Source organism: Myxine glutinosa, chromosome 13 (assembly GCF_964187855.1).
Source record: "Myxine glutinosa chromosome 13, kmMyxGlut1.1, whole genome shotgun sequence".
NCBI classification, from domain to species: domain Eukaryota; kingdom Metazoa; phylum Chordata; class Myxini; order Myxiniformes; family Myxinidae; genus Myxine; species Myxine glutinosa.
The window spans coordinates 32,365,700-32,437,788 of NC_136273.1; the positions used below are offsets into that span (position 1 = coordinate 32,365,700).

The 72,089-nt window shown below is 44.9% G+C and overlaps 2 protein-coding genes across 3 annotated transcripts in view; both read right to left on the minus strand.

Moving 5' to 3' along the window:
• Positions 1 to 392: 392 nt before the first annotated feature.
• Positions 393 to 35,693, minus strand: LOC137415582 (uncharacterized). 2 transcript variants are annotated; one of them, XM_078767282.1, is made up of 8 exons: positions 35,557 to 35,693; positions 17,685 to 17,812; positions 14,010 to 14,190; positions 9,495 to 9,554; positions 7,701 to 7,760; positions 5,303 to 5,465; positions 1,891 to 1,948; positions 393 to 1,406 (listed from the first exon to the last, which is right to left on the minus strand). In XM_078767282.1, exons 1-8 carry the CDS (start codon positions 35,603 to 35,605, stop codon positions 1,383 to 1,385), a joined length of 723 nt encoding a protein of 240 aa, XP_078623408.1. In that variant the 5' UTR covers positions 35,606 to 35,693; the 3' UTR covers positions 393 to 1,382. The 2 variants fall into 2 exon arrangements, with proteins under 2 accessions (XP_078623408.1, XP_078623410.1); XM_078767284.1 differs by lacking the exon at positions 7,701 to 7,760 and having other exon boundaries at positions 35,557 to 35,685.
• A 19,005-nt stretch (positions 35,694 to 54,698) lies between these two features.
• Positions 54,699 to 72,089, minus strand: part of LOC137438800 (uncharacterized) — a 183,362-nt gene continuing 165,971 nt past the window's right edge. The window contains exons 11-13 of the mRNA XM_078767286.1: positions 70,171 to 70,390; positions 57,472 to 57,613; positions 54,699 to 55,124 (exon numbers count right to left, since the gene is read on the minus strand). Coding sequence (XP_078623412.1) covers positions 55,022 to 55,124; positions 57,472 to 57,613; positions 70,171 to 70,390 — 465 coding nt within the window. The 3' untranslated portion in view covers positions 54,699 to 55,021. The remainder of the gene's footprint in view (positions 55,125 to 57,471; positions 57,614 to 70,170; positions 70,391 to 72,089) is intronic.

Sequence of the window (72,089 nt, forward strand, 5' to 3'; positions counted from 1 at the left end):
GTATACAAAAAAAATAAAAATAAAAATGCTAGATCTGGATCTGAACCTCAACCAAAATCTAATTGGCTTGTTCTCGTCGCCTAACCAATGCATCCACCAAGTTTTGTCATAATCCATCAACAATGTTTTGAGCTATTGTCCGATACTGTACTGTACATCGTTTTTGGCCCTATATCTCAATGGTGAAGAATGACTTAAAAAATAAAAATCCGGATCTGGATCTCCCCCAAAATTGAATCATTTCGTCCTCGTCGCACATCCAACCTGTCCACCAGGTTTCGTCCGAATCCGTCCGCAACCTTTTGAGATATCCTGCTCGCAGACAGACAGACAGACAGACAGACAGACATTGGTGAAAACATCTGGGAAAAGAAAAGTCTGACTTCTTCATAAGTAGTACAAATATTTACTGTGTCGTTGTATCATGCCAATGCAGATTATGGAGTTACATGGAGCACATCCTCGATTTAAAAAACAATGTAAATATATTCCACTGGTCCACAAAGAAAAGGTTGGATTAAAAAAATAAATATCAACAACATATTGTATTGAGCATTACACATGTGTTATATTGAGCGCATGTCAGATTAAAATAATAAACATGTGCCACTGGTCCAGAAATCAATGGCCATGTGATGTTTGAAACAGGTGGTTGAAAAGATTAAAAAATACATATCAAGATCTGATGATTTTCCCATGATTATTATCAAAGCATAACGTTACTGTTTTTCAAACTACTTTCACTTTATGAGTTATGGAGTTATGGAGTTATGGAGCCTGGATTTGATACCCATCTCGACTGTAATCCATCATCTTGTGAGCTTTGCAATCAGGGATGTCCTTTGGATGGCACGTTATACCAGCTGTCCCATCTAACATTCTTTTTAAAGATCACATGGTGTATTTGATGACGAATAGGTGAGTTATCTCCGGCACCCTGAACAAAATACAAATTCCTATCGAAATTGTTTTAAATCGATCCTCAGACCTAGTGAGGCGGGGCATGAAAGACTGGAGCAAAAACTTTCCCAAGCCAACCCCCCAAAAGGTGAAACGATAAAGTAGTAGTCGTAGTAGTAGTAGTAGTCGTAGTAGCAGTAGTAGTAGCAGTAGTAACGTTGTGTGATGGTTCCCTGGAGAAATTGCAAAATCCAAGGGTATTGCACAGAGCTGGAAGCAGCAGATCCAATGTGAATGAATCCCAATGAAATATATGTATTCGGAAGAGAGAGAGACAGACAGAGAGAGAGAGACAGAGAGAGACAGAGACAGAGACAGAGACAGAGACAGAGAGAGAGAGAGAGAGAGAGAGAGAGACAGATATAGCACAAATCAATACAAGAATACGAAGAATGCTTGAGGTTGGGGTTCATCTTCCTTTTTCAATTGAAATAAATACATTGGTCCTGCAAATGAAACATGGGATGAGTTAGGAATTATACTATTATAAAAATGACATCAGGGGTTATGAGGGGTTAATTATGAATTGGTTTGGTGTGTGGCAAGGACGAATTGATTCGATGTTGGTGAAGATCCGGAGGACCGGATATGAGTGTGATAAAAAATGTAAACTGTTCAGCCTAGTGGAGGTGTGGTCTCTAACAAATGCTGTGATAGTTATTCCTTGCTCTATCTTCGTGGCAGGCTCATCCCAAGCCCGGTGCCCCCTTTCCCTGAACACGTTGTGTGTGTCACCTGGGTCACCTGCTCCTAAATCCGGACCTGGTTACAACAATGTATTTTAATAGTAGTGGTTTTACTACTTAATACATTCTCACAATGTATTAACTTCCTTGTGGTTGAAAAATAGATCCGAATATTAGAATGATGATGTAAGGATTTGCATGTGACGACATAAGTGACTTATGGAGGGTTCAGGCACTAACGCACCTTATATTTACTTGATGCAGTATTCATATACATCACTTTGTCTTTGTCTTCCTTCATCCTGTGGAACATTTATTGGGGTTATTTCCTGCTCTTAACTTCTGCAAGAAAACGTATTCACAGGAAAATGTCCATTACTTAAAAAAACCAGATGGTATTCATAGAATACTTACCCTGCGCAGTCAACTTGGTGTGACCCAACTCTTCTATTTTTGAACGTTTCTGGTTTTTTTGATCCAATATGGCGGCCAGACCACGTGAGCGATGACATCATAAATTTATATTCTCTAAATAATTGTTGCATAGGTCATGCTCTATAAATTTCAAACTGATCAGACTAAGCATTGTCCCTGTCGAATTATGACGTCATAATTATGGCACCAATGACGTCATCGTTCCCTCTTTTGGTTAAACTGCCAAAATCAAGACTCTCTGCTCACCTTCACTCCTTCATTCCTCTTTTCTCCCGCCTCTGGAACAAACTCCCTCACTCTCTTCAATCCCACTCCACCCTCCAAGTCTTTAAAACAGCTGTTCACCACCATCTCTTATCTTCCCCCATCCAAAACCTTGATCTTTTCTACCCCCACTAATTTCACCCCAATTCCACTTTTTGAAATACCAACTTCTGTCCTGGAAGTCCTTGGTGTCCTTGTGCTTTATACTTCTCCCTCCCCCCCCCCCCCCCCCCCCTTCCCATGCCTCCTCCCCCCGGGCCCTCTCCCTTCCACACATCTCCCTGCTCTCGGATGTTGTGTTTGTGTGCTTCCCCTTTTCTCCCCATCTTGTCTTCCGCTCCCTCTTTTTGTGTATTTTGTTTGTCTGGTCGATTTGTTTGTGAAGTAAATGTTAGCTCTTTCACGAGCCTCGATTCAGTATACAAAAAAAATAAATAAATCGTTAACAACACCTATTCCCCATATGGAGTTATTTACAATGAGCCACGTTTCAATTTTTAAAATGCTGACACGGCACACACTTTACTTTACTGAAATGCAGACACAAATGTTGTATTTTCATCAAAAATCGTCGGAATTTCGCCAAATCTGTTTTGGGCGTGTGTTAATATACCTCAGCGATCGACAAATCTGAAATCAGAATTTTATTTGCGGCCAAAATGACCCCGTGAGGTCGCTCCTTACTTTGCCTGCTCGTCATGTGCAGAGTGATAATTAATTCCATACCCACTCTAGAACTCTTCTTCTTCACAAAATAACAACTTCTAGCTTCCAGACCGTACATCTAATCATTTTGAAATTTTGCACATGTGTTACACTTCATGACCTCTACTAGAATATAAAGTTTCACGTCGATCAATGAAGCGATTCAAGAGTTATAAATTTTTAAATATTTTCGTTTAAGTATTTATATCTGCCAAACCATGTCACCAATCGCAAATTCCAAAAGGTCGTTTTAGTGGACTGATATGCTGAACACATATCTGTGAGGTTTCCCCTCGATAGGATAAAAAATGAGGGAGGAGCTAGGTTTTAAAAGTTTATGCTTAAAAACGTCATAACTCCGAAACAATGTGATGCATGACGTCCTGCTCGCTGACTTTTTTGTTCGTCATGGGTATGCGATTTTGCCTGCAAAGTTTGGCCTCGATATGTTCACTCGTTTTGAAGAAAATTTGGTTTTAGTGGTTTTTCAGGCTTTACACTCAAAACAATATGGCGTCCGAACCACGTGACATACAACGTCATTATAATTGCATTTCTGCATCAATTTATACCAAGAAGATGCTAAAGAAATTTCATCCTGATCGGATAAAGTTTTTTTACTTGTCGAATTATGACGTCATAATGGCCGCACCTATGACGTCAGCATTCACTTATGTTATTCCACATGGAGAGTTATTTGCAATGAGGCCTGTCTCAATTATTTATGTGCAGCGGTTTTTGAGATATAGAAGTGCAATATTTTTGGTTTTTCCAAGATGGCGCCCGTACCACGTGACTTGTGACGTCATAATATTCACTAAAATATTCTACAGGAGGAGGCCCTCCTATGGTGAAAATTTAATGTCAATTGGACCAACAGTTGCCGAGAAAATGAATTTTTAAAATGCAGACAAGCACGTATGTACGCACATACGTACGTACCCGAATGCTTAACCCTGCCTTTCGCTTTGCGAGCGCAAGGTAATTATTCACTGATTTGTCCATTACTACTACTACTACAACTACTACAACTGCCCCTACTACTACTACCACTACTACTACTACAACTACTACTACCACCACTACTACTACCACTACCACGACCACTACTACCACCACAACTACTACTACCACTATTACTACCAGCACTACTACTACCACTACCACCACTACTTCTGTGACTACTACTACTACTACCAAGACCACTACTACCACTACCGCCACTACTATTACTACTACCACTACGACTACCACTACTACTACTACCATTACCAAGACTACCACCACCACCACTACTATTACCACCACTACTATTACCACCACCACTACTACTGCTACCACTACTACTACTACTACCACCACAACTACTACTGATACCACTACTACTACCAGTACTACTACTACTACCAGCACTACTAATACCACTACTACTACTCTGACTACTACTACCACTACGAAGAACACTACCACCATTACTCCTACTATGACTACTACTACCACTACGAAGACCACTACTACCACTATCGCCACTACTATTACTACTACCACTACTATTACTACCATTACCAAGATTACCACCACCACCACTACTATTACCACGCCTACTACTACTACCACCATTACCACCACTACTACTGTTGCCACTACTACTACTACAACCACTACTAATACCGCTAGTACTACAATCACCTCGACTACTACTCCCACTACTAATACCACCACTCCTGCTACTACAACATGCCAGCTACTTTAAAGGCCCTATTTATTCTCACCTTGTGGGGTTGGCTGGCAACGTTTATGCCCAAGTCCTTCACGAACCAGCCAGCCAGGCCTGAGTCTAACTGGACGTGATTCGTGCAGGACTTTGTAACTTATTCAGGGTGCCGGCGATAACTCGCCTCCTCATCGACGAAGACAATGTAACCTCTTTATCGTCAATGACTAACCACTGTGTTGATAGACGGATCCCCCGGATTAACGTCCATGTGATGGTCGGCGGACCCAATCATGTCCGGCTCTGCATGTAAAACGTCAGGGTGAGTGTTTATAGGTTGTGATTTGAACTCGTGTGAGACAACTCCAATAGAGTGTGCATATTGCTAGGCAACCTTGCCAGCACACTCAGAGTAGTTAATTACAATCGAGGCAGCCCCAATTACATCACTTGCCTTGTGCAGACATTTCCCTAATGTCCGATTTGGTGTTATCACATTTTGTCTACAAAGAAATTTACAATTTTTTTAAACACTCACCTCTTCGTGGATTCTTTTTTCCTGTGATAAACCACCAGCAACACGGTCAGCAGAAGTAGAACAAGCAACAATAGGCACAGTCCACCCAAAAATATATTCCAAGGTTCTAGAAAGTCAGGACCATCCGACCCGTGTGCGTTTGTTCCGTTCCCAGTATTTCCACCTGCAAAAGAAAAAGCTCAGCGTCGCTTTGTTTTGGAAGTTTTCCTAACAAATTGAACTTCCTTCCGGTTCCTTTGCTTGTGAGTTGTCTCATCCCACCAGTAGGTCCACGAAAAGTGGGTTACAGCACATTTTAGGACGTCTAGAAAATTGTGTTGTGAAAATGTTACTTCATAGTTTGTCCGTCTTGCTAAAACCTTTTATTCATACTGAAATACGCAATTTGGTGTCTGTCTGTCTAACTGTGCAATCGGTCGTTACTTATCCAATCTCAACCGAATTTGCCAGGGCGACTAATGGTCACATGGCGGAGGTTGTAGCGATTTAATTTGCCCCCCAAACTCCAAGGACATTTCCACCTTGGACGAATTCCTAGTTAAGGTGTATAATTCCTAGGGTCGTTTACTCTGCTTGATGGGGCTATATGACTCCTTTATTATTATTATTATTATTATTATTATTATTATTATTATAAATAGCTTGTAATGCCATTTCGTGGGGCACACCTACTGGAAGTAAAAATTTTTTGTAGCTCCAAACAATTCAGTTAATTCTGTCCTACTGTTGTCATGACTGTTGTTTAACACTAAACTGAAAATAATTTGTAGGGAACGCGACTTCCTTGAAGCATTCTATGCTTATTGCACCCCACAGATTAACAGACCTGGGCAGTGTCAACTTTCTCGGCCTCTAAGTAGGCCGCTAGTTGGGCCGCAACGACATTTAGCGACTAATTCCCCCCCCCCCCCTTCCCACGCCTCCTGCCCCCAAGCCCTCTCCCTCCCACACTTCTCCCTGCTCTCAAATGTTGTGGTTGTGTGCTTCCCCTTCTCTCCCCATCTTGTCTTCCGCTCCCTCTTTTTGTATATTTTGTTTGTCTGGTTGATTTGTTTGTGAAATAAATGTTAGCTCTTTCACGAGCCTCGATTCAGTATACAAAAAAAAGAAGAAAAAAGAAAAGAAAAAAAAGGTGCTTCAATGAGTCTTTACACATGAATGATGTATACCATTGCCTGTCCCATTATTATACCATCAGATTATATGTGGACTGTATATGGATTGTTTATAACTTATATCTTGGGGCCTCATATGTTAGGGTTACCATATTTGAACTTTCAATAAGAGGACACTCCAGGAAAAAGGGGACACTCCAGGAAAAGGAGGACACTCCAGGGAAAAGAGGACACTCCAGGAAAAAGAGGACACTCCAGGAAAAAGAGGACACTCCAGGAAAAAGAGGACACTCCAGGAAAAAGAGGACACTCCAGGAAAAAGAGGACACTCCAGGAAAAAGAGGACACTCCAGGAAAAAGAGGACACTCCAGGAAAAAGAGGACACTCCAGGAAAAAGAGGACACTCCAGGAAAAAGAGGACACTCCAGGAAAATAGGACACTCCAGGAAAAAGAGGACACTCCAGGAAAAAGAGGACACTCCAGGAAAAAGAGGATACTCCAGGAAAAAGAGGACACTCCAGGAAAAAGAGGACACTCCAGGAAAAAGAGGACACTCCAGGAAAAAGAGGACACTCCAGGAAAAAGAGGACACTGCAGGAAAAAGAGGACACTCCAGGAAAAAGAGGACACTGCAGGAAAAAGAGGACATTCTTGAAAAGAGTTTCCATTATCTATTGAGCAATCATATCAGCAGTCTCCTTAGCTGTGTTCCAGACCTCGATTAGTTTTGACTGCAAACCACCGTTCTTACAGTCGAAATACTGATTTACTATTGGAAATATTGTGCTTGTCTGAGTCCATATTAGCTTGTAAATCAACAAGAAGAAAAATACATAAAACATCAGAGCCCCCGCCTTGGTTTTTAGTATTTTTTTTCTGTAAAATCCGTCAGTCGGCCATCTTTGGCCAGTTAAAGGCCGCCAGTCGGCCATCTTTGGCCAGTTAAAGGCCGTCAGTCGGCCATCTTTGATCGGATGACAAAACAAAATCTTTTCCATATATATATACTCATGTATTGTCTTTGTGCCAAGTTTGACGAAAATCAGTCCATGCATGTCCGAGAAGTTGTTGGGGACACGTTTAAGTAACAAAATGGCCGCCAGTCGGCCATCTTGGACCTGATCTCGAAAAAAAATGACATCCATATGTAAGCCATCATTCGTTATCTGTGTGCTAAATTTGAACAAGATCAGTAAATGCATGTCCGAGAAATGGTTGACGACGTGGCCAATATTGGCTTTTTTACAACTAAAATGGTCAAAATGGATTTTTATGACTTACTGGGAATTGAGCTTGAGGGTAACGACGTTGAATCACTTTGGTGCATCCAATCAGCTTTGTCTACAGCAGTGAAGTGCACAAGATAATTAAATTACAGTAAGTTGCAACGACGATGCATTTGAAAAAGGCCACATGTTAATGATAAGCATAAGTCAGCGGAGAAGGCTCATGAGAAAGATAGAGAAGAGCTGGAGGAGGAATGGGAAGAGAAGGTACAGATATAAAGGCAATGCAGAGAGCAGAGGGACAGGGATATAGAGAGTTTGAGAGTCAAGTATGACCAATGGAGAAGTGATTGGAAAGGACCCAAGTGACCCAAAAGTCCCCTTGGACCCAAAAGACCCAAAAGTCCCCTAGGAGCCAAAAGACCCAAAATATGCCCCAGAGTCCAGCAGGCAGGTATGCTACAAGGCGGGGAAGACCAATGTAAATTTGGTACAATGGACCAACGGGCCGACTAGTGGTACAAATGGAGAGAACAGGGGTTGCTTGGAAGATCTCCACTGGAGTGTGTACCTGCACATTTGGTTGTGTGCGTGTGATTTGGAATATAGCTCACAGGTGAATCACTTGTGCCCGAATCCAGTGCCGTGACATGGGTGTGCGCGACCAATGCCGAACAGATTAGTTTAGAAGGGATTATTAGGGCAGTCTTTAGGCAAGGGGGAATTAAAGGGACAAGGGTAGAGTTAGAGCAGAAGGATTAATGGGGGCAGGACTAGAGTTATTATTATTTTAAATTATTTATTACTAGCAACGGTACACGCCATACGGGCGGGGCTTCAGTTGGGAGGCCCAAATGACAAGGTAAAATATCAGAAATTGAAGGCTTTTTTATTTTAAACGATTCATATAAACATCCGTTAAATCATATAATTAAATCAAATCCGTTAAATCAAACAGTATCTTACTATAATTCACCAAATGTCCCACAGTGATCGATACACTATGATCGTGATGATCGTGATCGTGAATCGTGATCGATAATCGTGTTCACAATCGCTATGTCGTATGTACTCCCGATACGTGTTTCCTTCAGTTGAAATGGGTTAGAATTCTCTCAAGCAGGGATTCAACCCGTGTCCTTATAAAAGGTCTTTGTCCGAGGTCACCGAGTCCGATCGGTGCAGCTGTGCAGCGATCGGTGCAGCCATTTGTGCGGCACCCGGGAAAACAACATCGTCACAATGAAAACATCGTCACAATGAACGTTATGCGAACGCGAATGTTATGCATGAGTCCAAACCTGAGAATTCTGGAGACAAAAGCTGAAATTGGGAAAACTAAATAGCCAATTTTACTCCTGGAGATCCCAGGATTACCCACCCAAAATATCGTTGCGATCGGTTCAGCAGTTTTTATGGTACCTGCGAACAGACAGACAGACAGACGGACGGACATTTGGTGAATTATAGTGAGATTATAATTATTTAATATAAATAAGTTCATAAATTAATTTATTGAATATAACTATTAAAAAAATATTTTATCTTTTTAATTAGCCAATTTTCATCCGATTGACTTGAAATTTGAGCTGGGTTTCCATATTGTCTCTGAAGCATATTGCTTTTGAGGTCAAATGGTCAAGGTCGCCAAAAAAAATTGTCAATATTATTATTACAGTCAAAAAATTGTCAAAATATTATTCTTATAGCTCCGCTGATTTTTGCGCAATGAATTTTGAATTAGCTGTCCAAGACTGTTGATGTAAGATTATGTAATTCATCAATGCCACGTCCATCATACAAACCTTGTGTAATGTTAAAAAGAAGAAGAAGCCTCTTTTTGACTTACTGGGAATTGACTCTGAGGGTGAATATGTTGAATTACTTTGGTGCATCCCATCAGCTTTGTCTGCAGCAGAGTACACAAGATAATTAATTTACAGTGAGTTACAACGACGATGCACTTGAAAAAGCCCACATGTTAATGATAGGAAACTCTAACTAGCACTACAGCCGGCAGTCAAGAAAACTAGGACAGTAAGTGCAGGATAGAGAAAAATGAAGTTGCCTTAAAGCATTGGAAGTTTTATGATGGGAGGGTTCGTGGGATGGTGATGGGGGGCATCATTCTGGAGGGAATGATGTTTCACTGATTGTTGATTATTATTTTTTGTATACAACATCGAGGCTCGTGTAAGAGCTAACATTAATCACAAAAAGACAAACAGACACATAAAAACTAAGACAAAGGGAGCGGGAGACAAGATGGAGAGAGAGGGGGAAGCACACAAGTACAACATTTGAGAGTAGGAACATCGGGAGATCTGTGCGAGGGAGAGGGCTTGGGGGGAGGAGGCATGGGAAGGGGGGGGGGGGGGGGGGAGGGAGGGTGGGGGAGGTAAAAATCACATGTTGACATTTCTCGACATGAAAGGAAAAACACCAATTTCTCTCTGGTTAATGTGACGTAGCAACCACAGCACAGTGGAATATGGATGTCCTCACAGGCCAACTGGCAGGGATTGCAATCTGCCCTTTCAAAAAGATTGGGCAGCCATTTCTACAACATCCAATATACTTCGGCAGTGAAGACCGAAAAATAGGGCGTATCGTTCATATTTTCAGGAAAGCACCAAATTTGGCACAGATGTAGTATGGACCTATACAATTGTTTTCCTGAGGGGCGCCCAAAAATTCAGAACCCCTGGTGGCCGCCATATTGAATTTCAACATGACCGCCCTCTGTGACCTATTTCCCTCAATAACTTCTATACGATGAGCGATAACACCACAGTTCCAGTGTCTTACCCCATGTTTTCATGGTCTCTGAATCCAATGGGATCAATTGCATAAAGATTGGCATCCATCATCTTTAATTTCAAGATGACCGCCATGGTGTTTCCATTTTCCTTGAATCTCTCATAGTATTTTAGGTAAAATTTCAATTCCAAGTGATACACATTGTTTTATTGGTCTCTGATAACAATGGAATGGTATTAATTAATCAAAGTTACACACAGTGGCAGTTTTAACTTAAAATATTGTGGGCACTTGAAAGGTGGAGGCTCTCGCACAGACGCGTAGTACGACAAGCACTGTCCATCGCAGTCACACAGTGATGTGCAGGGCAGATTTTCCCTGGAGCATTTACAGTTGCCTTTACAGGCCGACTTACAATGGCAGCTTGTAAGCTCTGAACATGCCTCCTGTATCAGTGGTATTGTGGTCCAAATTGGTGTCCAAGAAGTCCCTGTTTTCATCCAGACCCAATCAGCTGGTGATGGAAGTTCTGGGTAGGGCACAAGTGCCTGACTCCATACGTGTCCAGCCTGAAAACATGCACGTTTTAGGTGTTGTTCGAAGGCGTCTGCTGTTGGGGGAATGTGATCAATTGTTCTTGCCTTCTTCGTGAACAAGTGTCGGCGCATGTCATTCACTGTCTTTATCTCGGTAGTCCGGTCATAGAGGATGGCAACATATCTTTCTATGCTCTGTAGTTCCATAGTAATAGCGTCCACAGATGGCCTATAAGCGAGAGCATGAAAGGTCTGCGTGATGCTGGGGTCTGCCTCCCAAGCCTTCCAGGCTGTCTTTTTCCCAATTTGGGCAAAAAATGACATTGTGTCGCAGCCAGTGAAGGCTTGAAATAATAACAAAGACTCGGACTTCCTGCGGCCAAGGCCGGTGGCAATTTTATGGATGGCAAGGTAGCGGTAGCTTTTACCAGTGCCAATGGCAATCCAGAGTTCCTCCACACCGTGTGACTGGTAGGTAAAGTAGTGTGCTATTGCCAAGACCACAATATCAGAATCTACAGTTCGAATCAATACCCGTTTTCTCCCCTTTTTCACGGCATCCAGGACATTTTTTTGGGATTTTTTGAATTTTCTGAATTTTTGGGCGCCCCTCAGGAAAACAATTGTATAGATCCATACTACATCTGTGCCAAATTTGGTGCTTTCCTGAAAAAATGAACGATGCTTCCTCTTAACTGCCTAACTAATATTCAAATTCCACATGGGAATACATTCACAAATTTTCTACTCTCTCCCACACACCAGTTTATTTAATTACGTCTGTGGCTATCCCATCCATCCTTTCGTTTCTCGGTACCGGTGGTGAGGTTTCTTGCTTTCAACACATGGAAGGCCAACCTGGCTGAAGGAAACTTTAGGTCACTTTCTGAGGCACAGAAGTGTGTGTCCATCCTTAGACAAGCCACAAAAAACACCTTGCAAATCTCAACGTATAATTTTTCAACCCACACCAACCAGTCTACTTCCTCTTAGTCATGGTGGCGCCTTGTCAAGTCTGTCTCTGGTGTATTGGGGAAGGTTCATTTGGGGAGAAAAGATGAGCATCGATGGGGATGGCCGGGGGTGGGAGGAGGTGAACAGCCATTTTGAAGCCCTGGAGTTTAGAGTGAGATTGAACAGACTGAGGAGATTGGTTCCAGAAGTGGGATAAAAGAGGAATAAATCAGTGGAGGTGAGCAGCGAGAAGGGGCTAGCCGACTCGTACTGGTAGAACACATGCACCCTGGAGAAAGTGGAAGGAGCATGGAAGAGCACACTAAGAGCAGAGGATGAAAGACCAGAAAGACCCACCCCCCCCCCCTTCCCATGTCTCCTCCCCCAAAGCCCTCTCCCTCCCACAGATCTCTCGATGTCCCTGCTCTCAGATGTTGTGTTTGTGTTCCTCACCCTCTCGCCCCATCTTGTCTACCGCTCCCCATGTTATATGTTTTATGTGTCGGTTTGTCTTTCTGTGTGATTAATGTTAGCTCGTTCACGAGCCTCGATCTTGTATACAAAAAAAAAAGAAAAAAAAAAAGGAAAGGGTGGAAGATAGAAGCCAACGATCTGTCTTTGATGCAGGAGCGACAGCCCCAGAGATTCAGGTTCAATGTCAGAGATTCCTATGATTTTGAGGGCATTGGACTCTGTGGCATCAATATGTGAAAGGCATGAGGTGGGGATGCCAGTCCAAAGGGGAGTGCAGTACTCGTGGAAAAGAGATCTTGTGGAGAGTAAGAGAGATCATGGCCAATGGCGAAGCTCAAATGTTTGACAGAATGCAAATCTTTGACAGGTATATCAAGGAAGTAGATGAGAGGGCTTGCCAGGCAGTCCTTTTAGAGAAACAGAGACAGTGTTAGATTTGCCAGGGTTGAAAGACAAAATCCATATGTTGGACCAGATCTTGACTCCAATAGGATCTGCAGAGAGGGAAGAGGCTGCCACCTGCCTATGTGAGTATTGAGGGATGTTACGGCATTGGGTGGAGTAATCAGCAAAGAGATGAAGGGAATTTTCCAGAGAGTCTGAAAGATTTATTGATGAAGATTAGGAATGGGACTGGGCCTAAGACACTGTCGTAGGGCACTCATCAGCCTTGACAGAGAGAGGAGATGAGACGATCGTGTTGAGAGCCACACGTTGGCTATGAGAGCAGAGGAGGTCAGTACCAGGGGAGACGATACCCAGGGATAGCCACGAAGTGGAATCTCCCGCGATGAAGCTAACTCCGAGGGCCTTTCACTCACCCACCGCAGGCAGGTTGGTGGTCTTTCCGTCTTCTACCGACTCCTCTCCGGCCTTGCCCCCCCATCTCTCTCTGTGCTGTGTCCCCCAAATATTCCTACAGGTCGCACAAGATCTGCCAGCAACCCTCTTATTGTGAAACTGCCAAAATCAAGACTCTCTGCTCACCTTCACTCCTTCATTCCTCTTTTCTCCCGCCCCTGGAACAAACTCCCTCACTCTCTTCAATCCCACTCCTCCCTCCAGGTCTTTAAAACAGCTGTTTACCACCATCTCTTATCTTCCCCCATCCAAAACCTTGATCTTTTTTACCCCCGTTAATTCACCCCTGATCCCCTTTTTTGAAATATCAATTTCTTTCCTGGAAGTCTTAGCAGTGTCCGTGTTTTTTTTTCTTCTCCCATCCCCCCCCCCCCCCTTCCCATGCCTCCTCCCCCCAAGCCCTCTCCCTCCCACAGATCTCCCGATGTTCCTGCTCTCCATCTTGTTCTCCCGCTCCCTTTATCATATGTTTTATTTGTCAGTTTGTCTTGTTGTGATCAATGTTAGCTCTTACACGAGCCTCGATCTTGTATACAAAAAACGAAAAGAAATAAAGGTTCTATACGGCCGAACAGCCGGATGGACAACCCGAAAATATATTTTTGAGGCTGATCCATTCAAAATAATATATATATATTTTTACATTTTAGGAAGGTTAGCAATGATGCAATGGGGCATGCAGCAGGGACTTTTATTCGGCAGGAAAGCCACATGTATTACGCACAGGACATGTTGTTGATTTTCGTTGTAAACTTCTTTTTGTCCTCTCACATACTTACTGACATGTAGGAATAACTTGCAAGTGTCACTAAATTCTCCAGCATGAAGAGTGGCCACATAGTTTCCCTCCTCTGATGGCTGGACTGCTTGCAGCAACATGGTCCCGATTCCTTTGTTAAGGTTCCCAGCGAACTTCCCTCGTTGGTTCGTATCCCTTGTTTTCGCTGTGTGGTAAAGAACCTAAATAAAGACAGAAAGCTGGCAGGTAAAGATAACCTCGAAGGGCAATCCGGGTTTGCAAGTAGTCACACAATCAAGATCGGTCTTTGTGGCAGCGAAACCAAAAAAATCTGTGACATTCAAAAGTCGGAAAAACTGCAAATACATATTCCATTGATGTCCACGTCACATAACGTCACATCATGTAAACTTTATTACAGTTACTCCTTTTGATGTACAATTTTGTAAGAAACAAAGCTGCTGTGTGATGAGAACACGAGTTGCCTTACAAGGAACGACGTCGCAGTCAGCGGCCATTGCACGACCACTCGGCCCATCAAAGCCTGCGCTATTATTCCCAACTTATAGTTGCCTTTCCGTGATTGATCATATCTGACTGATTTTTTCAAATGCCGACACACAAACGGACAGGCAAACATACTTAGGGAATGAATATACTGGTAAATCTTAAATTTCGCAAGTAACAATCAGTCAAATAGACTGGTACTTGTTACTCCCGCCAGGGAGTAATGCATTCGATCGTGTCCGTCCGTATGTGTGTCTGTGTGTGTGTGTGTGTGTGTGTGTGTGTGTGTGTGTGTGTGTGTGTGTGTGTGTGTGTGTGTCCGTGTGTGTGCGTGTGTGTGTTCGTGTGTTTGTGAACAAGATATCTGGAAAAGTTCTGAACGGATTTGGATGAAAGTTGGTGGGATGATTGCCCTTGGGATAAGGAAGAATTGATTAGTTTTTGGTGAAGCTCAGGATATTATTCCGGATCCAGGAATTTTTTGAAGGATTTTTTACCATTGGAAGAAAGGGCTCAGCAGCGGCCACCCACGGCAGGAGTATGCGCTCTACTGAGTGGTGTTCTAGTTGTTACCTGCGCCACCAAAGGTGGATGGAGGTTATGTTTTCACCCCTGTCTGTTTGTCTGTCTGTTTGTTTTTGAACAAAATATCTCAAAAAGTTGTTGACGGATTCGGACGAAATTTGGCAGTGATGTAGCGTATGTGACAAGGACGAAATGATTAGATTTTGGTGAAGATCCGGATTCCGCAACAATAATTTTTTAAGTGATTCTTCACCATTGGGAGATAGGGCAAAAAACGATACATAGCAGGATATCTCAAAAAGTTGTTAACGGATTTGGACAAAATTTTGTTGGACAGGTTGTGTGTCTGACAAGGACAAATAGATTCGATTTTGGTGACGATCTGAATATGGATTCGGATATGAGAATTATTTAATTTTTTAAGTGATTCTTCACCATTGAGTGATATGGCCAACCAGGCGGAGGTATGCTCTCTACATGAGTGCCGTTCTAGTGGATGTTGTTGTTGTTGTATAGCCCCGGACGGTTCCGTCAAACAATCCCGCGGCACAGAGACAGCCAATCGATCTCGCAGGAGCGACCCTGAGATCCCCCACATCCAAGATGGTGTACCCCCGCCTTCACGAAGTCAGGGCCATGACAGGGTTAAAGAGTAAGAGAGAGAAGAGAGAAGAGGGAAAAGGCCGGTCCATGGGGACCAATTGGCACTCTGACTGTGACAGCGCTGTCCTGATGAATCCGGGCAGGAGGGAAGAATGGGGAAGATTTGACCCCCGACTTTACTGGTAATTGTGAAATCAGTTGCTGTGACCTTGCCCTTCGGACCTCAAAAACAACGGGCCTCTAGATTTTGAATAGTGACCCTATTCAGTAACCCAATATGCAGACCCCGCTCAAATTACAAGTCAATCAAATGAAAATTGATGATTTTATGTGACCTAGAGCTTTTATGTGTGGATCTTCAATCTTCTAAATTCTCGGTTGTAAAAAGTTGTTGAAAGTGGCAGTGCTCAGAATGGGTCATGCGCCTTATGAGTGCGGCCTTCAAAGTCATGTACGGATTGTTCTTTGGAGGTTGTAGTAAAATATCTCTCACCTCCATCACATTCTCCGGTGACAAGGAGCCAACACCATATGTGAACCGCTTCAACTCGGTAGTAATGTTTCGGGTGTCGAATTGGGCTTCAAATCGAGTAAACCACTGCTGCGGGTCATTAGGCCAGCATGGCGACAGCTTTACTGAAACCTCTGCCACAGATGAAGCTGGTTCGGCGACCGGGAAGGCATGGCTGGTTGGTCATTCCCGGCGAACTTGGCGATAAGAGATGGCATCCCAGGGAGATGTAGGAAAGGTGAGCCTGCTGCGAAAGGTCATTAGCGTCCCTGACAACCGACAATATTAGCCTGCGTCACCCACCCCCGATGCTTCACACCAAGGAAGACCACTCCCTCACACCCCCACGGCTACACCCCAGTTGACAACTCTTCTGTGCGTCCTGTGTTCCTGCCTGAGTCTGCCTGCGTAAGAATAGACTAAGCAGAGCCGTTAGAACCGTTGCAGTTGAGGTGACGGGCACCGATCAGGTTTCTGTATCATTTTTATTCTCGGTTCTATTACTGTGCCCTCATCCTAATTATTATCCCGTCCTATGCACAGCAGGAGACGGGGTTTTGTAATCATTTCTGTGTGTCTGTCTGTCTGGGCTGTAACTTTTATACCATTTGAGTTTTTTCATCAAAATTTCACCAAAGCCTTATTATGATAATACGGAGAAGGCAAATTAATATTCTTGTCAAAAGGTCAAAAGGTCAAAGGTCAAGGTTGCGTACCATCACCAATTTTCACCCGATTGACCTGAAATTTAAAGAATTTGCATATTGCATCACTGAATTGGTTCACCAATCAAATGCTAGAAGCTGATTTTTAGGTCAAAAGGTCAAACGTCAAGGTAACAATTTTAAGGTCAAGGTCAAATCAACGGTCAAGGTCAACTTAATTATAAATTTTTGTCCAATTGACCTGAAATTTTAAGAATTTGCATATTTGGTCACAGAATTAGTTCACCAATCAAAAGCTAGAAACTAATTTTTTTTAGATCAAAAGGTCAAAGGTCAAGGCTGCATAAAATTATCAATTTTCATTTTATATATATTTTAAACTGTTTACGTTATTTTTAGCATATGGAAGAAGAAGAAGATGTCTGAATCGAAACAGACGGGGTATTTTGCGAGCTGCGTTCTCATCCTCCTACGTAATTGAATTCCCCGTAAACCGGTATGGGTATGCTGAAACTGCCGCATGGCGTGGCTGAATTAGTTTATACCAACCATACCACACCCGAGTTTATACCAACCATAGAGACCGAGTCCGTTCCAATATAATCAATAAACACTCAATATAAGCTGATCATCCTGTAAAAATTAATCATATGTCCACATTTTAACAGCTTGCATCTTGCTTTACTTTCTTATAAAGCTTTAAATTTATTTCGAAGTCAAAACTCAATTTTTATTGCTTTCAACATTTTATTCCATAAAAAGTCAATTCACAAAACTAATTTTTTCCTCAAACAGTTTTCTCTCACAATTTAACAGTTTTTAACTGAAATTTGGACATGACAATCCTCATGGCTTTCCTTGTGCGGAATTTTCCAATTTCCACTCTGTGCGTATTACAACTTACAATGCTGTCGTTGAACCTCCACTTGACTTTGAACAACTCTACAGGATTTTCAGACAGATTGCAGGGCAGGCGAACATCTTCTCCTTCTTTCACGTAAAACACATTGCTCTGCTTGCTGGTGCCTGCAACTGGCATACATCACACCCTGCTTAGTTCATTACCACATTGCACAGAGCATCATGAATATAGGACGACCATTGCACTCTGTGGTCAGCGTAAAGCAAATGTGCTTGTCCACCTGTACAAGTCATTCGCATTGAAATTAAATTGTTTACACTATTCAATTTGAAATATGCCTCTACAACATGCATTAGGAAGTCATAAATAATTAAATAATTTTTCCGACCGAAGCAGTTTCCTGGCAAGGAAGGTGCCTTCCCAGTGATGTATATTGTCAGTGCTTTATCCTTTTAAATCTTGAACATCAAGCAAGGAAGCAGCATATTTTTTTAAATGTCATTGGTATGACTCAGCCGTGATTCATCCATCTTACCTAACCACAGTTGTTAAAACTTATCATATCTAATCAAGAATTGTAAAAAAACCACAAAACAAGTGCAGATACAATCAAAGTACACCGCCTCAATGCCAAATAAATAAATATCCTCCAGTATGGCATTGCCATAATGGATTGATTTATTGCATAATTAAAATCAACAAATAATTATCATTAAATATTTTCTTATTCAATTGGCTAATAGCATACCTAAACCACCAGTGCTTCATCCAAAGCTGTAACTTTTTGTAAATTCATTAAATAAGTCATTAATCAAAAAATTAAATAATTAATTGATTAATCAATAAATAATTAATCGATTAATTGATTAATCAATAAATCAAAAAAATCCTTTATAGCCACATCACTTGGTCACTGTCATGTCCAAATATCAGCTTCCTAGCTCAAAAGGTGCCTGAGATATTGTCCAGATGAGAAAGAAAATAAATAAATGATTAATAATGAAAATAAATAAATAATAATCATAAAATAATTAAATAATTGATCAATTGGCTAATAGAATACCGAAACTACCACCGTTTCATCCGAATCTGTAACTTAAAAAAAGTAATTAAGTAATTAATCGACTAATTAAATAATTAATCGATTACTTGATTAATCAATAAATCAAAAATAGCCTTTACAGTCAAATCACTTGGTCATTGTCATGTCCAAATATCAGATTCCTAGCTCAAAAGGTGCCTGAGATATTGCCCAGATGAGAAAGGAAATAAATAAGTGCTTAATTAATTGCTAATAATTAAATAACTAATCAATTAATTGATTAATCAAAAAACAAAAAATACAATTTTTGCCAAAGCATGTGCTCACAATTGTTCCAAAATTTCAGCTTCCTTGCTCAAAATATGGCTGAGATATCACCTGGATAAACAAACAAACAAACAACTGGAGTGAAAACTGAGTACTCCCTTTCAGTGTGCGTCATTGCCGAGCCCGGCAAAATTAAATAGTTAATCAATTGGCTAATAGCATACCTAAACCACCAGTGCTTCATCCAAAGCTGTAACTTTTTGTAAATTCATTAAATAAGTCATTAATCAAAAATTTAAACAATTAATTGATTCATCAATAAATAAATTAATCGATTAATTGACGAGCCCGGCAATGACGTTATGCAGCGCCTGGAGATGGCATAGGAAAGGAGCAGTAGTGGTGTACAAAGACTGGAGTGTTTATGCATAACACGCAGTCTGGAGAAAAAGGACAAGCGTCTTTTAAATTCTAGCTTTGCGACGCTGAGAGCTCGGGCGGCAAACTTGATTGGTCGAGATGGCGTAAAATAGCAGAATATTTTGTCCAAGTACTGCTTAACTGGAGGTTTTTGTAAATGTCAACAAGGTGATGTGTGTCATGCAGTGTTCAAGTTTATAATTCAAATGAAATAAAATAAAAGTTTTAAAAGCTGTAGAGAAAAAAAAAATTCCGAAGTTGACTGCCATAAAAGATGCACCATCTTTTACATCACCTTATTTGACATGTTAAATTAGTCATATGTGCCAGTTGTTTGTGTCCTCAATGATGGCTCAAAAAACAGTTTTCTTTTTGGAATAATTTTGCCAGACAGGCTCAAAAAAAATCTCACCCGTGTCTGAAGGAGGCAGTTCTGCAGGTAGGCATTTTTATCTATACTTTTAAAAGGTAAAATTTGTTTCAATCTATCCTCTTCCCCTCCCCCTCCTCCCTCCTTTCTACCCCTTCCCCCCCCTCTTCCTCTCCACCAACCTCCCCCTCCCCAGGCAACGCCGGGAACTTCAGCTAGTATGAAATACGCAAAACCCAAAAACAAATGAATCTCATTATAATTGAGTGAACCAATTCAGTGACCCAATATGCAAATTCCTAAAATTTCAGGTCAATCGGATGGAAATTGATTATTTTATGCAACCTTGACCTTTGACCTTTTGATCTAAAAAAAAAAATCACCTTCTAGCTTTTGATTGGTGAATCAATTCAATCACCCAATATGCAAATTCTTAAAATTTCACGTAAATTGGATGAAAATTGACAATTTTATGCAACATTGACCTTTGACCTTTTGACGAAACTATTGTCTTCTCCGTATTCTCATAATAAAGCGTTTTTGAAACTTTGATGACAAAAGCTCAAATGGTAAAAAAAAAGATATCGTCCAGACACACACAGACAGACAGGCAGACACAGAAGTGATTGTAAAACCCCGTCTCCCGCTACGTGGGGGACATAGACCACAATACGTCCGTATCTAACTCTCTGTTTCGTACAACATTACTGGGGGCAACTTTATTCTTGATCAATAATTCCCAAAATATTATAAGCATTCATAAAATGTGTGTCCCCAATCCTCAAAATTGCTCATAAAAGCGTAAAAATCGAATAATTTCGGTAAATAATGTCACATTAAATTTTGCTGACCAGTCGATGCACGTGATGAAATAGGCCAATCAGCGTTACCGTATTTGACGCTCAGTGAAATCGATGACGTAGTTTCCCAGAATAATCCAATCACGGTCGCCGTGCCATTGCACTGCGAACCAAAGATGGCGGCGCCCACGGAATGCAGTTCTCCGGCGGATCGTACATTTTCTTCATAATTTTGCGTTATGCACGTAGATTCTACAACAAAAAGTAACTTCATCGTGTTCAATAATGAATCGTGGAAACGATTTGTTGATTTCGCTCGCAAATGGGTGAATTACGACGCAAAGAGAGTGATATAGTTACCGAGATTGCAACAGAGCTTGGTATTGATTTTCACGATACTGCTACATGCATTGCGGCTCAGCCCTCGCCGTCGAGTAACATCGGCTACCACTACAATTGCTACAAGCGCTTCTGTAACATCAGTAAAATCAGAAGAAAAGAGAAGTCATTTGCAAAGAAATCTACTTCTCAAGGACAAGGTATGTGAAAACTCATGCACCTTGCATCGAGAATGACTTTAAAATTACCTTATGTAACGTTAGATTGGACATGTGAATGATGATGATGATTTGGTGGAAGACTAAGTTAGTGACTTTGTATCATGTTCAACTTGCTGTAGTAGTACAATTTGACTGTAATTTTGGAATCATGGTTATTCAGCGAATTATAAATGTCAATGATTTGATAGTAAACTTAAAGCCATTATTGGAGGGGGCGGACGTAGACTACAGGAACTTTTGCAAATCTGTTAACTGGGTATCAGCGAAGCAGGTGCATACAACAGCCTTCCATGTGTGTTTCCTTCAAATTCACCTCATATCTCTTTGTAGCCTCTATAGTGAGGCTATATATACTTTTATGATATTGTAAGTATAAATTTCACGGAAAAAAAAGTGAGGAAATATTCGCTTGGTTACAAAGAAATCCGAAGTAAACAAACATGGAAATACTGTTGTTTTAACCGGCATCGCTGGTCCCTCTCTCACAAATGCGCAAAAATACCTATGTCCGCTCCTCCTATAGCATGCTGGCTTGTATTGTAAACAAAGGAGAGAATGAAAAGATTTGTTGGGAGATATTACACAACACAAAGTCTAGTTCATCTAATTTCATACAGTTTTCCAGAAAGTTATGGAAAATGTTGACTTTCTAAATGCCTGTCTAATAAAAGGCATTTATACTATATTCTGGCTTTTTGTCCCCCGTTGCACAGCGGAGCGAAAGGGGGACTATGGTTTTCCCCTCCATCCGTGTGTCCGTGCGTCCGTGCGTGCGTGCGTGCGTAAGCGAAGGACCGAATTCTAATTTGGTGTGTGGGTGCAACCCACGTCAAAATCCAAGATGGCCGCCGCCATGTATGTCTGACACCATGTATGTTTAAACCTTGTGAGCGGAATATCTTGAAAAATAAACGAACTACTAACTTCTAATCTGGTGTGTGGGTGTATCTAGGCATAAGGAAGAACGCTCTTGAAAATTGGGTCGCCACGTCAAAATCCAAGATGGCTGCCGCCATGTATGTCTGAACCTTGTGAGCGGAATATCTTGAAAAATAAGCGAAGTACCAACTTCTAATCTGGTGTGTGGGTGTATCTAGGCATAAGGAAGAACGCTATTGAAAATTGGGTCGCTACGTCAAAATCCAAGATGGCCGCCACCATATATATGTCTGAACCTTGTGAGCGAAATATCTTGAAAAATAAACGAACTACTAACTTCTAATCTGGCGTGTGGGTGTATCTACGCATAAGGGAGAACGCTATTGAAAATTGGGTCGCCACGTCAAAATCCAAGATGGCCGCCTTGCGTCTTCCACTTTGTCAACTCACATCACTTCACCGACGGGGGACCTCGGCGTAACGCTTGTTCTCTCGGTGTTGGTGTTGTGTGTGGTTTAGTTTGTGGTGTATGTTTCAGTTTGTGTGGGTGCTTGTGGCTCAAACGAGATTAAGCGCATAAATGTTAGTAATAATAATAATAATAATAACAATAATATATTCTTATCATTAATACCGTGAAATGGGGTGAATAGGGACAGCAAGGTGAATAGGGACACAAACTGAAAAAAAGTTTGGAAACTTTTTTCGCTGAAAATTGATAACCATACTGATTTGTTGATATTTGGGTTGAAAGTGTTCTCTTGTTTTTTTAAAAAGCAACTTATAGTCCCTATTAACCCCATATATGGGTTAAATAGGAATAAATAGGATTTTTAAGGCTGTCCCTATTCACCCCGTTTTACGGGTGATTAGGGACAGTCACTAATACAAAAAAATAATAATCAAGCAACAATCCTGAGTTTCCAACTTATTGCTAAATTGATAGCTCAGATGGATGCACATAATATGCACCCATAATATAAACCACGGTGCCAATGAAAAAAAAAATGGGATAAAAAGTTTCTCCAAACTGTCCCTATTTCTTGATTATTATTTTTTTGTATTAGTGACTGTCCCTATTCACCTTACTGTCCCTATTCACCCCATTTCACGGTACTCTTAGTATTATTATTATTATTATTATAAATGCACGTTATTAATTTATGAAGCCAAACAGATAACATGTTCACTGAACAATCTGATTAAAAAGCCAGGAAGCCATCATACACTTCATGTACCATTTGTTAATATGCATTTTCATCAACTGCTCGTTATAAATTTCTGAGCACCCCTTGTGCGTGGGGACATGGATATTCTTAATCAGTGACACATTTCCTACAAACCCATTAAAGTTTTAAGTTGCCCCCATCGTTGTTGCACGAAAATTGAAAATTAAGCGCATATATACTGCATGCCCTATGGCCTAACAGGATAACGAAGAAGTTCCTCGATCGTAGACTGAGGTCTGTAGACAGACAGACAAAGTCACCCAATCGCTTTCCCTCACTTTCCGCTTCACACGCACAGGTTAAAAATTTGTATTTCCTTATTTCCCTAGAAATTTTTTTTCCTTAGAGACAGAGTAATTCAATTAGATTAGTTAGCTCTTTGCTAGTGTGTGTGTGTGTGTGTGTATTTGAATTAGCTGCCTTATTAATTACCCCGATTGGCCTCACCAGAGACTGAGTGTTTGGATCCCTTTACTCTCTCTTTCTCTCTCTCTCTCTCTGTTGTTTCCCTAATTATCCAATTGAAGCTTTCACTCTGGTGGAAAATTCTTGTTCTAAGACCCTTGTCCCGCATGAGTTTGTCCCCAAATGTCACTCAGCCGTTCACGTGTTGATTGGTTGGTTCAAGCATCTGGACCAATGAGATTAGAACTCTTGCGGGTGTTGAAGAACCGTTGGATGAAACGGGAGAGCATGGGGGTAGAGCAGGGTCAGTTGATGCGTGGCACAAAAATATAACATCCTGCTCCTCATACGGTCAAACACAAGCAGAGGGCTTTTCTAAAATGAACTACTTACTGTACATCTTGTGTTGAAGATCCTTTCTATGTTCAAGAAGTGTGAGCTTTACATATAGCTCAAAAGGCTTTCCTGTGCCTTGGTTGTTCCAGATTCCAGAAAAAGGCCAGCTGAATCAAGATTAGCCAAAGCACAAGCTGCAGCTGGTCACCTTTCCACCACTACTCCAGATTGTAAGATACATTTGAAGGTTTTGTAGTTCCTTCAGCAAGTGGAAGAAACAGGAATGAGCGAGAAGGAGATATGTAGCACTGGTGGCAGAAACATGATCATAAACCCTATTTTGCCAAAGAAAACTCCAATCCTGCCAACATTCAACTGGTGAGCACTTTCTATTCACCCTTCCAAATCTCACAAATTTCCAAATGAGAGATATGATGAGATTATGATCAGTTTTCTATCAGATGTTGAGAAATAGTTGGTAGGTGTCGTAAAGCCTGTTATCTATTGTTGGTTTTCTTGTCTACAAAATTGAGACTCAGGTAAGAGCAAGGTGACTGATGGCAAAAGGTGAACTAACAGTGTTGACATTTTAAAACACAAGCAAGAGAATGAACAAACGGGAAAAGAGGAAAGAGAGGTGGATACACAAGGAAATTAGATGCAGGAGGAGGCCATTTGGCTCATCATGGCTGCGCAACATCAACACCAGAACAATCTAATCCGTTAAAATGACACAATTTCATTGGGGGAATTCGATCATTGGGGGAATATGCTTCGATCTTTGAGGAAGTTCCATATTCCGATAGAAGATCTTATCACTGTGTACATTTCTTACATCAGACCTATGTTAGAATATTGCTGTCCCGTATGGCATTCCTCATTGACACAACAACAGCATGCATTGATTGAATCGATACAAAGAAGAGCATTGAGAATTATTTTTGCTGGCGATTATGATTCCTACCACAATGCTTTGAGTACCTGCCAGCTGAATTCACTGCACGAACGTCATGAACAACTTTGTAGCAATTTTGCATCTTCTTTGTATAGTAGATTCCCAGACTGGTTACCAAACAAACAATCGTCACTTAGACAATTACGTCACAGCAATAAGCTTATTGGAATTAGGTGCAGGACTGAACGTTACAGAAAGAGTGCAATGCCTAATATAGTTAGACTTTTAAATACCATGAGTGTGTTCTAAGTAAGATTAATCTCTTAACACATATTCTCCATGTGAGATTCATAACACATTCACCTTTTCTTTCCCTAGTTTTATATTTCAAGAAATTTTTTATCTTGGAACGTGGTACTTATTATTGCAGCTGTTTTAACAGTGTGTATTTTATACGTGTATTTTATACGTGTGTATTTTATGACAATGGGTGTATTTCACAATAATGTCTGGACCTCAAACGATGCTTATTAGCCGCGTCGCAGACGCTGCTCATAGAGTGCACTCTGCTGTTGTTGTTGTTACCACCTCTTCTTCTTCTTCTTCTTCTTCTTCTTCTTGTTGTTGTTCTTGCAGAGAAGACAAAACCTCAAAGCTCCACCCATTCTGGGAACCATAGCTCCACCCATTGTGGGAGAGGCTTCATATAAACAAATATCCACCATTTTATTAACTCGCATAGCTTTGAGGCCTGTTTTGTAGGCCCGTGGTGTCTTCCTCTCACACAGTTTTCTTTCAAATCAAATTCGATATATCATTTCATTTTTCACAGTCGCCAACATAGTTTTAGACTCGGTTGAAAAAAAACGGGAAGAAAATGCGATGAAAGTTGCCCTTTATAGAACGAAATGAATTCTCAAAGGCCTGTAACTTCAAGTCCATTGACATATATTTTTTTTAAATCGCGGCATGCTCAGTCATACACCGCCCGAAATAAGAGACGGGAAAATGCCGAGATATATATATTTTGTTTAAATCGCGGCATGCTCAGTCATACACCGCCCGAAATAACAGACGGGAAAATGCCGAGATATATTAAAAATTCGTCCATTTGATGACAATCGTCACGATGAAATATTTAATTTATACGTCGTCACAATAATGTGGAGAGAGGAGCATAGCTTCGGTCACGTGTCGCCACATACGGGAAATTGCCGAGATTTTTTTTTTTTTACATCGCGGCATGGTCAGTCATACACCGCCTGAAATAACAGACGGGAAAATGCCGAGATATATTAAAAATTCGTCCATTTGATGACAATCGTCACGATGAAATATTTAATTTATACGTCGTCACAATAATGTGGAGAGAGGAGCATAGCTTCATTCACGTGTCGCCACACACGGGAAATTGCCGAGATATATATTTTTTTCAATCGCGGCATGGTCAGTCATACACCGCCTGAAATAACAGACGGGAAAATGCCGAGATATATTAAAAATTCGTCGCCACACACGGGAAATTGCCGAGATATATTTTCACTTTGCACAAAAATAACATCAAGTAATCGAATCAATAGGAATGTCCTGTGCTTATAACATCGACGTTATAGGCACAGCTGCATCTAGGCATTGTGTAACATCGACGCGGCTTTTGTTTTAATTAAAACTTTTTGTACTTGTTCATGTTATTAATGCCTGAATATGGAGTTGTCGTGTATTAATTTTTTTTAATTCATTTTAATTATTTGTATGTTAAAAAAGTAATTGCAAATTATTGACTTGTTTATTTCATGATCTCGTATTTTATGTTATGTTGTAAATCATTCACAATTCAGCTTTGGCTGTGACGAATTGATAATAAAACCATGATTGATTGATTGATTGATTGGAATTAGGGGACGAATATGGATGAGCCAATGTGGCATTCCCAGGGATATCCAAAAGCTGACAAAATAAAAATGTGCAAATATACTTGTTTTCATTATTTAAAGAAAAAAAGCAAATATACATACTTTTTGTGTATATTTTTATTTTTTGTGGTTATGTTTTTTTATCCCAGGGTGGGGGGGGGGGGGGAGGGGGGGTGGGCGAAGTTGGTTCTTGGGTGAGCAACACACAACATCAACCACACGCCACCCCTTGAGGAGACCCCCACAGACATGACACTCCGCACAGTTGCACCCAATCACCCATCCATACTCGAGCTATCCTGAAGTCCTGACAATATCCCATTATCCCAATACCCTTCTATCTCCAATGCTTTTAGGTACCTATCCAATTCCAATTGAAACTTGAGAGATAAGCTGCCACAACATTTCCAGGGAGACCATTATATGCATTAACTATTCTGAGTGAAAGACTGCTTTCGACCTTACTACCATCTTAACGCTCCTATTATTTACTCTCAGACTATGGTCCTGAGTCATATCACTGTCTATTGTGCTGAGTAATTTTTCTGCACAGTATTTGTATATTTTACGAATCCTCAAATTACGGCCCGTGGGCCACATCAGGCTCACAGACTCATTTTGATCGGCCCTCTGAATCCAGTGGACACAATCATTGAAAGCGATGCTGAAAAACCCATAGCCGCCAAACAGGAACAAGCAAAACACACCGTTGAACTGTGACGTGTGCTTAATTTATTTGCCAATAAACATCGACCTGACAAGCAAGTCACAATGTAATAGACATTCTAAATCTAAACCAATCATTGCAGGCGATGCTGAACTTCCACAATCTGTCAAATGGGAACAAAAAACACTAAATGTTGAACAGTGACGTCAGACCATGATCATGGTCAATGGCACGTTTCTGTGAGGCCACACTCAAAGAACGGGAAAATTTACTTCCAACATGTCGAAGAAAGGGAAAATAAAAATTGCCTGAGTGCAGGGTGTTTATCCAAAAGTGGACGAATTATTATTTTTTTGTTCAGTTAAAGGAAAGTGCCGTTTGTCGAATTTGCCAGGAAGCTGTGTCAGTTTTCAAGGAATACAATGTTCGACGACATTTTGAGTTTCGACACAAAGACAGGTACTGGTTATTTCTGCAAGGAAATAATGCAAGAAATGTCTGAAAGAAATATTATAATAAGCTACAGACACACTACAATATGATATTGTTATGAAAATGACTCCTCGAGGGCTAAAGGTGTTTAATATGGTGTAGATATTTCCTAAGTAAATGCTTAGCATAAGCGTTAAGTAATTAAATGTGATATTAGATATGCATCGCTATTATGTCTAGATTGACATCGTTAACCTTTCTCATGTGTATGTCTAAAATGATCATCCCGTTTGACCTTTTATTTCACGTTTTCTCCCCTGTAATATGTCCTTTATGTGCTGCTTTAAAACACTCGATAGGCCTTGTGGTGTGATTATTGATGATTGACAGGAGAATGCTATAAGCGCCATCATCCAGTGGCTCATTACCTCAGTGATTCAGAATGAAGAGTTGGGAGGGGCTGCTCCACCCCCAGACTGGGCTCAAGCCCAATAGTAAGTAGGGTGGGGGTGGGGCAGGGGGAAAAGCATGTTAGGACTAGAGGTGGGGGGGGGGGGGCAGAGACTTTAAAAGCTTGGACAGCAGGGGAGATGGGAAAAGTTTCCTGAACCATCGGGCTGTACTGCTTATCGGGCTGTCCTGTTGCGCCACACCCCCACTAGCCAGCCACACCTCTCCTCCTCTTCCTATCCCTGTATTCTCAAGCACTGGCTGGTGCGCTGACAGGGTCTGAGAGGGGGCGTGACAGGTCTACCGCCATGCATCCTTAGCAGTTATGCCACCTCGGCACATCTGAGGTATTTCCTGCTTTGTCTGCCTTTATCTGTTGTCTCTCTACGTAGTGAGCTTGATCGGGTCTAAGGCATATAATATTTAGGGATCTCCCATTTGTTCCTTGGTGACATTGGCGCGTATGATCGGTTGTGGGTAAGGGGGTTGTTTATTCATTCCATACTGGTTATGTGTTCTTATTGCTTCTTGTATATTCCCCTCCGCATGTGCCATTTGTTTATGAAATACTAGCTGAGGTACCCGGCTTCGCCCGGGTTGAATAAGAATAATACAAATATATGATGAAAAGAACATGTATATTTCTAGAGCAATATCACAGTACATTTCCTACATGACGTTTTGTCAATTTTCAATTTCTCAAAACCTCTTGGTATACAACATTTCTGGTTTTCTTACTTGGTGCCAAGACATAAAGATTGCTTGGTTTTCCAACCCTCGAGCAGCCCACGTACAGCTGGCCATGGGAAGTACCCGGCATTGCCGGGCAGGGGAAGGGAGGGGAGGAGGATGGGGAGGGGAGGAGGATGGGGAGGGGAGGGGAACGGGGGAGGAGGGGAGGAGAGGATGGGGAGGAGAGAAGAGGGGGGCAGGGGAGGAGAGAAGAGGGGGGCAGGGGAGAAGAGGGGGGAGGGGAGAAGAGGGGGGAGGGGAGAAGAGGAGGGAGGGGGAGGAGAGGGGAGAAGAGGAGGGAGGGGGAGGAGGAGGGGGGAGGGGGAGGGAGGGGGTGAGGGAGGGGGAGGGGATGGGGGTGAGGGGGGAGGGGAGGGGGAGGGGGGAGGGAGAGGGAGGGGGAGGGGAGGGGGGAAGGAGGGGGTGAGGGAGGGAGGGTGGAGGAGAGGGGGGAGGGGTGAGGGGGAGGGAGGGTGGGGAGGGGGGAGGGTGAGGGGGAGGGAGGGTGGTGAGGGGGGAGGGGTGAGGGGGAGGGAGGGTGGTGAGGGGGGAGGGAGGGTGGTGAGGGGGGAGGGAGGGTGGTGAGGGGGAGTGGGAGGGGGGAGGGAGGGTGGTGAGGGGGGAGTGGGAGGGGGGAGGGGAGGGAGAGGGGGAGCTTTGCCCGGGTTGAATAAGAATAATACAAATATATGATGAAAAGAACATGTATATTTTAGAGCAATATCACAGTACATTTCCTACATGGCGTTTTGTCAATTTTCAATTTCTCAAAACCTCTTGGTATACAACATTTCTGGTTTTCTTACTTGGTGCCAAGACATAAAGATTGCTTGGTTTTCCAACCCTCGAGCAGCCCACGTACAGCTGGCCATGGGAAGTACCCGGCATTGCCGGGCGGGGGAAGGGGGGGCGGAGGAAGGGGAGGGGAGGGGGAGGGGAACGGGGGGGGAGGGGGAGGGGAGGGGAACGGGGGGGGAAGGGAGGGGAACGGGGGGGGGGGGGAAGGGAGGGGAACGGGAGGGGAACGGGGGGGAGGGGAAGGGAGGGGAACGGGGGGGAGGGGAACGGGGGGGAGGGGAGGGGAACGGGGGGGGAGGGGAGGGGACGGGGGGGAGGGGAGTGGAACGGGGGGGAGGGGAGGGGAGGGGAACGGGGGGGGAGGGGAACGGGGGGAGGGAGGGGAACGGGGGGCAGGGGAGGGAAACGGAGGGGAGGGGAACGGGGGGGGGGGGAGGGGAGGGGAGGGGAACGGGGGGGAGGGGAGTGGAACGGGGGGAGGGGAGGGGAACGGGGGGGAGGGGAGGGGAACGGGGGGGAGGGGAGGGGAACGGGGGGCAGGGGAGGGGAGGGGAGGGGAACGGGGGGGAGGGGAGGGGAATGGGGGGGAGGGGAGGGGAACGGGGGGAGGGGAGGATAGGGTGGGGAGGGGAGAAGAGGGGGAGGGGAGAAGAGGGGGGAGGGGAGAAGAGGGGGGAGGGGAGAAGAGGAGGGAGGGGGAGGAGGCGAGGGGAGGAGGCGAGGGAGGAGGCGAGGGGGAGGAGGCGAGGGGGGAAGAGGGAGGGGAGAAGAGGGAGGGGAGAGGAACGGGGGGGGGAGGGGAGAGGAACAGGGGGGGAGGGGAGGGGAACAGGGGGGGAGGGGAGGGGAACAGGGGGGAGGGGAGGGGAACAGGGGGGGAGGGGAGGGGAACAGGGGGGGAGGGGAGGGGAACAGGGGGGGAGGGGAGGAGAGGATGGGGAGGAGGGGAGGAGAGGATGGGGAGGAGAGAAGAGGGGGGAGGGGGAGAAGAGGGGGGAGGGGAGAAGAGGGGGGGAGGGGAGAAGAGGGGGGGAGGGGAGAAGAGGGGGGGAGGGGAGAAGAGGAGGGGAGAAGAGGAGAGGGGAGAAGAGGAGGGGAGGGGGAGGAGGAGGGGGGAACGGCTAGCTTGGCAAGCGATAGCAGGATTTTTACTTTTATTTTTACCTGAATGAGGGCTATATATATTGTCAATGCTTGGAGCCACAAGTTCAACATCAAGTTTTTTTATGAAAAATAATGCAGATGTATAACAATCCACCAATGCAAGTTCAGAAATGAATGCAGATCCTTTACTTTATGATACAAACGCAATTCCCGCCATTTCCACTCACGATCGAGGCCCTCCACAATGGCCGCGCCTCTTCTTCCTCCTACAACTTCGTCTCATTTCTTTCACTCAAAATGCACGAAATTCTGCCGCATGAAATTATGTAGAGGCCTTGTCGGGGGGATATAAGGTACATAAGGAAGGCGTTGTAACAGAAGAATCAAAATAAAAGTGGAAGAACATGAGGAAATGGGAGCTATTCTGGACCCACAGCCAAACCCGACAAACCATTGCAATACACCCCGAACGTCTAGCGCCGCCACAAACTACCATGGAATTGCAGGTGGCCCGGTTTTTTTAAACTATTGATATTAAAATAAAACGTAGCCTATAACCACCAGGATTTTATGCTGATTCCGAATCTGTGTCTAAAACTTTTCTCCGATGTGTAGTTCTTGAGTTATAAGCGGACATCCAGACAGACACACCGTTATACACACACACATATATATACACACACACACACACACACACACACACACACACACACACACACACACACACACACATACACAGACACTCCTCCTTTATATATAGAGATACCTGGTCTTGGGGTGAATTCTGGTTGTCGTGGTTCTCCCATGGTGATTAAGAAAGACCGTTAAGGGATAATTGGCGATGGTGAGTCGACACTGTACACCTGGATTGCATTGCATGTCAGGCTCACTCAGCCTCATTTGCATATGACATGCACGCTTGGTGGATTAGGACTTCCAATTCACACAGTATTGTGGCTTTTGGACATGTAATCCGGCGAGAAAGACCCTGAAGTGATCGACCGCTGCGGTCGTGTTAATACGATGCGTAGGACTTGTGCTGGGCAACGAAAGTGACCAACGACCATAACAATACACACACCAGGGTCCCCAGGGCTGTCCCCATGGCACCAGAAATAAAAACTCCAGACCAGAGCCTCAAACGGGGAAGCTGGAGGTTGGAAGAAAGCAGGAGATCATTCTTCATTTGAAAGTGCATTCCAGGCATGAAGCATGGGGGATAAAAGGGAAGGGAAAATGATTCGTACACGAACTGAGATTAACTAAATTGGCTGGCAGAATGGAAATGACCCTACGATATAAATTTGAAAGAGTGACGTCAATCATCCACAAATATATAACTATAGACAAAATATCGGAAATACAAACTGGTGTCAGAAAGCAATTGGCATGAGAGAGAAGCATGGTCGAAGTATAGTGGTTGCCACATGATGAAGAGGGGAATGGGGATGGACTTGGCTGTTGTGGCACAGAATATAACAGGAATAAATGATGCAGGCTTCCCCCTGGAGAGAGAACACGTCCAATCCGCTAACCCAAACCAGATGACACCTACACAGACAGAATGGATAAGAGCAGCAACGGTAGAATGATATGACAAGGAAGACGAGGGAGAACAACTAAGCAGAGAAGATGAAGAAGATGACGACGATGAGTAGTGTAGACCGGAAGAAGAGTTGGCCAATATAATTTAGATTGAGACAATAAGAGATCAGATCGACACCACTCAGGGAAAGACCACAACTATATAGAATAGAAAACAACAAATGGAGAAAAATATTAGTAAAGAGGACCAACTGAGCACTCAGAAGAATGATACCAAAGTCATACCCCTTGAAGCAAATCAATACCTTGTGAATTTTGCAGCAGCACTGCTCATTCAAGAAAAGGTAATAGGCAAACAATGCCAGAAGAACAAACCAGGCCCGACAGACAGAGACGAAACACCACCATGGAAACGGAGATTAATGACACAGAGCGAACAACTGAGAAAGGAAATGGGAAAATGCAGAAATTCAGAGGAGGAAACTGAAGCCCAAAGTTAATGAAAAGAATCTAAAAAATAAAAAACAAATATAAAACTGCAGATAAAGACCTGGACATAATCGTTGCTGAAAACAAACTCAAAATAGATATGAGAGCTAGGAGGATTTTAAAAACTCACACAAAGTCAACTAGAGAGTTGATACCCCACACGATAGAACACTATAACCCACACAGTGTGCAAGTACATACTGGTGGGTCTTGCTGTTCGCGGGGGCAAACTTGTCTTCCTATCCATGTTCCGATTCGTGCTCAAAATACAACATTCAATTTAAATAAGCTGTTCCTCGATCATAAACCGACGATCATGATCATAAACTGATTAGATAGACAGATGGACATGAAGGAATTGCTTAACCCCAGATTTCACTTTGTGTGTGCGAGGTAACAGAGGGAGGAAACAAAACTGAGATGTTTGCAAATAACCCAAAAATATTCTACCGAGAACTAAGCGAACTAAAAGCAAAGTGTATCAAATACCCCTGAAAAAGATAAATTTGAAGATTTCTGGAAAATAACTTATGAAGACCCAAAATAACACAATAAAGAGGTGGAGCGGATCCAACACTTGGAAAAGGGGGGAGTTGGAGGGGGATAAACAACATCAACGTAAAATACATCCAGTGATTAATACACAAACGTTTGATGAAGCCTGTTCTTTGATATTTTAAAAATACAATTCCATACCCTTGTCCCTGGGGACAGATAAGATGTAACTCCGAGGGCCTTTCAATCACACAGCGCAGGCAGGTAGGGTAGGTGGTCTTTCTGTCTTCTACCGACTCCTCTCCGGCCTTGTTCCCCCAGCTTTGTCTGTGCTCTATACCCCAAATATTCCGGCAGGTCGCACAAGATCTGCCAGCCACCCTCTTATGGTTAAAGTGGCAAAATCAGGACTCTCTGCTCACCTTCACTCCTTCATTCCTCTTTACTCCACCTCTGGAACAAACTCCCTCACTCTCTTCAATCCCACTCCTCCCTCCAGGTCTTTAAAACAGCTGTTCACCACCATCTCTTATCTTCCCCCATCCATAACCTTGATCTTTTCTACCCCCACTAATTCACCCCAGATCCACCTTGTTTGAAATTCCAACTTATTTCCTGGAAATCCTGGCAGTGTCCATATGTTTATACCTCTCCCACCCCCCCCCCCTTCACATGCCTCCCCCCCTTCACATGCCTCCCCCCTTCACATGCCTCCCCCCCAAAGCCCTCTCCCTCCCACAGATCTCTCGATGTCTCCATGTCTCTCGGTCCCTGCTCTCAAATGTTGTGTTTGTGTCCTTCCCCCTCTCTCCCCATCTTGTCTACCGCTCCCGATGTTATTTGTTTTATGTGTCTGTTTGTCTTTCTGTGTGATTAATTTTCGCTCTTTCACGAGCCTCGACCTTGTATACAAAAAAAAAAAAAAAAAAAAAAAAAAAAAATCCAAAACCTTGATCTTTTCTACCCCAGCCAATTCACCCCAGAGCCACTTTTTTAAAATACCGACTTCTTTCCTGGAAGTCCTTGCAGTGTCCATGTGTTTTATACTTCTCCCACCCCGCCCCCCCCCTTCCCACGCCTCCTCCCCCCGAGCACTCTCCCTCCCACAGATCTCTCGATGTCCCTGCTCTCAAATGTTGTGTTTGTGTCCTTCCTCCTCTCTCCCCATCTTGTCTACTCCTCCCTTTATTCTATGTTTTATGTGTCTGTTTGACTTTTTGTGTGATTAATGTTAGTCCTTTCACGAGCCTCGAGTTTGTATTCAAAAAAAAAAAAAAAAACCCGAAATTTGCTCGAGGTCAACCAGAAAAATCACAATTCTTAATGATATGAATGTTAAAAGAAGAAATAATGGTTTTCTGATTGGCTGGGAGATGAGAAGAGCTTGGCTGAGCCAATGGCAGTCGGTTTGAAGGTGAGTTCGCTGTTGCGAATCGAAACAATAAAGTAATTGCATTCAATTATTTATATTCTGTATCCCGAATGGAAATGAATATGCAAAGGTTCGACAGTCTCCACGGGACTACAATGAGTGCAGGTAATCGTCGCTACATCCTATACAACCGCAAACAAGGAATATGAGGTAATTTGACTCATCCTTGCCATGTCTGTCTGTCTGTCTGTTTGTGAACAGGATATCTCAAAACGTTGTGGACGCATAATGACAAACCTTGGGGGACAGGTTGGGTTTGTGACAAATGACAAGGACAAATTGATTCGATTTTGGTCAAGATCAGAATCTGAATCCGGATACGAGTTCTTTACTACATCTAATGACTAATATAATATAATCCACAACACAAAACTACAACCAAATGTAATTTATCGAGAGTATGCTCAGGATTCGCGAAGCCCTGGAAAAGCAAACTTTTCCACAAGATGGATAATAACTTTGATGACCGAGCTGTTCATGACAGTTTCCCTGTAATACAAATCAACTCCTGTTGTTCCTCAACACATTTCTGGATCAGAGAACAATATGAAGACAACAAACATCATCAAATATCACAATAATGATCAAGTCGCAAAATTATCTTGAATCGCTACGATGAATAATATTATTTATGTCACGTGAACACGATCTTACCAGCATATGCTATGAGGACAAACACCAGACCAAGCTGCACGTTCGCCATTACTCAAATGCAACATCCAAATGTTCGCTTTATCCATTCAGCCGATAGAGGGAGCTTTGTTTTACAACTTATAATGGGTCGAAATGCCTCGAAAATCATAACCCGACGAGCTCAAAGGGGAGGGAGTACGTATATCGATGTCAGAGCACATATACTCAAAGGGAGTGCACATAGCCATATATATATATATACATCGCCATATACATATATATATATATATATATATATATATATATAAATATATATACATGTATATATCGATTACCATTCGCCTTATTTATACAGTCGTGGCCAAAAATATTGGCACCCTTGCACTTTTTTCAAATAATGCACCATTACTTCCAGAAAATTGTTGAAATTAAAATATATTTTGGTATCCACACATGTATTTCTTTGGTTTGCTGTGGAACAAAACAAAAAAGCTGAAAAAATTACTAAATCTTAGCTTATTCCACACAGGAATCCTAAAATGGCCCTGACAATATTATTGGCAGCTTTTATAAGTTGTTGAAAATAATTACATTTAAAGCAGGTGCTTCTCCTTTACTTTGGAATTGAACTCACCTGTGGTGAGTTACAGATGCCTGCAATATAAAATCACTCATTCAACCAGTTTGAACAGAGAAAAGGAGTCATTCAGCTGTTTTGTGTCACTGTGTGCACAGCAATGAGCATGGAGAAAAGAAAGAAAACTAGAGAATTGTCTGAGGAGGTCAGACACAAGATTGAGGCCAAGCATGGACAATCTCAAGGCTACAAGTCCATCTCTGGAGATCTTGATGTTCCTGTGTCCACCGTACGCAATGTTATCAGGAAGTTTAAGGCCCACGGCACTGCAGCCCACCTCCCTGGACGTGGACGCAAGAGAAAACTTGATCGAAGATTGCAGCGAAGGATTGTTATTCTTCAATCTTAAGAATAACAATCAAATGAAGTTCTGAATCAAAAGAAAGGTTCTGCAATATTAACATTGAAATAAAGAATTGTGGAGGTCAAATACTTTCGTCAATTACAACTTATTTTTAGAGAAAATTGTGAGTTATTTGAAAAAAGTGCAAGGGTGCCAATATTTTTGGCCACGACTGTATTTATATCTATAATTCCAGCAATCTCTGTGTGTGTGTGTGTGTGTGTGTGTGTGTGTGTGTGTGTGTGTGTGTGTGTGTGTGTGTGTGTGTGTGTGTGTGTCTGTGTGTCTGTGTGTGTGTTTGTTTGTCTGTGACCGCTGTTTCTCGACAACCACGGGTCCGATATACTTTAAACTTGCCAGGTATATTGCTGGGGACCCGAGGATGTGCCTTTTCAAGGTTTCATATTAATCGGACAAGTAGTTACCGAGCTATGTCCAAAAAACGATTCAACCAATCAGAGAGCAGCGAGCTATCACGTGTGCCGAACGTGCCGAACAGACTCTGCCTCGGACGGCACATTTGAGAGCGTATTCATTTATTTCACGTTGGCAAACTATGTTGGCGTTAAACTATGTTTTAAAACTAATTAAAATTAATTTGCGATTCTTTCGCTTTCCTGCGCATTTGTGCACGCTATGGCGATTTCTTTACCAAACTCCGCAAGCCGTTCGCTTTGGACCAAACCATTTCATGTAAATAGAGGGGGGGGATTGTCACCGTACTCGCAAGCCGTTCGCTTTGGACCAAACCATTTCATGTAAATAGAGGGGGGGGGATATAATTTTAGATATATATATAGTACGGGCATGCCCTAGTTTATATAAACTAGCAAAGGTACCCGGCGTTGCCCAGGTTCCAAATATGTTGAAAGTAAATGACTTGACTTATAGCAAGTTGTTATGTAGTTCATGTTGTATGTAATTATATGTACATCACATAAGAACTTGCGAAAGTTAAGTCATTTAAGTTAAAAAAGAGTGAGTGAGTTGGTGATTTAGGTCCAAGTTTAGGTACATTTAGGGACTATATCTCAGAACGGGCCACATTTGGTGGCTTCACAATTTTTTGCCGCTGCTGGGATTGGAATGTGGTTCGTCTGCGTGGCAAGCAAGCACATGATCCACTGGGCCACCAGCGCTGCCTAGGTAAAATATTAACAGATATGTTTTAGTCAGCAAGAACTCTGGGGTAGACAACATTTCTTGTTCTGCCGTTTGGTGCTCTGATGAAAAGATGTGTGCTTGCCCCAACACGTGAGCATGCAACGTAGAGTTGACCATGAGAGAAACATGGACTTGTCAGTTCAATTCCAGGAACCTTGAGAGACTGTCCCTGAGACTTGTTGATGGTCATAGCAAATGATAGTCTCACTGGAAATTGAAGGCGCTTGAACTGAAATGGCATATCTGTTGGGATTTTTTTTTTTTTTTTTTGTATACTGAATCGAGGCTCGTGAAAGAGCTGACATTTACTTCACAAACAAATCAACCAGACAAACAAAATATATAAAAAGAGGGAGCGGAAGACAAGAGAAGGGGAAGCACACAAACACTTGAGAGCACACAACATTTAAGAGCAGGGAGATGTGTGGGAGGGAGAGGGCTTGGGGGGAGGAGGCGTGGGAAGGGGGAGGGGGGGTGGAAGGGGGGGGGGTGGGATGGTGGCTTCGATGGTGGCATGGGGCATAAGAGTTTTGACAGCGAGTCTTGTACCATTACAGAGTTTTGGTGCATCCAAATTTCGTAGCAACATAATGGGGGATCCCACTTTCTGTTGTAGATTGTGAGGTGGAACGCCAGTGAGCTGAAGAGAGTTTAGAAACTCTGTTGGATAGTTGACAGCATCATCAAGATCAACTACAGTGTCAACTGACTTGTACCATGTGGATTGGTCTGGTGGGTGTTGAATGATGGTGGTGTAGGAGTTGCGGATGACGAGAGGGCGAGACACTTCTCAGCTTGTTCAAAGCTCCTTTATTCCAACAACTAGCTCGCGACCGGAACTCATGCATCTTTTATAACACAAAATCACTCTTAAGGGGCGTGGCTCCAACAACCGAGCGCACGCCACGCCCATACCATCAATAGCCCCACTGGTCCCATGCCTGTGGATTATGTCCCCCAATGGGGTAACCCCCACATGCGCCCCCCCCCAGAATTCACTCGCACGGGCAATGTCAGTTTTTGGGGGCCCTTAACCACCCGGCCGAAACGACTGATGACCTGAGCAGGGACTGTTAGCGGCTTGGCGGTGGGCGGGCCAACCGGGGACCTACCCGACGGGGGACGGCCCCGCCGTGGGGGTTGAGCCATTCGAGGGGGCTGGTCTAGGTCTAAGTGAGCCGGCTTGAGGAGGTCCACCGAAAGGTGGTCCGGTTTGCCACCGATGTCGACCACGAAGGATTTGTCCCCAGCCTCCAGAACGCGGAAAGGCCCGTCGTAAGGCGGCCGAAGCGGCCCCCGGTGTGCGTCATGGCGAACAAAGACGTACTCCGCTGTACGTAGATCTGGTGGGACGTGGGCCTGAGGCAAACCATGTTGAGATGTGGGCACTGGTGCAAACATCTTGGCATTCTCCCGGAGAACCGACCGCTGACGGGCAGCGGACCAGGGGCTTGTGGCATCAGGCATGAACTCCCCGGGAACCCGCAGCGGCTGGCCATAGACGAGCCCCGCGGATGAGGACTGGAGGTCATCCTTAGGGGCTGTCCTGAGGCCCAACATGACCCACGGAAGTCTGTCGGCCCAACTGTCATCCCGGAGGCTGGCCCTGAGAGCAGCTTTCATAAAGCGATGGAACCTCTCACACAATCCATTAGCCTGGGGATGATATGCAGTGGTGCGATGGAGCTTTACCCCCAACCCCTGGGCAACAGCACCCCAGAGCTCTGAAGTGAACTGGGGCCCCCTTTCTGAAGAGATGTCCGAGGGGGTGCCAAAATGGGCAACCCAAGTGCCGATGAACGCCCGGGCCACATCGGCGGACGTTGTAGATGTGAGCGGGATGGCCTCTGGCCACCTGGTGGTCCTATCAACCATCGTGAGGAGGTGGGTGAATCCCCGTGAGGGGGGGAGGGGCCCTACCAGGTCCACGTTAACATGGTCAAACTATCGCTCGGGCACTGTGAATGGCGCCAATGGGGCCTGGGTATGGCGATGCACCTTCAAGCGTTGGCACTTGACGGAGGTGTTGGCCCTTCCTGAGCACGTGCCAAACGAACTTTGCCACCACCAACTTTTGCGACGCCTTCCTGCCCGGGTGAGAAAGACCGTGGATGGCATCGAACACCAGCCGTCTCCAGCTGGTGGGTACGACGGGGCGAGGCTGTCCCAAAGATATGTCGCACAGTAGCGTGGTGCCCGTGTCCTTGAACGGCACATCAGACAGTCGATGCCCTGAGACGGCCGCCCTGCAGGCCTGGACATCCGGGTCGGAGATCTGATCGGCCACCATGCGGGCTTCGTCAATGCCAAGGTGAACCGCGCCAGCTATGGGCCGGGGGAGACAATCGGTGACCGTATTATCCTTCCCAGCCCCCACTTTAGACGGCAGTGGGACAGCCCCCTCCCTTGTGATGCGGTGGCCGAGAAAGTCAATTGCGGCCACCCCGAACAAGCACTTGGTCGGGTTAATTATAAGGCCGTGCTGACTGAGGCGTTCAAAGAGCGCTCAGAGGTGAAGCATGTGCTCCGTCCTGGAAGCGCTGGCTATGAGGATATCGTCCAGGTAGACGAACAGAAATGGCAAATCCCGCAACACGCTGTCCATCAGGTGCTGGAAAGACTGGGCCGCGTTCTTGAGCCCAAAAGGCATATGGAGGAATTCAAAAAGCCCGAACGGTGTAATCACCGTGGTCTTAGGAACGTCCAGCGGCCGGAACGGGACCTGGTGGTAACCACGAACGAGGTCCACTTTAGAAAAAAAAACATTACCGGTGAGGAGGCGGGCAAACTCATCAGAGGTCGAGAGTGGGCGGGAAAATTCTGGATGTGCGGGATTGGGTAGCGGTCGGGGGTAGTGGCGTCGTTAAGGCGGCGATAATCCCCGCACGGGCGCCAACCACCACCCAGCTTCGGCGCAATGTGGAGAGGCGAGGCCCACGGGCTGTCGGACCGTCGCACGATGCCAAGACGCTCCAATGTGTCGAACTCCGCCTTTGCGATAGCGAGTTTCCTCGGGTCGAGCCCAGGCGTAAACAGGCGGACCGGTGGTCAAAATGTGATGCTCCACCCCGTGCTTGACGGCAACGGCCGAAAAGGCGGGCCGTGTAAGGGCCGGGAACTCGGCGAGGAGGCGGGCGAACTCATCAGAGGTCGAGAGCGTGCACGCAAGCCTCGTTGAAGCGGACCCGCTCAGCGAGCATGGAAGAGAACTGAATGTCTCCGCATTAATGAGCCGCCGATTTTTAACCTCCACCAATAGGCCGTTGGCACAGAGTAAATCAGCGTCCAGCAAGGGGGTGGACACCCTCGCCGTGACAAAATCCCATGTAAACTGCTGCCCGCCAAAGAACAGTGCCACGGTCCGTTTGCCAAAAGTCTGAATGGCACTGCCGTTGGCGGCTTCCAGGGCAGGGCCGTGACTCCCGGCCTCCTGGTCCAATGCCGACGCAGGTAGAACGCTCCCCTGGGCCCCTGTGTCCCAGAGGAAACGACGTCCGGAGTCGGTGTCTGAAATGAACAACAAACTGCCCGAACGGCTGACGCTCATGGCAGTTAATGAGCGCCGGCCATCTCATTTCCCGACTCACTGAAGCTGCAGGGTGGCCGGCATGCCTTGGCCTTGGGCCCAAACCTTGCATGGTAAAAGAACAAGCCTGGGGCCTTCTGCCGCTGTGCCGTAATGGTGGCCGCGACGGTGATCGCCAGCAGCATAGGCTCGACGGGGCCGGGGTCCCATGCAGCTGCACTACATTGCTGTCTTGTCTGCGGGCTTGTCTTGTCTGCGGAGAAAAGCTTGTCTGCTTCCCTGGCCAGGGCGCGGAAATCCTTAACAGACGAGTTGGTCAGGGCTGTCCGTACCTGACCTGGCGGCTGTTGCAGGAACAGTTCTTTGAAGAGGAAACATGGTCCGTGGCTGCCCAGGAGAGACAACATGTGGTCCATAAGCTCCGACGGCTTGGAGTCGCCCAACCCGGGTAGAGAAAGTAGCTGGCAGGCGCGCTCGGCCTCAGTGAGCTCGAAGGTTATGAGCAGCAGCGCCTTTAGCGTCTCATACATGCGGCCCTTCGGACGATCCTGGAGAAGGCTCACCACTCTGGTCGCAGTGGAGCCGCTGAGCGCAGACACGACATAATAATACTTCGTGTCGTCAGCAGAAATGCTCCGAATGGCGAATTGGGCCTCAGCTTGTGCGAACCAAATGGCAGCTTGTCGTTCCCAAAACTCCGGCAGTTTAATCAAAACTGCGCTTGTCACCATGTTCGTTTGAAGCTCCGAAAACGTTCGAGAGCAAGACGGGGTCACCAATGTTGGAGTTGCGGATGACGAGAGGGCGAGACACTTCTCAGCTTGTTCAAAGCTCCTTTATTCCAACAGAACTAACTCGCGACCGGAACTCATGCATCTTTCATAACACAAAATCACTCTTAAGGGGGCGTCGCTCCATCAACCGAGCACACGCCACGCCCATATCATCAATAGCCCCACTGGTCCCGTGCCTGTGGATTATGTCCCAATGGGGTAACCCCCACAGTGGCATTAATATCCTGCACAATGTCATTTTTGGGAGCAAGGATGGCACGTTCACAAAGCCACTCATGGTTTTTATAATTCTGTGAGAGGCTAGGATAAACCTTTAATAGCATTTCTTCAGATGTGTTGATGATTGTTCCACAATTTGGGGGTATTGTGACATCTCCAGTCTCAGTGTCTACTGGTAGCTGACCATTGCCCAGTTGAAGCAAAACCTTTGGAAACTGGCCTGCTGAGACATCTCTATTAAGTGCAACTCTCATGTTGGTAGAAAGATGGAGTTTTTCCACTCGTCTCCAAATATAGGATTCTTTGAGGCATGCTCTCAACTCATCAGCAGGTGTACCCTTTGGAATGACTGGTGGAGATTGCCTGAAATCTCCAGAGAGCAAGAGTGTGACTCCACCCATGATTTTAGTGTTACCTCTGAGATCCTGTAAGGTGCGATCGAGAGCCTCAAATGCAAGTCTGTGAGACATTGTGCACTCATCCCATACTATCAGCTTGGCCTGCTTTGGAACCTGTGCCTGTCCAGATCCTTTGCCAATATTGCACACAGGACTCTCATTGTGGGCCAGGTTGAGTGGCAGCTTAAAGGCAGAATGAGCAGTCCTGCCACCTGTGAGCAAAGTTGCAGCAATTCCAAATGAGGCCACTGCCATAGCAATCTGCTGTAGTGAACGAACTTGTGCCAAAATTAAGTTGATCAAAAATGTTTAGCCTGTTCCACCAGGGGCATCAAGGAAAACAATTCCACCCGAGTCAGATGTCAACAATTGTTTGATCCTTGTATAAGCTTCTTTTTGATCTGGAACCAAGAGTGGTTCATTTTGGTGGACATACTGTTGCAGCTGTTGAATGTCATAGGTGGTTGCCTGAAGCATCTCTCGACTGAGAGTTGCAGGTTCAGTTCGTACAGGAGCAGGCAGTCCACACTGTTGAAGATCCTTGCCAGCCATGGACTGTACAGTATTTTCAATGAGTACCAGTGCTTGGTTGTACATGGCAGAGGTAAACTCCAGGTTTGGGTTTTATGACTCTTGTTGTGCTTGATACAGTATGTCTTCTGTCATGCTGTCCTGGTGATTATGCCAAAGTTGCTCAGGATTGGATGATGAACAGGCACAGATAATGATAGCAAAGAGGCGCCTCATCTTGCTTGGATGATGCGAGACTGCAGCCTCTTCCAAGGTATTGTTCCAGTGTGCATCATCTTCCAAGAGACCTCTTCTCAGGCAAGCTTCGCGGTATGTTGCACAGACATATCCAGCAACTGTCTTGAGATCCTGGAATGAGGTTGGACCATGAATGTTGTGCAGGAGGAGTCTGAGATAAAAGCACTCAGAGTTGCTGGGATGAACAGTGTAGACACGACCTAACACTTGACTGGATCTGATGTGAGGGTGTCCAGGGATTGTTGCACCTTGCTTTCTTGGCTGAAATGCCTTTTTCCCTTCTTGCCAGGTGTAATATCTGGGCACTTCACAATAGAGAAGACTTCTAGCAAAGGAATCCTGTTTGCACAAATCAAAGAATGCAGTTAGTTTGGTCCTAGGTGGCTGCTGGGCTCGCTGCAGCGCGGTTTCTTCTGTGGAGTAAACTCTTTCCCCATTTTCCAAATGGATCTCAAGATGCATAACACTGGGGTGGCGTTCATGAATGGGAAAGTTGAGAATACGCCACACAGCCTCATTACTGCTGATGTAACGACCCATCTGATATGCTGATACCTCATCATTTTTGGTTTCCTCTCTCTGCAGACCAAAGACTGCCTGATCAGTACCTTTGTTGACGTACTTCAAGACATACTTGATAGACTTGACTGAGTAGCATGCTTCAACATTAATTTGTGATTTGAAGATGTGTGAAAGTAGAGGGTTGAAGGGCACCACCCACTGGTTGTCAATGACAATTTCTTGTTGTTTCACTCTGAGATTGAAAAACAATATGCGTATTGACTGAAAAACATACACCAAAATCAATATAACTATATCTTACCTTTTGTACTGAAAATACCAGTATTTGTAAACATTATTGCAAATGGCTGTGAACAATTGCATACTGAAACATCCCATGAGAGAGTATCCTAGGATGAAATAGCTTTGATTTGGAGGCAGTGCAGAAATGTCAAATTTGGTCCCCGGGGGGTGTGGGTGGGGGTGGTCGGGTGTTTTTGTTCATCAGTGATTCTGTGGAGCATGGGAACCCTCGTGCCAAATTTGGTGACGATCCATTGAGAAATGGCAAATTTGGTCCCCGGGGGGAGGGGGGGGGGTTGGGGGTAGGGGGCGGTGGAATTTTTTGGTTAATCAGTGATTCTGTGGTGCATAGGGACCCCCTTGCCAGATTTGGTGAAGATCCATTGAGAAATGGCAAATTTGGTACCAGGGGGGGGGGGGGGATGGGGGGGGGGGTGCGGGGGGCGGTGGAATGTTTTGGTTCATCAGTGATTCTGTGGTGCATAGGGACCCCCGTGCCAAATTTGGTGAAGATCCGTTGAGAAATGGCGACGCTGTTTCAGAACAAACAAACAAACAAACAGACAACCTTTCACGCTTATAAAACGCTATGGAAAAACCACATCGCTTTGTAAAACAAAGACCTACTTCCATCGCTCACATTTGAATGGAGGCAATAACCAATCAGCTCTTACTATGTCTTTACGCTCTTACTATGTCTCTCCGAAAAGATCGACTGGACAACCCTCCCATCTACTTTCTCAACAATCCTCTCCAAGAAGTTCTGTCGCTCAAGCTTTTGGGTCTCACTATCTGCCATGATCTTTCTTGGGAAAACCACATTTCCAATCTGGCCTGCAAAGCCAGTCGCCGACTGGGCATCCTCCGTCGTGCGAAGTCCTTCCGAGGCACACCTGAGCTCCTCACCACATACAAGGCTTTCATCCGCAGCTCAATGGAATACTGTTCTCCCCTATGGGCCGGTGCTCCTGCCTCACACCTAGCTCGGCTTCACGCTGTTGAAACCAAAGCGTTCAGAATCATTGGAATCTCCCGCGATGAAGCTAACTCCGAGGGCCTTTCACTCACTCACCGCAGGCAGGTAGGTGGTCTTTCTGTCTTCTACCGACACCTCTCCGGCTTTCTACCGACTCCTCTCTGACAAAATACTTTTGTCAATTTCAACTTATTTTTAGAGAAAATTGTGAGTTATTTGAAAAAAGTGCAAAGGTGCCAATATTTTTTGGCCACGACTATTTTACGTATTCACTACTTAGTCTTTTACTCTTCTCAGTCACCCTCGTTATAACAAATATTCAAAACATATTTGAATCAAAGCATGCTTCCCTGTATTCACAATCCACGTTGCTGGGAAAGAACCTGAAATAAAGAAAGATTTCTTTGTCCTGGAAAGTTAAACGTTTAACGTGGAACAAAAGACATCTGAGAAGTTTGGATTGCGATTCCAGTCTTTCTTAAACTGCAAGTGTAAAACATCCCGAAACCCCTCACGGGAAACCTCGTACCGGAACCGGAAATCCTTCGATAAACCAAAGCTAAAGTGTATTCCCCCATTATAAAACCAAAGGCAGAATACTCTATTTCCCCTTAATTGAAGGGAAGGTACAAACAAAATAGTATAATGGTGTAGAATAAGAGATGTACACTGTCCATGTAAAAATATGTCACAGTGAAGAGAAATGGGCAAGCAAAATGCACCGACAATAGCTAGAGAGATGTTGAAGTTTGCCATCACCAAGTCCAGAAGTAAGGATTTGCCATTTGGAGAAATCCAGGTTGGAAAGGTCACAGATTAAGTCAGTCCCATGGAGTCAAAGTTCCATGGCTGGTGAGAAAGGTACCAAGACCCATCCAAGTTGCATGCTGGCGACAATTGAAATCACCACATATGAGGAAGAGAAGTATGGGATGAGTGGTTAAAAGTCGTGGGCATTTATTATGATTCCTTCTCCATCCCAGTTGAGGTGACCTCTTCTTAGCCGAGTTCCAATGAACCTTCTTTGTGTATGCCCAATCCGTCTAACTCTTTATATCTTCCTGCTCTTTCATCCTTCATCCAGTCGTTGGTGTATATCTGTTGATATTTCACTTTATATTTTCTTTTTCTCAAACATCCGGGCTGTATTCATTGCTGTTTCAGTTTCATATGTGACAGCTTGTGTTCACAACTGTCTTATAAATGTTTTTGCTATGTGCGTCAGGGATACCTTTTCTGCCTTGTTGTCTTGTTGTTTGTGTACAAATTGGATTTGGCAGTCTGCTGAACTTTTCACAAACTCAGCCAACCCTTCTGTTGTCATTCTGTGCATTTGGTTCATCCCCATTAGGCCACTACCGCCTTATCGTCTCGGCAGGTACTTCTTGGAATGCACTGATTTTTGTAAAGCATTTTGTTTATGGTGAGGAGATTCCTTGTTTTGATATCTACTTTGTTGATATCCAATTGTGGCGAGTTTATTATTCCGCACCTGTATTGGAATACTGGTAATGGGAATTGGTTTATGGCTTTGATTTTGTTTCTTGGGGAGAGGTATGTTTTCAGGATCTGCCTCGTTCTGCATAGGTATTCTTTGGTAATTGTTTTGCACATTTGTTTGTGACATATTCAGTGGCCCTCTTCTACTCCGAGGTATTTGTAAGATGCTTTGTTTTGTAGCAGCTGTATGAGCATTGTTATATCACGATCGATTTTTATGTTTTCCATTTTTCCTTGGTTTGCCCTATAGCAATGTGCACTTGGCACACTTATCGAGACCAAATTCCATTTGGATTTCCTCAGAGTACCGTTTCACTAATTTTTTATACATGGTTTAAGGCTGTTGATGAAGCTCACACACACACGCACACGCATACACCATACACCAAACACTTAACACAGCCACTGATCTTGGGGGAAGTGCCGTCACTTCCCAGGATACTCTGCATACCAGAGATGTCATGAAACCACCAGTTTTTGTTTTTACATTTACAACGAGTTATACATTGTCATAACTGACACATTGTTACAAATTGTTACACTTAGAAACTCGTTTTTACACTTGGAACGACTGATAACTGGCACGTGGCGTCTCTCAGGATGGGCAAACTCGTATGTGGCCAAAACTCTTTTTTTATGATTGGAACAAGCGATAACTGGCACGTGGCATCTCACAGGACAAGCAAACTCGAATGTGGCCGAAGCTCCTTTTCACACTTCGAATGAGTGATAACTGGCACCTGGCAGATGGGCAAACTCGTATGTGGCGGATGGTCGTTTTTACCCTTGTAACGAGAGATAACTGGCACCTGGCATCTCCCAGGACGTGTAAACTCATGCAACGCTTCGAAGTGTAACAATGGCACCGCTTTTCTCATTGCACTCAGCGGGGCACTTCCTAAAGAGGAATTTCCACCTCTGCATGGATTGAGATTGTCCATGACTCTGTCCTTTCAAAGGCTGAGCATCAAGCAAGGAAGCAGGATGAAATGAGCAGGAAGATTATATTTAAGCAAGATGATGGAAGAAAGGAAGCAGGATGATGACATTTAAAGTCTTTGGTACGACTAAAAATTTGAGTTGCTGAAACTTGAGTTGAATTTGAGTTGTTCTGTCAATTTTTTGCCGTTCGGTATGGAGAGCTTTAAATCATCCATGTACAGTAGATGTCTTTTCTATTTCTTTGGACATTATTTTATTGGATGTTAGGACGTATCCATGTCCATGCCCATTGATTATGTTGCTCACTGAGTCAAGAGCCAGACAATGCAGTAGAAGGGGAGGTGGTCTCATGAGATCTCATGTCAAATCTTTTACTCCTGGTATTCGATCTTTCCTCCTGAGTTAAGTCCTCAATGTTTTCTTCCAGATCTCCCGTGCTTTCTCAATCAGTTTGATTATTTTGCGGTTGATCTTGTATACCTGCATGCATTTTGTCATCCATGAATACGGGACACTATCAAAGCTTTAAAAAAATCATCTAACCAGGCTGGGGATCATTTTCTTCTCATTTTACAGCTCCATGAATCGTGTTGCCTTACCACGCATCCTCCATTGTTCACGTGTAGAATACACTTTACAATGGAGGATGGTTTCCTTCTCCTCTACATTTCAGCTTTCTTTATTTAAGCTTCTTTTATGGAGCTAGATTTTTTCCCGAGGCAGGTGGTACCTGTGCAGCGTCTCGTCTCCCTGCCAGTTAACCCCCCTGCCAGCAACCCGAACCCAAACACAAATCAAATGACAAGACTCGGGAGGTTAAAAAAGCTCTGATTTTCAAAAAATAAGACGTATATGTCAAAAAAAGTGATGGAACCTTTGCAAACACTGGTTAACTGAGAGATTCTCCACAAGGCATTTCCATGGACCACCAGCCAAAAGGTCCAATCAACACGGATTTATCGAAGGTTCACATTGGGCCAGTCCTGGATAGTGATGTCTCTGCCTTAATGATTTCACAGCAGGACAAAATGGTCAACCTGAAATTTGTAGATAAATAAAACCACTCATTGTCCTCGACTACAAAAAATGAATGAATGATCGTTTGAAGGCCATTTTCTCCGCTGGAGCGGGGGTTAGCCTTGCGGGCCCCATGACAATCATGGTTCTGAAGGAACTGCGCTCCAACGCGAGTCGAAAGAATTGACGCGACCAAAGACGGAATTCGTCCGAGTTGCTTTATTGAAACAAAACAGCTCAGGTATTCTGACAAGCCCGTTTATCGGGCAGCAATATATATACACATTTATGTCGGGAAGTTTGCCTGGCAAAAGCTATACCGGGCATGCCCGGGTGTCAAGGGCGAGCCTTGGAAAGGCGAGTCTGGACCTGCCCGGGCGTGTTTGGCTGCGGCCTGGCAAGTCGAGGCTGGGCGTGCCCGGGCGCTCTGGGCGAGCCCTGGAAAGGCGATAGCGGGCATGCCCGGACGCTCTGGGCGAGCCCTGGAAAGGCGATAGCGGGCATACCGGGACGCTCTGTGCGAGCCCTGAAAAGGCGATAGCGGGCATGCCCGGACGCTCTGGGCGAGCCCTGGAAAGGCGATAGCGGGCATGCCCGGGAAAGACGAGACCGGGCGTGCCCGGGAGGTTCGGGCGTGCCCGGGAACAGTGAGTCCGGGCATGCCCGGGAGAGGCGCGTCTGGCCGTGTTCTGGCCGGTGCAAGGCGATTGTGTGCATCCAGCGGTAACCGCTACACACGCCCCTCCAGAATCGACCTGCACCGGCAGGGTCAATTTAAGGGGGGTCCGGATGACCCGGCCGAAGCGACCACTGGAGGGTCGTGGGGAGGGGTCCGACGTGGTGGTGGGTGGTCGAGCGGGGGGAACTGTGGACGGGGGGCGGCCTCGCCGCGGAGGAAGGGCCAACCGTGGTGGTCGGTCGACGTCCATGTGCGCCGGTTTGAGGCGGTCCACAGAAATCCGGTCCGGCCGGCCGCCGAAGTCGACGATGAAAGACTTGTCGCCCCGTCGCAGGACCCGGAAGGGCCCGTCGTACGGCGGCCGGAGTGGCCCCCGGTGCGCGTCATGACGCACAAAGACGTACTCCGCTGTGCGAAGCGCCGGGGGGACGTAGGACTGGGGGCCACCGTGGCGGGACGTCGGCACGGGGGCAAATCTTCGGGCGGCCTCCTGGAGTTCCGAGCGCTGGCGAGCGGCGGACCAGGGACTGGTAGCGTCGGGCACGAATTCGCCCGGGACGCGGAGCGGCTGGCCGTAGACGAGCTCGGCGGCGGACGCCTGGAGGTCTTCCTTGGGGGCCGTGCGAAGGCCCAAAAGGACCCACGGCAGCCGGTCGGCCCAACCGTCGTCGTGAAGGCCGGCCATGAGTGCGGCCTTCATGGAGCGGTGAAACCGCTCGCACAACCCGTTGGCTTGGGGGTGGTAGGCCGTGATGCGGTGCAGCGTGACCCCCAACGAACGGGCGACCGCGCCCCAAAACTCAGACGTGAACTGTGGGCCGCGGTCGGACGAGATGTCCGCTGGTGCGCCGAAGCGCGCGACCCAGGTGGCGATGAACGCCGCGCCTGCGCCACGTCGGCGGTGGTGGTGGAGGCGAGGGGCACGGCCTCCGGCCACCTGGTGGTCCTGTCCACCATGGTGAGCAGGTGGGTGAACCCCCGCGAGGGGGGCAGGGGACCCACCAGGTCCACGTGGTCGAAACGCCGTTCAGGCACGGCGAAAGGTGCCAGCGGGGCCTGGGTGTGGCGGTGGACCTTGACCCGCTGGCAGGCCGTGCAGGCGTTGGCCCAGTCGCGGATGTTTCGTCGAAGGCCGTGCCAGACGAAACGTGCCGACACCAGCTTCTGAGAAGCTTTCCGGCCCGGGTGAGAAAGGCCGTGGATGGAGGCGAAGATGCGGCGCTGCCAGGAAACGGGCACGATGGGGCGAGGCTGGCCCTGGGAGACGTCGCAGAGCAGGACGGTGCCCGCGAAGGGAATGTCGGCCAGGCGGAGGCCCGTGTCTGCTGCACGGAGTGCCTGCACCGAGGCGTCGGTGGTCTGGTCGGCCGCCATGAGCGTGAAGTCCACGCCGAGGTGGACCGCGTTCGCGCTGGCCCGAGAAAGACAGTCGGCCACGGCGTTGTCTTTGCCGGTGACGTGCCGGATGTCCGTGGTGAACTCCGACACGGCAGAGATGTGGCGCTACTGGCGGGCCGACCACGGCTCCGTGACCTTAGCCATTGCATAGACCAACGGCTTGTGGTCGACGAAAGCCGTGAACGGGCGGCTCTCCAGGAGGTGTCGGAAATGGCGAACGGCCAGGAATAGCCCGAGCAGCTCGCGGTCGAACGTGCTGTAGTTTAACTCGTTCGGCCGGAGTTGCCGGCTGAAAAAAGCGAGTGGCTGCCAAACCCCGTCCACCCATTGCTCATGGACGGCGCCCACCGCATAGTTGGAGGCGTCCGTAGTGAGGGCAATGGGCGCGTTGAGCACCGGGTGAGCCAGCAGCATTGCGTCGGCGAGGGCCCGTTTGGCGCTGGCGAAGGCCGCGTCCATGGCCGCAGACCAAACAATGTCATGCTTGGCCGGCTTGCCCCGGAGGGCCTCGTAAAGGGGCCGCATGAGCTGAGCAGCGTGGGGCACGAATCAGTGATAAAAATTCACCATGCCGAGGAACTCTTGGAGGGCCTTGATGGAACGGGGACGCGGGAACGTGGTGATGGCCTCGACCTTGGTCGGCAGCGGCACGGCCCCGGTCTTGGTGATGCGGTGGCCCAAAAAGTCAACGGTCGTCGCGCCGAAGTGGCATTTGACCGGGTTGACAATTAAGCCGTGCTCGCTGAGGCGACCGAACAGTGTTCGGAGGTGGAGGAGGTGCTCGGCGCGGGACGTGCTGGCGACGAGGATATCGTCCAGATAGACGAAAAGAAACGGCAGGTCGCGCAGCACGCCGTCCATCAAGCGCTGGAACGCCTGGGCCGCGTTCTTGAGGCCAAACGGCATCCGCAAAAATTCGAACAGGCCGAATGGCGTGATGACGGCCGTCTTCGGGACGTCGGTCGCCCGGACAGGTACCTGGTGGTAGCCCCGTATCAGGTCAATTTTCGAAAAGATGAGCCGTCCCGCCAAACGGGCGGAAAAGTCCTGAATATGCGGGATCGGGTACCTGTCGGGGGTGGTAGCATCGTTGAGATGGCGGTAGTCGCCACACGGGCGCCATCCACCCCCCGGCTTTGGCACGATGTGCAGTGGCGAGGCCCACGCGCTATCTGAGCGCCGCACGATGCCGAGGTGCTCCAACGCGTCGAACTCGGCCTTCGCCACGGCGAGCTTGGCCGGGTCGAGGTGGCGGGCCCTGGCGTAGACCGGCGGGCCCGTAGTGGGTATGTGGTGCTCGATCCCGTGCCGCACCGCGACGGCCGAAAACGTCGGCCGCGTGAGGGCCGGGAATTCCGCGAGCAGGCGAGCGAACTCGTTCGCTGCCGGGAGGGCGCACGCCAGTTCGGTCGGCGCGGAGCTGCTCATCGTGCACGCCAGGGAGCTGAAGGTCTCGGCGTTGACAAGGCGACGACGTTTGACGTCGACCAGCAGCCCGTGCGCGCAGAGGAAGTCGGCGCCCAGCAAAGCCATGGGGACGCAGGCCGTCACAAAAGTCCATTGAAAACGCTGGCTGCCGAAGCAGAGGGTGACGACGCGTGGGCCGAAAGTGCGTATGGCCGAGCCATTAGCAGCGACCAAAGAGGGGCCGCAAACGGTGTCCCGCCTGTCCTGCTCGGAGGCGGGTATGACGCTCAGTTGGGCGCCGGTGTCATACAGGAAACGCCGCCCAGACGCTTTGTCCCAAATAAACAGCAAGTTGCCCGAGTGGCCGGCACTCATGGCTGGGAATGAACGCCGGCCCGGCCGTTTCCCGACCTGCCGAAAGTGCACGGGGGCCGGCATGTCCGAGCCTTGTGTCCGAACCTGGCGTGGTAATAACACCACGCCCAGTCAGGTGGAGGCCCCGGCCGTCGTGTCGGAAGCGGGCGGTGCGGCGTGGCGGCCGCCAGTTGCACCGGCAGTTCGGCCTCCAACCGCGCAGGGCGCTCGGGCGTCGTGGGCGTCGCCTCGGACGGCGGCGGGCTCCAGGTAACCGCGCCGATGTGCTGGCCCGCCGAGGAGATCTTATCGGCTTCCCTGGCGAGGGCGCGGGAATCCGTGATCAACGTGCCAGCCAGGGCGAGGCGTACCGGGTGAGGCAGCTGGCGAAGGAACAGCTCACGGAACAGAAAATCCGGAGAGTGCTCACCGAGCAACGAGAGCATATAGTCCATGCGCTCTGACGGGCGCGTGTCGCCGAGCTCGGGCAGAGCGAGCAGGCGCCGTGCGCGTGCTGCCGGTGAGAGGGCGAAAGCGTCGAGGAGGAGTGTCTTCAGCGCGTCGTATTTGTCAGCAGCCGGCGGGTGCTCGAGGAGGCTCAAGGCGCGGGCCGCGGTGGCGGAACCGAGCGCCGCCACAACATGGTGGAAGCGGGTGTCGTCCGCGGTGATGCCTCGCAGGGCGAACTGAGAGTCCGCCTGAGCGAACCAAACAGCCGCGTGAGCCTCCCAGAAGGTAGGCAGTTTAAGCGTCACTGCCGTATCCATGTCGGTAGGTCACCAATGAAGGAACTGCGCTCCAACGCGAGTCGAAAGAATTGACGCGACCAAAGACGGAATTCGTCCGAGTTGCTTTATTGAAACAAAACAGCTCAGGTATTCTGACAAGCCCGTTTATCGGGCAGCAATATATATACACATTTATGTCGGGAAGTTTGCCCGGCAAAAGCTATACCGGGCATGCCCGGGTGTCAAGGGCGAGCCTTGGAAAGGCGAGTCTGGACCTGCCCGGGCGTGTTTGGCTGCGGCCTGGCAAGTCGAGGCTGGGCGTGCCCGGGCGCTCTGGGCGAGCCCTGGAAAGGCGATAGCGGGCATGCCCGGACGCTCTGGGCGAGCCCTGAAAAGGCGATAGCGGGCATGCCCGGACGCTCTGGGCGAGCCCTGGAAAGGCGAGAGCGGGCATGCCCGGGAAAGACGAGACCGGGCGTGCCCGGGAGGTTCGGGCGTGCCCGGGAACAGTGAGTCCGGGCATGCCCGGGAGAGGCGCGTCTGGCCGTGTTCTGGCCGGTGCAAGGCGATTGTGTGCATCCAGCGGTAACCGCTACAGTTCCCTGTTTTGAGGCAATGTTTTTATGGCCGGATGCCCTTCCTGACGCCAACCCTTGGTCGCCTCTTACGATGCGCAGGGATACGGTGTACCTATTCTAAACCGGGGTACACACCCGATGATTCATAATCCAGACAGAGCACAATAGTAGAAAAGTAAAATTTATTCCACGATTTTAAGGTTGTTACAATTAATTAAACTAGGGCATGCCCGTACTATATATATATCTAAAATTATATCCCCCCCCCCCTCTATTTACATGAAATGGTTTGGTCCAAAGCGAACGGCTTGCGAGTACGGTGACAATCCCCCCCCTCTATTTACATGAAATGGTTTGGTCCAAAGCGAACGGCTTGCGGAGTTTGGTAAAGAAATCGCCATAGCGTGCACAAATGCGCAGGAAAGCGAAAGAATCGCAAATTAGTTTTAATTAGTTTTAAAACATAGTTTAACGCCAACATAGTTTGCCAACGTGAAATAAATGAATACGCTCTCAAATGTGCCGTCCGAGGCAGAGTCTGTTCGGCACGTTCGGCACACGTGATAGCTCGCTGCTCTCTGATTGGTTGAATCATTTTTTGGACATAGCTCGGTAACTACTTGTCCGATTAATATGAAACCTTGAAAAGGCACATCCTCGGGTCCCCAGCAATATACCTGGCAAGTTTCAAGTATATCGGACCCGTGGTTGTCGAGAAACAGCGGTCACAGACAAACAAACACACACACAGACACACACACACACACACACACACACACACACACACACACACACACACACACACACACACACACACACACACACACAGAGATTGCTGGAATTATAGATAGATGTTGACCATATAATTGGAAGATAAATCGCAACTTTCCAAAGGTATAGAGAGTATAAAGATACATGAGTATATAATACGTTATCATTCTCAATATGAAACTTTATTACTTACAATCACATTGGACTTGAGATTGACTTTCGGAAGTCACAGCTAATTTAATGGAAAGAGTTTGTCCACGCAGTTCTCGATATAGATTAAAACCATAATTAGAAAAATGTATATTTTATTTTCTTCATTGTACCAATCCACTCATGAAGTTGTGATATTGACATCAACGCCTCCAAACCCAAAAGTTTCTGTGGAGTGAAGTTCACCCTCGTAAATGTGCAATAGAAACTCGCAAACGTGAACCCGTCCTGATCTGAATAACATCCCGGTATAAAATCCAACATCCGAATCATTCACTGAATCCAGGTACATTGACGCAACCCCATTCGGAAGGTTTCCCAAACAGCTTGCATGATGATCTCTACTGGCATCACGAGGATCTGGGCAGGTAAGAACCTGAGGAAGGTAAGGGTAAGGGCAAGGTTTTGGTGAGTGTAGAGCAAATGTGCATTCCTGCGAGCTGGCACAACGTACATGTAGATAAATATCTCTCTCTCTCTGTCTCTGTCTCACTCACTCACTCACTCACTCACAATTGTACAGTATCAGTTGTTCCTAAACTTAAATAATTTAAAGGATTGTTGTAAATGATGTTAATTTTACAACATCCCATATTCAACTTTATGTAAATTGTAAACCTCAAACATAGTTTCTCCACCTAAAGCAAGAACCTTAACCTGAAAGCAACTGACTAGTTTCCCGACTGCATGGATCATCAGCTGGGCTCACACACACGATGCTGAGGTTCCTGTATTAACGGGAGCTTCAGATGTGACAATACATTATTAGCTTCTCGTTCCTGCCGCTACCTTTTTGATGACCACCTCCTTTTCTTTTTGATATTTACTATTTTCTCTCCAGATCTAAAAATATATAAATATATGTATATATAATATACGGTATACAGTCACGTGAAAAAGTAAGTACACCCCATGTAAAGTTTTGACTTTTTCAACATATTTCAACATATTTCAACATAGAGATATTTGATCTTCATTTCAGCAGTATTGATAGATAAAGGTGATATAATATAACAAATATCATGAAACATTTACATTTTGTAGTCCATTGTATAATTTAAATAAACATAAATGCAAATTTCACACATGGAAAAAGTAAGTACACCCTTGGCTCTAATAGGTGGTATTTCCCCCTTTCGCAGAAACAACCTCAAGTAGGCGTTTCTTATAACTGTCTACCAGTCTCTGACATCGACTGGGAGAAATTTTTGCCCACTCCTCCATGCAGAATTCTTTCAGCTGTGCGATGTTTGAGGGGTTTCTTGCATGCATAGCTCGTTTCAAATCCCCCCCACAACATCTCAATGGGATTTAGATCCGGGCTTCAACTTGGCCATTCCAGAACCCTCCATTTCTTTCTTTTCAGCTATTCCTTGGTGGATTTACTGGTATGTTTCGGGTCATTGTCATGTTGCGAGGTCCACCTTCGGTTGAGCTTCAACTTTCCGACAGATGGCCTCACATTATCCTCAAGCACCCTCTGGTACAATGAAGAATTCATAGTGGATTATATGATGGTGAGCTGCCCAGGCCCTGATCCAGCAAAGCTGCCTCAAACCATAATATTTCCACCACCATGCTTTACAGTTGGTATCAGGTTCTTGTGGTCAAATGCTGTCTTTGGTTTTCGCCAAACATGTCTTCTGGTACTGTGGCCAAATAGCTCTACCTTTGACTCATCTGTCCAGAGCACATTGTTCCAGAAGTGCTGGTCTTTGCCCAGCTGTTCATTGGCAAACTTTAGTCTTGCCCTGATGTTCTTTCTGGACAGCAAAGGTTTCCTCCTGGCACACGTCCCATGTAGATCAAATTTGTGCAGCCTCTTTCTAATGGTAGACTCATGCACTTTGACATCAACAGTGACGAGCTACCTGTGGATCCCGTGATGACATTCTGGGGTTCTTCGAGACTTCTTTCAGCATCTTGCGGTCTGCTCTCGGGCTGAACTTGCTGGGGCATCCTGGCCTGAACAAGTTGGCAGTTGTTTGGAATCTTCTCCACTTGTAGATGATCTTCCGGACAGTCGAATGATTGATTTCAAATTGTTTGGAGATCTTTTTAAATCCCTTCCCAGACTTATAGGCAATTATAACCTTCTTTCTGAAGGCCACAGAGAGCTCTTTTGATCGAGGCATGGTGACGCCGCACACCAACAACAAAGAGCAAACCAAACTAAATGTCTGAGGTTTAAATAAGACAGGTTTCTCCAAGATCCTCTCTACCGATGTTCTAATCATTTGTACCTGAGCTGGTGCACCTGATTCTAATTTTAGGTATTTGAAGTAGTGATAAATGTAGGGGTGTACTTACTTTTTCCACATGCGAAATTTGCATTTATGTTTATTTAAATTATACAATGGACTACAAAATGTAAATGTTTCATGATATTTGTTATATTATATCACCTTTATCTGTCAATATTGTTGAAATGAAGATCAAAGAGCTGTATGTTGGAAAAGTCAAAACTTTACATGGGGTGTACTTACTTTTTCACGTGACTGTATGTACATATATATGTGTACATATATGTATGTATATATACTGTACATAATAGCATGACGTCCTCATTTTCAATGATTGCTCTTGGTTCGTTGTGTGTTTTTTAGTGATTATTTAAAATAAAAAAAACTACGTCACATTGAATTGGATTTTGACACTCAGAATAATGTCAGAGTCATTTTAATGTATGCTTACAAAACTGGGCTGAGATATGAGATGCTTACAGTTCGCTCAGTTTCACTGGATTGGAACTTCCACTGGACTGACGTGACGTTATTGGTTCCGATCCATTCGGCCATTTACATTCAAAGAAGGTATGATCTCCTTTTTTAATGTAATGGATTTCATGTTTCCTCTTCAATGTTCCTGCACTCAGCACAAGCACAATGTGGGTAACAATCACACAATCGAGCATGAGTTGATATGCCACATCACATCATCACATTGTGCACTCCAAGAGCATGTGAAGGACCAAAATATGCCAAAAAGGTGAATGACATCTGCATTTTGACCTCAAACAAATTATTGGTTGAGACTTTTATCTTTTAATTGCCGATAATTTTCTATCCCTATTGGTGATGGAACCTCAGCCTATGTTACCAGGTTCAGTGTTCATCTTTTTTGAATGTAAGAGTTCAATTTGCACAAATAGCAAAGTGTATATGGCTGGATCAGTGAAAAGTCCAGAACGTTAGGACAAAAAGTACCTTCAGAAAGTATTTACACCCCTTGACTTTTTGACATTTTTTTTGTTTGTTACAGCCTGAATTTAAAATGGATTAAAATAAATATTCAGCCCCCTGATTCAATACTTTGTAGAAGTGCCTTTGACAGCGATTACAGTTTCTTCTCTTGGGTGTGTCTGTATCAGCTTTACACATCTGGATTTGGGGAGTTTCTTCCATTCTTCCTTACAGTTTTGCTCAAGCTATGTCAAGTTGGATGGGAGCGTCGGTGAACAACAATCTTAGTCTCTACAGATTCTCAATGGGATTCACGTCTGAGCATTGGATGGGCCACTCAAGGACGTACACATTCTTGTTCTGAAGCTATTCCAGTGTTGCTTTGGCTGTATGCTTAAGGTAATTGTCCTGTTGGAACATAAATCTTCGCTGCAGTCTGAGGGCTTTTACACCATGAAACAGGTTTTCCTCAAGGACTTGCCCTTTATTTGGCTCCAGTCATTGTTCCCTCTATCCTTACAATTTTTCCAGTCCCAACCGCTGAAAGGCATCCCCATAGCATGATGCTGCTACCTTCATGCTACACTGTATGGATGGTGCTAGGTGGGTGATTAGCTGTGCTTGGTTTCTGCCAAAGGTTGCACTTTGTGTTCAGGCCAAAGAGTTCAATTTCGGTCTCATTAGAACACAGAATATTTTGCTTCATGCTCTGTCTTTCACGTGTCTTTTTGCAAACTCCAGGCATGCTGTCATGTGTCTTTTTCTCAGGAATGGCTTCCGTCTGGCCACTGTCCTATAAAGCCTTGATTTGTGAAGTGCTGCAGAGATGATTGTCCTTCCGGCAGGTTCTCCCATCTTAGCCAAGGAACGCTGGGGTTCTGTCAGAGTGGTCATTGGGTTATTGGTCACCTCCCTGACAAAGGTCCTTATTGCCTGTTTGGTCAGTTTGGTCAGATGGCCAGCAGTAGGAGGAGTCTGGGCAGTTCCATATTCTTTCCATTTCCTAATAATTAAGCTCACTGTGCTCTTGAGAACTTTCAACACTCTATAAATTGTTTTATACCCTTCCCCAGATATATGCCTCCTCACAATTCTATCTCGGAGTTCCACAGACAGTTCCTTGCACTTCATAATAGAGTTTCTGCTCTGACATGCACTGTCAACTGTGGGACCTTGTATAGAAAGGTGTATATTTCTAAATCATGTCCATTTAATTGAATTGGACGCATGTGGTCTCCAATCAAGTTGTAGAGACGTCTCAAGTATGGTCAAAGGGATTTGGTGGACGTACCTGAGCTCAATTTGGAGTGTCATAGCAAAGGGATTGAATATGTATTTACTCAAGACATTTCCACTTTTCATTTTTAATTATTTTGTAAAAATTTCTAAAATAAAAATTGCACTTTGATATTATTTGGTATTATGTGTAGATTGTGGGGTATTACAAAAAAAATCTCAAATCCATTTGAAATTCAGGCTGTAACACAACAAAATGTGAAAACAAGAACAGATACATTCAAAGTACACCGCCTCCATGCCAAATCAATTATATCCTCCAGCGCGCTTTCAGAGCCCAGCAATACAGCCGTGCAGCACATACAGATGGCATTGGGAGGGAGAGGTGTACAATAATTGATTGATTAATTGTGTAATTAAAACCAATAAATAATAGTCGTAAAATAATTTCTTAATCAATTGGCTAATAGCATACCCGAACCACCCGTGTTTTATCCGAAGCTGTAACTTTTTGAAAATTAATTAAATAAGTCATTAATGGACTTTTTAAAAATTGATTAAACAATAAATATATAATAAATACATTAATTGATGAATCAATAAATAAAAAATATCCGTTATAGCCACATCACTTGGCCATTGTCATGTCTGAATATCAGCTTCGGAGCTCAAAAGATGCCTGAGATATTGCCCAGATGAAAAAAAATAATAAGTGATTAATAACGAAGGTAAATGAATAATAATCGTAAAATAATTAAATTATTAATCAATTGGCTAATAGAATATCTAAACCACCACCGTTTCATTTGAATCTGTAACTTAAAAAAGTAATTAAAAGTCATTAATTAAAGAATTAAATAACTAATTGATTAATCAATAAATCAAAAATAGCCTTTACAGCCAAATCACTTGGTCAGTGTCGTGTCCGCATATCAGCTTCGTCGCTCAAAAGGTTCCTGAGATATTGCCCAGATGCGAAAGAAAACAAATAAGTGATTAATAACGAAGATAAATAAATAGTAATCATAAAATAATGAAATTATTCATCAATTGGCTAATAGAATATCGAAACCACCACCGTTTAATTTGAATCTGTAACTTAAAAAAAATAATTAATTAAGTCGTAATTTAATAATTAAATAACTAATCGATTAATTGATTAATCAATAAATCAAAAAGAGCCTTTATAGCCAAATCACTTGGTCATTGTCATGTCCGAATATCAGCGTCATAGCTCAAAAGGTGCCTGAGATATTCCCCAGATGAGAAAGGAAATAAATAAGTGCTTAATTAATCGATAATAATTAAATAACGAATCAATTAATTTATTAATCAAAAAACCAAAAAATATGTTTTTGCCAAAGCACTTGCTCACTATTGTGCCGAAATTTTAGCTTCCTAGCTCAAAGGATGGCTGAGATATCGCCCGGACAAACAAACAAGGAAAACAAGTACAGATACATTCAAAGTACACCGCCACCATGCCAAATAATTAAATATCCTCCAGTGCGCATTGCCGGGGTGCCTATGGCGCCCGGCAATACTGCAGTGCAGCTCATAGAGACTGTATTGGGAGTGAGAGGTGCACAATCATTGATTGATTAATTGCATAATTAAAATCAATACAAGTACAGATACATTCAAAGTATACCACCCCCATGCCAAATAATTAAATATCCTGCAGCACGGCATTGCCGGGCGCTGCCGCAGTGCAGCACATGGAGACTGCATTGGGAGGGAGAGGTGTACAATAATTGATTGATTAATTGCACAATTAAAATCAATAAACGATTATCATAAAATATTTTCTTAATCAATTGGCTAATAGCAAAACTAAACCACTAAGGCTTCATCCGAAGATGTATCTTTTAGAAATTTAATTAAATAAGTCATTAATGAAAAATTAAATAATTAATTGATTAATCAACAAATAATTAATCGATTAAATGATTAATCAATAAATCAAAAATATCCTTTATAGCCACATGACTTGGTCACTGTCATGTCCAAATATCAGCTTCCTTGCACAAAAGGTGCCTGAGATATTGCCCAGACGAGAAAGAAAATCAATAAATGATTAATAATGAAAAGAAAGAAATAACAATCATTAAAAAAAAAAATTAACCAATTGGCTGAGAGAACACTTCATCCGAATCTGTAACTTAAATTTTTTTTTTAAAGTAATTAATCGAATAATTAAATAATTAATCGATTCATTGATTAATCAATAAATCAAAAATATCCTTTATAGCCAAATCACTTGGTCATTGGCATGTCCAAATATCAGCTTCCTAAATCAAAAGGTGCCTGAGATAATGCTCAGAAGAGAAAGGAAATGTATAAGTACTTAATTAATCACTAATAATTAAATAACTCATCAATTCCACCAAATTCCACCAATTCCACAATCAATTCCACCAAAAATAATCCCACCAAATAACTCATCAAGTCCAATATCTCTGACACACCTTCAACAACTCTCCCTACCTCTTCCACCTCTTCCACATCTTACCCTGCCCCTCCTCCCCCCTGTTCTGTATCCGATGCTCCCCCTTCATCTTCATTAACGGTATGGACCTCAAACATCCGGGGCCTTCGTTCAAACTTAACTGATCTCTCCATACAGGTTGCTTCTGTCAAACCAGACGTGATCTGCTTAACAGAAACTTGCCTCCTTCATGATGTCTCTGATTCCTTAGTATCTCTACCGGGTTACTCCCTCCTTCGGTATGATAGACCTGAGCCTCATCCTGGAGGTGGGGTTGCTATCTTTATCAAAAACTCTCTTCCTCACTCGCCCTGCACTGTACTCTCTCCACCTCACCCCCAGGAATACCTCTGGCTACGGCTTCCCCTTCGCTCCCACCTCTTGTTCATATGTGTGTTGTGCCGTCCACCAAACAGTGATGACTCCATCCACATCTCGCTGTCTGATAATATGGACCAACTTCTATCTACTCATCCCAACTCTCTCTTCCTCATATGTGGTGATTTCAACTGTCATCATGCCAGTTGGCTGGGTGTGGGTACCTCCCTCACCAGCCATGGCTCCTCAGCAAAGGACTTCTGCGACTCACTGGGACTGACACAAACTGTCAATTTCCTGACCCGGATCTCAGTCAACGGAGCATCTTCTCTTCTGGACTTGGTTATGACTAACTTCCCTGAAAATGTCTGCTGCTCTTCTTCTGCACCAATCGGATCATCTGATCATGTCCTTGTTAAAGTGGACATCTCTCTGACCATTCTTAGGGAGCCTGCTCAGCGTCGACGAGTCTGGCATTTCACTCAGGCCAACTGGCACGGTCTTCAAGCAGCCATCAATCATCTGGACTGGTCTCCCATCTCTACCACCTCTGACATCAACTCATCCTGGGAATTCTTCCAAAGTAAATTGCTCTCCTTCATGCACAGATTTATCCCATCTCGTCTTCAGTTGTCATACCCTTCCTCCCATCCATGGTACACGGAATCTTGTGGTGAGGCTGTTGCCCAGAAAAAACTTGCCTTCGTCTCCTGGAAAGCAAATCCAACGGAAGGAAATCTCATTTCCTTTCACAAAGCCCGAAACAAGTGCGTGTCCACCCTCAGGAGAGCCAGGAAACAATATCTCTCCGTTCTCAAGACCGAACTCTCTTATCTGTCTCCCTCTTCCAAATCCTGGTGGCGTCTGGTCAAATCCGTTTCTGGTGTTTGTTCCCCCTCCATCCCCTCCCTTACCTCAAACGGCTACACAGCTGACTCCGCACGTGAAAAAGCTGAATGCCTCAACTCTGTGTTTGCCTCTAAATCTTGTGTCCCAAACCCATCCCTCTCTGTACCCACCATACCCAGTCGTACCCAGCTGCTCCTGGACTCCGTGTCCTTTCCTCCTGACAAGGTGGAAAAGTTTCTGTCAACCCTCGACTCTGATTCTGCAACTGGACCCGACGGCATCAGCCCACGGGTCCTAAAATCCTGCTCTGCTGCTCTATCTCACCCTCTCTCTGTTCTCTTCACCCTCTCTTTTGCTCAAGGTCAACTGCCATCTGCTTGGAAATCAGCCAACATCACCGCTTTGCACAAAAAAGGTGCAAAAACAGATCCTAGCAACTACAGACCAATCAGCCTTCTCCCAATTATCAGCAAAGTCATGGAATCCATCATTGCTTCGGATATGAAATCTTTCCTCTTCTCCAATGGCTTGATCTCTGAGCACCAATTTGGTTTCAGACCAGGTCACTCTACTCTGGACATGCTGCTTCTGCTGTCTCAACAATGGATGGAGGTCCTCAATGCCAAACAGGAAATTAGAGCTGTCTCCCTTGACATATCACGTGCCTTCGATACGGTCTGGCACCCCGCTCTGCTCACCAAACGCTCCTCCTTTGGTATCCATGGAAATCTCCACGCATGGCTGGCTGACTTCCTCTCTAGTCGTCGTCAACGTGTGGCCCTGAATGGTGTTCTCTCATCTCCTCTTCCTGTTCAGGCTGGAGTTCCCGAAGGCAGTGTTCTGGGCCCTGTGCTTTTTCTGGTCTTCATCAATGATCTCTCTGACTCTTGAAAATCCTCTCTATCTCTTTGCTGATGACTCCACTCTCTGTCGCTCCATTCCTCTTCCCTCAGATCGGCAGTCTGCAGCCTCCTCACTCTCTGAAGACTTGGACAAAATCACAGACTGGTCAAACAAGTGGAACATGTCTTTCAATCCTGACAAATCTCACACTCTTACTATGTCTCTCCGAAAAGATCGATTGGACAACCCTCCCATCTACTTTCTCAACAATCCTCTCCAAGAAGTTCTGTCGCTCAAGCTTTTGGGTCTCACTATCTGCCATGATCTTTCTTGGGAAAACCACATTTCCAAGCTGGCCTCCAAAGCCAGTCGCCGACTGGGCATTCTCCGTCGTGCGAAGTCCTTCCTCGGCACACCTGAGCTCCTCACCACATACAAGGCTTTCATCCGCAGCTCAATGGAATACTGTTCTCCTCTATGGGCCGGTGCTCCTGCCTCACACCTAGCTCGGCTTCACGCTGTTGAAACCAAAGCTTTCAGAATTATTGGAATCTCCCGCGATGAAGCTATCTCTGAGGGCCTTTCACTCACTAACCGCAGGCAGGTAGGTGGTCTTTCTGTCTTCTACCGACTCCTCTCCCCACCTTGCACCCCCAGCTCTCTCTGTGCTCTGTCCCCCAAATATTCCTACAGGTCGCACAAGATCTGCCAGCAACCCTCTGATGGTTAAACTGCCGAAATCTCGGCTCTCTGCTCACATTCACTCTTTCATTCCTCTTTTCTCCCGCCTCTGGAACAAACTCCCTCACTCCCTTCAATCCCACTCCTCCCTCCAGGTCCTTAAAACAGCTGTTCACCACCATCTCTTATCTTCCCCCATCCAAAACCTTGATCTTTTCTACCCCCGCTAATTCACCCCAGATCCACCTTGTTTGAAATTCCAACTTCTTTCCTGGAAGTCCTGGCCGTGTCAATATGTTTTATGCCTCTCCCAACCCTCCCCCCCCCCCCTTCCCATGCCCCCCCGCCAAAGCCCTCGCCCTCTCTCAGATCTCTCGATGTCTCCATGTCTCTCGGTCCCTGCTCTCAAATGTTGTGTTTGTGTCCTTCCCCCTCTCTCCCCATCTTGTCTACCGCTCCCGATGTTATATGTTTTTGTGTCGGTTTGTCTTTCTGTGTGATTAATGTTCGCTCTTTCACGAGCCTCGATCTTGAAAAAAATAAAAAATAAAAATAAATAATTGATTAATCAAAAAACAAAAAGTGCTGTTTTTGACAAAGTACCGACTCACTATTGTGCCGAAATTTCAGTTTCCTAGCTCAAACGATGGCTGAGATATCGCCCGGACAAACCAGAAAGAAAACAAACAACCAAGAAAACAAACAACCAGAGTGATAACTGAGTCCTCCCTTTTAGCGTGCGTCATTGCCGGGCCCCCTTCGGTGCCCGGAAATGATGTTATGCAGCGCCTGGAGATGGCATAGGAAAGGAGCGGTGTCCAAAAAGATTGTCATAAAATATTTTCTTAATCAATTGGTTAATGGCATAACTAAACCACTCGTGCTTCATCCGAAGATGTAACTTTTAGAAATTTAATAAAATAAGTCATTAATGAAAAATGTAAATAATAAATTTGTTAATCAATAAATATTTAATCGATTCATTGATTAATCAATAAATCAAAAATACCATTCACAGCCAAATCACTTGTTCATTGTCATGTCCAAATATCAGCTTCCAAGCTGAAAAGGTGCCTGAGATATTGACCAGATGAGAAAGAAAATAAATAAATGATTAATAATTAAGATGAATAAATAATAATCATAATTAAAAAAAAAAATTAATCAATTGTCTAATGGAACACATAAATCACCACCATTTCATCCGAATCTGTAATTAAACAAACAAATAAATGAATTTAGTCATTAATCGAATAATTAAATAATTAATCGATTAATTGATTAATCAAGAAATCAAAAATAGCCTTTACAGCCAAATCACTTGGTCATTGGCATGTCCAAATATCAGCTTCCTAACTCAAAAGGTGCCTGAGATAATGCCCAGAAGAGAAAGAAAATATATGTGCTTAATTAATTGATAAAAATTAAGTAACTAATAAATTAATTGATTAATCCAAAAAAAATACCATTTTTCACAAAGTACTTACTCACTATTGTGCCCAAATTTCAGCTTCCCAGCTCAAATGATGGCTGAGATATCACCCAGACAAACAAACAAACAAGAAAGCAAGAAAACAAACAAGAAGACGTCATACGCAGCACGATACTTGCAAACTACGCCCCCCCCCCCCCCCCTAAGAAAAAAAAAAATTCCATTTTTTTGGAATGTCCATTTTTAAAAAGTCCATTTCATCAACATGAAATCACCTTCGTCTTTCCAATATTCACCTTCAGACCTTTTGTCTCCATACATTCCTTCCACTTGTTCATCTTTTCCTTCAGTCCATCCATACTTTCCGCAATCAATACCAGATCATCTGCAAACAACAACTCCCACGGTAAACCCTCCTTTACGTTCTGAGCCAGCATCTCCATCACAGCAACAAATAGTAGTGGACTACTGATGATGCACTCCCACCTTCACCTCAAACTCACCACTGTTCCCGTCCTTCGTCCTTACAGCTGTGCGCGCTCTTTTGTACATTGCCATCACTACTCTGATCAACCATTCCTCCACTCCTAACTTCCTCAATGCCCATGTCAATACTTCGCGTGGAACCCTATCGAATGCTTTCTCCAGATCAACAAACCCAAGAAACAACTTCTTCCTCTTCTCCATGTACTTCTCCTGCAACTGCCTCACAATAAAGAGCGCGTCTGTCGTTCCTCTTCCTGGCATAAATCCAAACTGCATTTCGTCGATCTTCACCTTCTTCCTTATGCTCCTCTCCAACACCCTTTCCAATACCTTCATTCCATGCTCCAATAACTTTATCGCTCGGTACGAGCCACACTCCAGAGGGTCACCTTTCCCCTTGTATAGAGGGACGAGGATACTCAGTTCCCAAGCCACTGGAATGCGGCCTTCTTTCACCACCAGATTACAGATCTCTGTCATTCTCTTCACACCCCAATTTCCTGCTGCCTTCAACATATCTCCCACAACTCCCGTCGGCCCTCCCGCTTTTCTACTCTTCATTGCTTTTATTGCTTCCTCAACTTCCTTCTCAGTTATCTTCTCTGCCGGTCCTAAAACTGGGTTACTCTCTATGTTGCCATCTCATTCATTGTCCCCCGTCGCTCAGCGGAGCGAAAGGGGGACTATGGCTTTCCCCTCCGTCCGTGTGTCCGTGTGTGCGGGCATGCGTAAGCGAAGGACCGCATTCGAATCTGGTGTGTGGGTGCAACCCACGTCAAAATCCAAGATGGCCGTCGCCATGTATGTCTGATGCCATGTATGTCTGAACCTTGTAACCTGCATATCTTGAAAAATAAGGGAAGTACCAACTTCTAATCTGGTATGTGGGTGTTCCTAGGCATAAGGAAGAAGGCTATTGAAAATTGGGGCGCCACGTCAAAATCCAAGATGGCCACCGCCATGTATGTCTGAACCTTGTGAGATGAATATCTTGAAAAATAAGCGAAGTACCAACTTCTAATTTGGTGTGTGGGTGTATCTCGGCATAAGGACGAAAGCTATTGAAAATTGGGTCGCCACGTCGAAATCCAAGATTACCGCCACCATATACATGTCTGAACCTTGTGAGCGAAATATCTTGAAAAATAAGCGAAGTACCAACTTCTAATCTGGTGTGTGGGTGTATCTAGGCACAAGCAAGAACGCTGTTTAAAATTGGGTCGCACCTCAAAATCCAAGATGGCCGCCGCCATGTATGTCTGATGCCATGTATGTCTGAACTTTGTAACCTGCATATCTTGAAAAATAAGCGAAGTACCAACTTCTAATCTGGTGTGTGGGTGTATCTCGGCATAAGGATGAACGCTATTGAAAATTGGGTCGCCACGTCAAAATCCAAGATGGCCACCGCCATGTATGTCTGAACCTTGAGATGAATATCTTGAAAAATAAGCGAAGTACCAACTTCTAATCTGGTGTTTGGATGTATCTCGGCATAAGGATGAACGCTATTGAAAATTGGGTCGCCACGTTAAAATCCAAGATGGCCGCCACGATGTATGTCTGACACTTGTGAGATGAATATCTTGAAAAATAAGCGAAGTACCAACTTCTAATCTGGTGTGTGGGTGTATCTAGGCATAAGGAAGAACGCTATTGAAAATTGGGTCGCCACTTCAAAATGCAAGATGGCCGCCTCCATGTTTGTCTGACCCTTGTGAGCGAAATATCATATCATAGCATGTTTTCTGCGTGTTCCACTTTGTCAGCTCACATCACTTCCCCGACGGGGGACCTAGGCGTAACGCTTGTTCTCTGTATTCAACAGCATTTCCATATATCTTTTCCATCTTCCTTTAATTCCATCTGGGTCCACAACGATTTGTCCCACTTCATCCTTCAAGCAACTCACCCCCATCACATTACACCTCTCTTTTGCTATCTGCTTTGCAATCCTGAATACCACTCTCTGACCCTCTTCCGAATCCAAGCGTTCTCCGAACATTTTCCTGCATGCCTCCTGCGCCTTTGCTACCCCTTTCTTTGCAGCCTTCTTGGCTGCCTTATAACTTTCATGCTATGCTTTTTCTGCTCCCATACCCTTCGCCTTCTGCCATTACTTGAACTTCTTCCTCTTCTCGTCAATCCTCTTTCCAACTTCATCATCCCACCACCATGTTTCCGAGTGCCTCGGTGGTCCTTTTGTCCATCCACATACCTCACCAACGGCTCCCAACAGACTATCTTTCATTGACATCCAACCACTTTCAAGCTCAACCACATCATCCTCTACCCTACTCAGCCTCTCTTTTAATGCCTCCCTAACTGTCACCTCTTTCAACCTCCACACCTTCATTCTCGGTTTGTACTTCACCCGCCAAGCTCTCCTCGCACCTTTCACCCTTATGTCGCAGACAACCAAGTGGTGCTGTGAAACAGCCTCCTCCCCCGGGATCACCTTTGTGTCCCGGAGGTGCCCCCTATCTCGCCTACGCACCATCAGGTAGTCAACGGTTGTCGTCGACCCACCTCACGTGTACTTAACAAGCTTATTATCCTCTTTCTGGAACTGAGTATTACAAATCAACAAATCAGCTCCATCAGCAAACTCCAAAATCCTTTCACCTTCTCCATTTCTCACACCATATCCGTCACCCCCACAAACTCCCTCAAAACCGTCCATACTCCTTCCCACATGTCCATTTAGGTCTCCTACCACACCAACTTCCTCATCTTTCACGTTCTCCATCAGCTTCTCTATCGCACACCAGAACTTGTCCTTCTCTTCATGCGGAGCATATCCCGAGATGACGTTCATCAAGAGCTTTCCAATCATCATTTTCACCATCATCAACCTATCACTCACTCTAGTCACACTCACCACACTGTCTACAAACTCCTCAGAAAACAGGACACCAACACCATTCATGCCCTCTGGGCACCCTTGCCACACACCCTTGTATTTCTGTCCCTGCCTACCCTTCACCATTCTCACACCACTTCCCTTCCATCTCGTCTCTTGCACATAACATATGTCCACTCTTCTTCTGACCAATACTTCCACCACTTCTCCTGATCTCCTTGTCATTGTCCCTACATTCCATGTCCCAAACCTCAGAAACCGATGTCCACTTCGGGCTGTACCCTGCCCATATGTAGTTGTAATTGTCATGGTTCTCTTTTTGAGGCAATGTTTTTATGGCCGGATGCCCTTCCTGACGCCAACCCTCTTCGTCGCCTCCTACGACACGCAGGGATACGGTGTCCCTATTCTAAACCAGTGTACACACCGGGTTATTATTATTATTATAATTATTATTATATGTTGCACACAACATATTATGTCAATATTATTAATTTGGCGAGCAAACTTCCGTAGCCTACATATGCTTCAAAAGGTGTTTTGCTGCAAGTGAAGCAAAAGGATTGTGTAGGTGGTTCAAATTTGACTTCTTCTGTTCACAATCATAATTAATTTGTAACGAATGATAGATACATAAGTTTCCCATCAATAACGTAAATTGTGAAATTGTTAAAAAAACAAAACAAACATACACTTCAACCAATCAAAATCAGATCCTAAACCCACTAGAAGTTTGTTATTGATGGAGGTAGTTGGTTTTTCCCCGATATGTAGTTCAATTCTGTGCACTTTTAAGTCCATATTGAAATTACATGCTTAAATACAGATGCCATTGATAGGCAATGACCACGAGAACGTGCAACCAATTGTCGAACTTTCAACAGTTTATTTGAGCAGAAATTCCATCATTTGCTGTTCCACCCTCTTTATTATCTCATTTGCCGCCATCTTGATTTAGTCTGTCTTTTCGAATGAAATAGAAAGTCCAGGTCAAATTTGAAGAACTTCGAAAATCTCACCATTTCTCCAGTCAACTCCACTTACTAATGTGTAGGTTGATCTTGCAGGTGCAGTTTTCGTTGGAAGTGAAAAGCCTCCCGGTGTACTGCCCCACATCCGATTGCTGCACTCTCGCCAACAACATTGAACCATCGCCAGATTTTAAGTTTCCCCTAAATTCATATTTCTGGTGTCGCACAGAGGGTTTGTCGTGATGAAGATCACGACGTTTTGGTTTTGAGTCTTCGTAGAGCACCTGCAATGGCTTCACAACAAAAGATTCAAGAATATGAGAAAAACATCAAAAATACATTTTATGGTGAAATATAGACTTATAAAAAAATAATCAGCTTCTTGCCTTTGATTGGTGAACAAATCTGGGACCTTAAAATTCTTTAAATATCAGGTCAATTGGAGGAAAATTGATGATTTTATGCAAATTTGCTTGATCTTTGACGTGTTGATCTAAAACAAGTACAAAAAGTTTTAATTAAAACAAAAGCCGCGTCGATGTTACACAATGCCTAGATGCAGCTGCGCCTATAACGTCGATGTTATAGGCACAGGACATTCCTATTGATTCGATTACTTGATGTTATTTTTGTGCAAAGTGAAAATATATCTCGGCAATTTCCCGTGTGTGGCGACGAATTTTTAATATATCTCGGCATTTTCCCGTCTGTTATTTCAGGCGGTGTATGACTGACTATGCCGCGATTTAAAAAAAAAAATCTCGGCAATTTCCCGTGTGTGGCGACACGTGAACGAAGCTATGCTCCTCTCTCCACATTATTGTGACGACGTATAAATTAAATATTTCATCGTGACGATTGTCATCAAATGGACGAATTTTTAATATATCTCGGCATTTTCCCGTCTGTTATTTCAGGCGGTGTATGACTGACCATGCCGCGATTTAAAAAATATATATCTCGGCAATTTCCCGTGTGTGGCGACACGTGAACGAAGCTATGCTCCTCTCTCCACATTATTGTGACGACGTATAAATTAAATATTTCATCGTGACGATTGTCATCAAATGGACGAATTTTTAATATATCTCGGCATTTTCCCGTCTGTTATTTCTGGCGGTGTATGACTGACCATGCCGCGATTTAAAAAAAAAAATCTCAATGGACTTGAAGTTACAGGCCTTTGAGAATTCATTTCGTTCTATAAAGGGCAACTTTCATCGGATTTTCCTCCCGTTTTTTTTCAACCGAGTCTAAAACTATGTTAGCGACTGTGAAAAATGAAATGATATATCGAATTTGATTTGAAATAAAACTGTGTGAGAGAGGAAGACACCACGGGCCTACAAAACAGGCCTCAAAGCTCTGCGAGTTAATAAAATGGTGGATATTTGTTTATATGAAGCCTCTGACAGAATGGGTGGAGCTATGGTTCCCAGAATGGGTGGAGCTTTGAGGTTTTGTCTTCTCTGCAAGAACAAGAACAAGAAGAATAACAACAACAGCAGAGGGCACTCTATGACCAGCGTATGCGACGCGGCTAAAAAAAGAATCAGCCACTAGCTTTTGATTGGTGAACCAATTTAGCGACCCAATATGCAAAAAAATCTAATTTCAGGTAAATTGGATGAAAATTGATGTTAGGTGGTGCTGACCTTTAACCTTTTGACCAAATTATTAATTTGCCTTTTCCATATTCTCCTAATAAAGCTTTGTTGAAAAGTTGATGATAAAACTCAAATGGTAAATTTAAATTTCAGGTAATTTGGATGAAAATTTATGTTAGGTTGTGCTGACCTTTGACCTCTTAACCAAATTATTAATTTGCCTTCTCCATATTTTCATAATAAAGCTTTGTTGAAAAGTTGATGATAAAACTCAAATAGTAAATTTAAATTTCAGGTCAATTGGATGAAAATTGATGATTTTAAGCGACACTGAATTTCAACCTTTTGACCAAATTATTAATGTCTTTTCGATATTATCATAATA

Bases quoted from the DNA above. Each gene is read 5' to 3' on its own strand.
- LOC137415582 (XM_078767282.1), bottom strand. From the start codon at position 35,605: ATGGCGAACGTGCAGCTTGGTCTGGTGTTTGTCCTCATAGCATATGCT. The intron at 17,813-35,556 runs GTAAGATCGTGT...GATGTATGCCAG, and splicing joins TGTCCTCATAGCATATGCTG to TTGCAGGCACCAGCAAGCAG. The intron at 1,949-5,302 runs GTGAGTGTTTAA...AATGTTCCACAG, and splicing joins AAAAAAGAATCCACGAAGAG to GATGAAGGAAGACAAAGACA.